Here is a 60,948-nt window from a genome sequence, read left to right on the forward strand (position 1 = left end):
AACATATAAAGTTAATGAACGCAAAATGTGCTACAAAAATATTTGAATGGGAATTCTTCCTCTGCATTGGCTCTCCCAGAGGGTATTTTATTCTTTCTTAATCATGTATTTTAATCTATTGTTATAAAATGAAGTTGCATTTTTAATTGTCAATATATTCTCTTCTTTTATTTTACATATAAATTTATTGTTAAAAAAATCTCTTCTACTATTGTTAATTAATTCCTTATTTATTACTTTTTTTTATCAAGATCTTTTCTTTTTATGTTTTTAAATTTTAAATTTTTATATCGTTTCATATTTTTAAATGAGAGTACGGTCAAACAATCATAATAATTTACCTAAGTTACACTCAACATATATTTATTGATACCTGGGTATCCAAAATCCTAATTCAATTTTGTCTTTCAACGTTACCACATTTTTGGGTGTTACGACTCTCAAAATACATTTAGTTCTTCCTTTAAAATGGAGATGAAAAATTATGGGACAAGATTTCTATATCAAATTTATATAAATCTTTCTACTGATTTTTTTAATCTATATTGTTAAGGGTACACATCTTATCAGACTTCAAATGCATAATTTTTTAGAGGTACAGAAATCTCCTATGATATGATCCTTCATATAGCCCAACAACAAAGAAAGAAATGTACCTAATGTAATGGAGCTTTGACATGAGAAGAAAATCATATAAGTGAACCCAAAGAGGACAACAGAAACTTAACTGGGCTTCAACGTATTATTCTTTATGGATTGGGCCACTGCTTGCTTTAGATGCATTTCATCCTTCATCCTTTTGGTAAGGCTGTATGACTAATATCTCTAAGCTTGTCTTTGTTGTTGACAATGAACCATGATAAGAAATCTTGTACATTTTTTTTTTTTTTTTTGTAATTGGTCCTTATTTTTTAAATAAAAAAATAGTATATGTTTCCTAAATTTTCCAAAAATTATCAGGATAAAAATAGATTTGACATTCTTAAATTGTCATACCCCTTTTTAATATTTTACTTTTGTTACCCTTATTTGTCTGTGAATTTTATTAGAACATGACACTGTCACTTTTGTTCTCAAAAAATGAGAGAAATTAATCCCTTTTCTTAATTTAACACTGTCACTTTCGAGTACGGGGGATGTGAACCATATATATAACGAAAAAAACTATAGTGCTACCGTACTACCTGCGACGGATCAATGAATATGTGACACGTCAGCGACATTTTGCAAAAGAGAGAAAATAAAAAAAAACGAGAGAGAATAAAATAGCAATTTTAGTACTTTACATGATGTATTTCTGAGATTACATAGTATAAAATACCCCGTCGCATCTAATTTTCATACCTCTGTTATACTGAAAGTTTGCTTATATATAACGAGTCATTGTCTATAAAAAAATAAAAATAAAAACATTTTATATGTTTAACATTTCTCAAATAACAATTTCAAGAGTTTTTGACCGTAATAGTTTAATTTTTAAAATGTTTGACCAGATTAAGCTCTTAATCAAATTTATTATCCGATTAATGCAGAAAAACGTGGCACCTGACTTGTCGTGTTTAAATGTGGTAGTATGCCTGATGCGTATCACAACAATATGTCCTTGATAAGAGACGTGGTACTTGATATGCCACGTCTAAACATGGTAGTCTACCAGAAGCGTTTAGTGTGACTTCGTCATGTGACATGTGAAGTGTGACTTCGTCGTGTGGCATATGAAATCGTATTTATGTTTGTCGCTACACTAAATGTGGTAGTGTGACTACCACATTTAGATGTGGCATGTCAGATGTCATGTCTTTTGTCAACACTAAACGTGTCAGGCATACTATCACATTTAGATGTGACATGTCAGGTGTCACGTCTCTCTACATTAATCTGATAATAAATTTAACCAAAAACTTAATCGGCTCAAACTTTTTGAAAAACGAATTACTACGGTCAAAAAGTCCAATTTCAATATGTATTATTTACGTGTCTCTGCCAAATAAAATATTGAGTTCTAGTATAAAATAAATTCCACATGAATAAAATAACTCTTATTTATTTCATCGAAGATAAAGTAACGGACTATCATCACTCGTGCTAAATTCAAATGCCTAACTTTCAATTTTCAAAGCACAAGGGTACTATGGTGAATATCTGCAGATGTGGCTCCATGGTTTTCCCCATGTATAAGACTCAGAATTCTTCTAGTTCCATCCGAGGATTAACCTAGTAATAGATGATGTTATTATTGCAAGTGCCTATATATATTTTGGTTACAAGTGTCTATATTTGGTTTGTATAATGCAAACACTTTGTTTTAGGTTTATTTAACATTGTGAATCATGGACTTTGGTGTGTTAAATTGCAGCAGATGCTTATGATCTTATATAGATTGTACAATACTTGATTCTTGTGGAAGTTCATTTTAATTTGCCGTGTCATTCAACTAAACAATTGCTTAGAGCTTTAAATCAAGCTCACTTTTTGTTTCCCAGTACTCACTTTCAGGGAATGGTTTTTAATGATATTCTAATAAATGGTTTGCAGGTTTCGGAATTGGGAAGCATTGGATGTGCTTAGGAAGAAACATGATGCACAAGGTGAAGAAATGCTCCCTGGTTGTAGTATTGGTCAACCACACACCTACTTTATTGAACAGGTTGAAATGGTGATACTTGTGGTCAAAATATTCAAAAGAACCAAATCGATCCATAACCAAATCTCCACATTTTAAAAATCGGTTATTTTTAAAAACCAGTTTCATATGAAACTGCATTTTATTTTATAAACTGGTTATTTACCAAACCATAAAAATAATTGGTTATCCATGGTTATCCATAACTAAACTATTTTACAATTAAAGAACAAATAAGTATTATCTTTTATCCTTAACATTAAAATGTAAAAATTACATAAATATGAATCATTTTTAAATATGACATTATTAGAAAAATCTCAAAAACTAATGAAATTTATCGAAGAAAAATATTTCGTCGAAAATTTTGACAAAAATCATATTACGTAAAAAATAGAGACGAAAAAAATTTCGTCGAAACTAGAGACCTAACAAGATTTTGTCATAATCACTGATTTTTTGAGGGACAAAATATTTCAGTCAAAATTCTTGATAGAATCTAAATTCCGTCGAAACTTTTGACAGAAACAATTCTGTCAAACTTTTCAACGAAAAATAATTCTGTATAAATTTTTGACAAAACACATTTTCATATAAAAAATTGACAGAAAATAATTTCGTCAAATTTTTTTACGAAAAATATTTTCGTCCAAATTTTCGACGAAAAATATTTCCAACAAAACACATTTACAGCGAAAATTGTGACCAAATTTTTGACGGAAAATATTTAAGAAATTTTTTTTTATGAAAAATATTTCTATAAAAAATTCTGACGGAAATTTTTTTTGTCAAAGTTCTTTACGGAATCTAAATTCCCTCCAATCATTTCCCTCAAATTTTTTGACGAAAAACATTTTTGTCAGAAAATTTTATCCAAATATTGTTCGTCATAAAATTTTTACAAAAATTTTTCATAGAAATGTGTTCCATTGAAAATTTTGATGGAAATGTTTTTTATCAAAAAACTTGACGGAAATTTTTTTGGTCGAAAATTTTCGATGGAAATGTGTGTCGTTAAAAATTTCGACGGAAATATTTTTGTCAAAAAGTTTAACGAAAATGTTTCCGTCGAAAACTTTCGACGGAATTTGAATTCCGTAAAGAATTTTGATGAGATATTTTTCCGTCAAAAGTTTTCGAAGGAAATGTGTTTCGTGGAAAATTTTGATTTTTTCGTCAAAAATTTCGATGAATATGTTTTTTTGTGAAATATTTTGAGGGAAATGTTTTGACAAAATTTATATTCCGTAACAAAATTTGACAAAAAAAAAATTTCGTCAATTTTTTTTACAGATATGTTTTTTGTCACAAATTTTGATGAAAATGTTTTCCGTAAAAACAACGTGAATCATTTCTATAAGAATCATTTCGTCCTAAGAGTTCCAAAACAATGAAGATTCTTGCAAGAAATAGTTGGTCAACTACCTATAACCAGGAGAAAAATAGACTACTTATAAAAATAGCACAATCCATGAAAAATCGATTTTGAATTTGTTAAAAAATCGGTTTTGAACTTGATAACCGGTTTTAATTCAAAACCGGCTATAAACCACAAACCGGTTTTAAACTGGTTTGGACAAATTAAAAACCGGTTTTTTTATAAAAAAAAGTGGTCCGATTTAAAATCCAAATCGTTTAAAACTGGTTTGGTTTGGTTTGATTTTTGACAATAACCAAACCAAGCCGCTCGATGCCCACCCTACTTGTGCTCTAAAAAAAGAAATTTGGTAAATGGCAATAGTGAGTCAAGTTAATCGCTTACCATAAGGATTACTCAGACTTTCTTTGACAAGTCACATTCCATCACTACTGGACAAAATTGTTTATTATGAATAGGTTGGAAATTTATCATAGATTGGGAATTTGAATCATTTCGCCAAGTAGGTAGTGAATAAGGATTGCTGAGTTGGACCTATGAAGCTGTTCCGATGTTTTTTCACATTTTGTTCTTCACCAACTGCTTTCTTGTTGATCTGGATAACAAAATGAGCATTTTTGTTCTTGGTACTGACTCTGGATTTTTTTATGCCAAGAAGAAAAGCAGGAAGAATGACAAACTTGAGCTGAAGAAATATGATCCAACGTTAAAGCGCCATGCTACGTTCACAGAAATCAAATGAGAAAATAGCGCCTTTGTTTTTCACGTTATGCTCATATGCTGAATCAGGTTCTGACTATCTGGTGCACATATTGTAATAACATCACTGATTCATTGATTCTATTTCTGTACAAGATTCATGACGAATTCTATAATGAAAAAGAAAACCAAACAGTTATCATCACTCTGTAAAATATTTTAATATAATAATCCGGTGTCTCTGCCCTAGTTCATGCTTATCATGTTTTCTTTTTTTTTCTTCCTCCTTAACAGAAAGATCATTAAAAAAAATAAAATGTTCCAGGGTGTATATATAACCATTCCAAATCTACAATATTCTAAATGTGATTACAGGCAGTTCCAACAAATCACAAGCTGCCAATCTGAACTACAAAGTTGAAAGAAACATTGTCTAACTCTATTCCAAGGTCTCAAACATTAGTTGTCTCCCCTTGGATTCCTTCTTGTTTTATTGATCTCTCCTTTAACTGAATGTTCATGGAATTCACTAGTTTCTCAGTCCTGGGCTCTGGCACCATTCCCTTGGATGTCAACTCCCTGAAATAACGCATAGCATCCTTTGTTCTCCCTTTTTCATAGTGCCCATGAATCATGATCGTATATGCCCTCTGGTCTGGTCCCCATCCTTTCCTCTCCATTTCTTCCCATGTTTTTCTTAATCCATCTTGGTTATCCCAATCCATGTACAACCTTAAGACCAAGTTGTAAACATCACCATTCATGCTGCACCCATTTCTCTCCATCCTCTCCAAAACACTGGGAACTTCCTCTGGCTCCTTCAAGGACCTGAGCAAGTAATTGAAAGTAATAGCATTAGGCAAACAATTCCCATTCCTCCATTCCATATCATCTACTAGTTCATAGACCTTCTCCATTCGCCGTATCTTGCACAGGTGCTTAATCAATGAATTGTAAGTAGCCACATTGGGTTGACAACCTCGCTCATTCATGTCCCCGAAAACCTCCAACGCCTCAGGAATCCTCTTCTTGAAACAAAGAGCATCAATGATGCAATTGCATATCACAACATCAGGTTTACAACCCTTATCCCACATGCCACGGAACAACCTTAATGCAGTGCCTAATTTCCCTTTCTTGGTCAATGCCTTGATGAAAGTTGCATAGGTAAAAAGATCTGGCTTGCATTCAGATGCCACTATGTCTTTCCACAACCTCTTTGCCTCATGCACGTTCCCCAAAACACACCAACCATTGAGAATCACATTCCATGTCTTTATATCAGGACGAAACTCACTCACCTTACTCTGAAACAAAGCTTCTGCATCTTCCACATGCTTGTATCTACACAGCCACATCAAGAGGGTGCGAAAAGCTTCAGCATCAAGCTCCAACTCAAACTCTTTCCTCTTGTAGAACATGTCAATTGCTTCCTCCACTTTATGTGCAGCCACATACCTACGAAGCAAAGTCCCGAATATCACTTCGTCAATGAGTGCCTTTCTCTCTGACATTTCGTCGAGCACTTGGTGTAACTCCTCAAAGCGCTTCATCTTCCCCAGAATATCGAGAATCTCGTTGCAAACGTGAGAATTGGGTGCATAACCATTTGATTTAGAGGCCCAGTTGAAGAACACGAATGCGGGTCTCCAATCAGAACGGTGTCTTCGTAGCACGTCGAGAACAAGATCATCGTTCAGCTCGAACCCGCAGAGGTCAAGAGCTCGCTCCACTTGCTCGGTGGGCTTGTCCCTTCGGAACTTTAGCAGGTTCTGCACGAAAATAGCCGGTGGCTCTGAGCGTGAATGCAAGAACCTAGTTGTTACGATGATTCCGAGGAAACCAAGGTGGGACCCTGGGGTTGAGGTTTCAGAAATTCGGTGAATGTTGAACAAGGTTTCAAATATCCGTTGGCTGTTTTCCCGGGAAAGTGTCCTCATCGCTCGAATGTTGTACGCCATGTGTTGTTTTGATAGGTTGAACGAACGATTTATAGATGGATACGGACCTGTTCATTGGAAAACCTTTCTTATTTATGGAAAAAATGTGTATTGTGTTATTTTAAGTGAGAGAAAGAGATAGATAAAGAAGGAAAAAGTAGACAAAAATATATAAAGGTGTGGGTCCCACCTCTTCGTGAGAGTAAAAGAATATAAGTTGTGTCATTTAAAAGGATAAACATTTTTCTCCTTATTTATACCATAGAATGTGAAAGTCTGAACCTATAATATACAGCCACTTCCATATATATATACAGAGAGTATCCTCTGTCTTATATGTTGTTCAAAATAATAATATTAGAAGAGTGTTATATTTACAATCTATTTTTATTTATTATTTTTTATAATCATATTTTAATTGTTGATTTTTGTCAATTAATAATTATTGTTTATTGTGAAATAATAATTAATGAATGAATTTGATTAACAAAAATAATAACTGTTGAATGACGGAAATCAACGATTAAAATACTATTGTAAGAGGTTGTAAATGAAAATAGGTTATAAGTATAATCATTTTTATAATATTATGTAAGAAAATTATATTTATACAAGGGTGAATCAATACTAATAAGGGAAGAGAGAAAAAAATATTAGAATAAGAAGTTATAAAATTATCACCATTAATTTATTCATTAATAATTAGTTAAGATCATCGTGTAACATGATTATGTTAAATAATATATGAAAGGCTGTGTATTCATATACAAAGATTCCTATAACTAACACAAATGTTACAATCGAAAAGATAACTACCCAATTACTATATAAGACAAGCCACTCAATTAACTATTAAACATGATTACATGACTAAGAGTACGGTCATTATTTACATGAGTGAGGTTCTCCTCTTTGTCTAATTTTGCATTAATATCTTTTGTACATGTTTCTGAGTTTAACAACTCATTACCGAGTTGTATTACCCCTCGCAAATTGGGGCATGAATATACCCAATAGACCAAGCTTAGAAATATTCAAAACGAAGGCTATAGTAGATAGGCGCTTCATAAAGACGCCAGCAAGTTGATCAAATGAAGAAACCGACAGAAGACGGATGAGACTTTATTGGATTTTCTCGTGTCGTGTGTGAGGTGGCTTTCTATTTCAATGTGTATGAAGTGTTCATGAAACATTGGATTGTGAGTGAGGTAGATGGCATATCGATTGTCACAAAAGATGGAAGAAGGCTTGTCACGTGAGACTAGCAAGTTTTGAAGGAGAAATCGGAGCTATTGTACCTCACATGTTAAGGAAGCTAAAGCCTGATATTCTAGCTTCACAAGATGACTGAGAAATAGTCCTTTGTTTCCTGGAATGCCATGAAACTAAGCTAGAACCAAGGAACATGCGTTAACCGTTTGTTGAACGTCTTGTATTCTGGCAACATGCCTAATCAGAATATGTTGGGTTTGCTCTTTTACTAAAGCCCAAATGGGTTATTAGTATGAGAAGAGCCCAAGGAACCTAGAGAGCACAATGAGCTAAGGTTTCTTGGAACCCATATAAATAGTACCTCTTAAGTCATCAGCCTAATAGGTCTTTTTTGTGAGAAAGAGGCAAGCTCAGAATCTAATCAGTGCCCACACACTTCCCCTTCCTCCTCGAGAGATAGTTTGGAAGATCTGCCACAGTCCAGCTTCAAGGAGGTTGTTCGTGCTGCGGCGCTAAGGTGAGCTGTTCATGAAGAGGAATCCTACAAGGGAAGATTCTACACGAGACCTGCGCACCGAGAGGTAATTGTGAAACAAGGATGATTCGGTAAGCATACCAATGTACTAGGTCCTAAACCGCTTCCGCATAAATCTAAGATTTCCAACAGAATCTACGAAGCCACATAAGGATAATGTGTTCATGGCAGGGGAAAAAAGTCATTTGGTAAAGGGTCTCCATAGTCCTTTTTCACTTTGGTGGATGGATCCACAGGTGTTAGTGAAGGTTTGGTTGTAAGTATACCACTGTCAACAAGGAGTTCCATGGTATATTTTCTCTGGTTGAGAACGATTCCTGTCTTGGATCGTGAAACCTCAAGGCCAAGAAAGAACTTGAGATGTCTTAGATCATTTATCATAAATTGCTGATCTAGAAAGTATTACAAAGGAGGATGAAGCATTACAAATGAACACGGAGTGATCAATAGAAGAGTGAATGTAACCAAGGATGGTGAGAGCGTGGGAGAGTTTAGCATAGCATATCATTGGCGACTTGCTTGGCGTAATCCATAGAGACTTTTGTAATTTGCAAATTTTCCCTGGTGCAATGTTTTGGAGGCCTTCTAGAGGATCCATAGGCACTTCTTCATGGAGATCAACATGAAGAAATGTGTTATTGACGTCAAATTGTTTAAGGTACCAGTTCCTAACTGCGACAACTGACAAGAGCACCCGTATGATGATTAGCTTGGCGGCAGGGGATAATGTTTCCAACAAGTCTGCTCCCTCCAACTGTGTATAACCTTTAGCAACCAAACAAACTTTACATCTCTCAATAGAACCATATGATTAATGCTTGATTTCATAGACCCACTTGGATCCAATTAAATTCTTTTATGGTGGTAAATCCACAAGGGTCCATGTATTGTTTAGTTCAAGAGCAGATATCTCATCTTGCATCACTTTTTGCTAGCAAGGATGTTTGGAAGCTTGAGCAAATGATTGGGGTTTTGTTTCAGAGCCTATACTAAGGAAGGAGTGGGAATAATCAAGAGAATAAGCATTGTATGATTAAAAAAATATGTAATGAATTGAAAAACAAGCGTTAGATGATTTACCTATGATGGATTTGTCAGTTGTGGTAGCAACCAGATTGCAATGAAAATCATCCAAATATGAAGATTGTTTTCTAGTCATAGTAGAACATATGAGTTGAGGTTGAGGTTGAGGTGATATAATTGGATTGGTGTTATGGGCACTATCCATATTTTATGGTGAGACAAAAATTGTGGGAGTGATATGGGATATGGTTGGTGCAATAGTGACAATATGACGGAAATGATCATTATTAAATATAGATAATGGAATGGAATGCAAGGTGACCTTGAGTTAGTTATATACAGGGAATGTAGCATGGTAGAGTCATCCAGAATCTGAGAATATTGTTAGAATTGGAACCTTGGGAGAGAGTGAGGCCTCTTCAATTGTCTCACAACTATCCTTACTTTTCTGCATTGTTATTTTCCTTTCCAAGATCTGTGTATTTTTCCTTATTTCTTAATTGTCTCTGCTTAATTGTCACCGGATTGTAATCGTTCCTTGATGAATATACGAAAATCTGATTATTCAGGCCAATATTTCCTTGTTAATTGTGGTGAAATATGTATTTGACTTATTGGTCCATATCAAATTGGTATAAAAATGGAGAATGAAGAAAATGGGCCAATTTGTTGCCAGGCCTAAATATCAAAATTCCAAAAACCCAAACTCTCAGACTTTCTACCTTTATTTTTAAGGGAAATTATGGAAATTTGTTGTTTCTGGGAAGGCACACAAGAGAGATGGAGAAGAGTGTTAGGTCAAAAGTAGGGCTAGCTCAGTACATAGTTCCGGCCCAAATTATCTCAGCCCATCTTAAAGTAAATGGTAACCTTGCTTTATATGGAAATTGGGCTTGTAAGCCCATGCATATATCTGGACCAAGCATTGAAAAAAGGGTTAAAGGGCGACACAAAAACATCTCCAAGGAGGACGACATTGTTCATCACCAGCATATGTCTGCCGTTGGGAGCTTCAATGACAACAGAAGCAAGAGTGGACGTGAGTTTGGAAAAATGGTGGGTCGATACTCATTTTAGTCCCTAGCAAATAAAAAGACCTATCGTGATTCCTAAACAACTCAAAATAGACCCATTTAATTGAAATTGTGATCCCTGACAAATTCAAAAAAGACTCATATTAGTCTTAAAAGGACTAAATGTCCGTTTTGAATTTCTTAAGGACTACGATAGATCTTTTTATTTACTAGGGACTAAAGCGGACATCGTGAATTTGCTGAGGACCAAAAATGATATTTATTCTTGGATTTAATAATTACATGTAGCCACATGACTAAAAGTATATTTATCATTTACATGAGTTAAGTTCTCCTCTTTGGCTGTCTTTGCATGAATATCTTTCGTACGTGTTTATGAGTTTAACAATTCATTTCTAAGTTGTATTACTGTTTGTTACAGTGTGTTAGAATCCTAATGTTGATCATGGCCTAATTAGATAATAAATATGATGTATAGTAGATAATTAAAATGTAATTTGATACAATAAAATTATTCTTGATGAATTAAATACAAGAAGAAAACATGTTATTTTAATGTTGGGTAATAGTTTTCTCATGTAGTAGGAGATACTAATTATCTCTTACTGACTCATTTGTATAAGTGAGATTCACTTTCAAGGGAAGAAAAAAAAATAAAGTGAGACCCATATTGAATTTGTGTGTGTAGGAGATAAGTTTTTTCTTAAGAATAATAAATTCCTTTAACGTTAAGATGATCCATTTCATTTTTTGTTATCTTTGGCAACAAGAAGAAAAAAAGAAAAGAAAAGGAGAGAGGGCTGCTGGAAGGTTGAGGAAGGAAGAATGGGTGCTTTGTGATTTGTTATTTAAGTGCTTACACATATGTTGTAAAAACATGTTGTTATCAAAAAAAAAAAAAAAACATGTAACGAATGATTAATTAGTATATATTTATTTGATTAATAAAAGGTAGAATCGTGTGAATGTATAATAACGGAGGACACACAATTTATAACAAAATGATTTCGTACATTGAATGTGACTAACTAAAAGACAAATTACAATAATTACATGACAATAATCTAGTTCCTAATTGTTTCAAAAATAGAAAATATGCTATAGCCACGCGCCCACACCTATACGATCGTTCTCTCGATAATCTAGCAGTTATGTCTAAGTGGGTGATATATAAGCCAAGTTAAATATCATTATCGTCTTAATTTCGGAGGTTCATTGTCACATCGACCGTTAAAATAGGATTATAAAACAAAGAAAAATAATTGTTGTTCATGTAAAATTAATGAATGGATTTCTCATCAAGTCTATTTCCGTTAATTAAATTCGGGTTACTTATGGCTCTTGCTGCTAAATTGAGCAACATATCTGTTTCAATGATTTATACTTGATTACGTAGCTTGCGACTTTCCGTTAATCTCCAAAATTAATTAGTTAATTAAAACTAAACAAAGTTGGTTGTTTATTTCTCCTAGCGTTTGCAATTTATATCAGTCTTGTTAAATTCAACTCTATTGGCTTACTGGGTCACTGGTTGGACCTGTGGATCACTGATCTCGAGCTGGTTGACACGGATATATATAAATTTATATATAACAATATGGAGAGAGATCATTTGACTCCCGAATAAGACTTATAACACTTACTCCTCATCTCAGCTCTTGATTTCCGTCCCTCCAACGGTTATAGTTTAGGAAGTCATATTAATTAATTAATTATTAATTACATTACAAATGACAATCGTTGATTTCCGTCCATCAACGATTAAGATGAGAAGTAAAACTTAAAAGTCTTACTCTGGAGTCAAAAGAACCCTCCCCTAAAAATATATATATAAATATGAACATATAAATTTAATTATATTCTCCATATCTAAAATGAGTTAAACAAGATTCATTAAATAAACTCATAAATTATCCAATCACACTTTTTAAAGGAAGTTGTTATCGAATGAACAGCTTAACTTTCTATTCATGTATTGGTCATTTAAATACACCTATATCAGCAACAAACTATAATACAGATACGCATGAATCTATTCCTAAGATAAAGGAAGGTTTGCAACTAAATTACAAACATAGAACAAACCAAGTAACAGACTAACAAGTGAATCCTATCGTAATACTCCCCTCAAGTTAGAGCATGTAGGGAGGAGATGCCCAACTTGGACAATAAAAACTCAAATTGTTTTCTGCCAAGAGCTTTTGTCAATATATCAGCAGGTTGAGAAGAGGTTGAAATATGCTCGGTTGAAATGGTTTTCGTCATGACATGTTCGCGAACAAAATGACAATCAAGTTCAATATGTTTCGTATGCTCATGAAAAACCGGATTGGAGGCAATATGAAGTGCGGACTTACTATCACAGTATAACGCCATAGGCATTGAGTGATCAACACCAAGATCCTTTAGAAAACCTTTGAGCCATAAAAGTTCAGAAGTAGCTGCAGCCATAGAACGATACTCAGCTTCTGCAGATGAACGAAAGATGGTATGTTGTTTCTTCGATTTCCATGATATGAGTCTCCTAGTGTAACAAAGTAGCAAGTGATAGAACGACGTGTAATGGGACAACTTGCCCAATCAGAATCACAGTAAGCTCGAAGAAGAAGATCACAGTTTGAGCGAAGAAGAAGACCTTGGCCTGGATTCCCTTTTATATAACGCAACACACGCAAAGCGTAAGAACACACACCGTTAATTAAGGAAATTAATTAATTAAATATGAGAATTAGGAAATAATTCCATAATTGACCTTAATAATTATTATGAAGCTTTAATAATTATAGTAAGTGAGTAATAATGTTGAAAGTCATTTTTTTGACGAAAAACGCAGATACCGGTTCTGCTAGTCGGTATAAATGCGTACCGATAAAGTATCCCGAAAAATTATAAGGAGTGCATTAATATTCCTAGAATAATATGTAGGACTGTGATTTCAAGTTTCAAGTTAAAATAATGAGAAATGATGCCAAAAAATGATACTGGCTATGAAAAGCGCGTACCAGAAAGGTGCTCCGAAAAATATAATAAAAATATGATAATTCTTGTAAAATTGAGTAGGTTAAGAATCCTGAGTTTGGGATTAAAATTCTAAGCATAGCATTAACGTTAATACTATGTGTTTAAGTGATAAACCGCCTTTATATAGTGCTTGGCACTAAACCCTAGGCCATGTTACGTGAAGTTTGCTGGTCATTGGCTTCTCCCACCTTGTCATTTTCGTTTTCTTCATTGAAGTCTCCAAAGACATCACCTTTCTTCATGATTTCTTCATCTAAACACATTGGTTGAGTGTGGTTGAGTCTTGGGGTGAGTGTTAAGCCTTGCTTTCTGAGTTTGGTGATTGTTTGAGTGAAGTGTGGTGGGGCTGAGTTCTTGAATGGAGGAGTGGGAGTCTTTTCTTGGTTGGTTGAAGCTCCAAGTAGCTTCCTTGGTGAAGAAAGAACTCACCTTTGTTGCTCCATTTTCGTTCTCCCCAAAGTCGGTACCTTGGAGCTGACTTGAGCACCATTGTTGGGCTGTTTCAAGCTTGGGTAAGCTTCATCTCCTTTGATCATGAGTCTAAGTGGTTAAAAATGGAACCTTGATGCATGTAATGAGCTAAAGATGATAACCTAATGTTGGGTAATGCTTAAGACACTTAGAAATGCATGTTTAAGCTTCTGTAATCGGTAAAGGTTGGACCTTTGGTTTGGATTTTCGCGAAATGCAGAATCTGGGTTCTGTCACGAAATATCCGAATATTTCGTTGTGAATATCCGGATATGGGTATCCGGATATGGATATCCGGATATTAGAAGAGAGATATCCAGATATGGATATCTGGATATTCCCCCGACGAATATCCGGATATTCTAGGATTTCGAAGAACAGTAGCTGCACTATTCATACAGTAAGCTATTGGGGGTTTGTGGACCCTAGATTGAAGAAGTTGAACTTCTGTTTTAATTGAACTAAGTCAGAATCAAGTGGTTAAGGGCTTATGGCTTTGTGTGAAGCGTTAAGACATAAATCATAAGAGGAAAACGTAGTCTTTATGTTTATGCTTATGAGCTATGAATGGTGATATGCTTGCTGGTCCTAATCAGATTGTGATCTGCTGTGTGTTGGACTTGAGTTGTGTGGACTCTTGGCATTGGATAGTGAGCTTGCAAGGTAAGCTTTCGTGTCCTTGGTTTAGTCATGTTGTGGTTCAACCATGTCCCGTGGGGGTATGGTTATATGCATGCTGTGTTACATGCTTTTGATGTTTTAGAAATGCTATTGAGCTGTTATATGCTAGTGCCTTTATGATATGCATGTGGTGTTCCACCTATACATACAATATGTAGTACATACAATATGGTGAGGCTGTGGGTGAGGTGCAAGCGGTGTTTCTTGTACTATCTGTAGGTAATAGACGTATTCCTACATTTCTCTGGCCAGTAGAATAGTTTAAACACACATGGTATGAATATCTGTTGCACTGCATAGTTTTGAGAACTTATATTGAATTACTGTTTTTAGAACTTATATTGCACATGTAAGTGCGCTTGGGGTGGAAGATCTTTGAGGACCCCTTGTCTTACTGAGATTTCTGGTTTAGAGATCTCATCCCAAGTTTGGGGAATGCTTATTTCAGGTTTAGGTAATGCGGGGGTTGAGACCTCTAGTGGCAGGAGGCCAGAGCTTAGCTGATAGATGTTACATGTTTATGCTGCTTTGCTGATATGCTGTTATGATTGGATGTTGGATCCTGTTTACTGTCTTATGCTTTTAGCTTCAGTTTATGGATTTATATATTGAGACTTTGTTGGTTATGTTGTTGATTTGGTGAGCATGGGGATTGTCCATGCCACGTAGACTTGTTTATTGTCTTGTTCAATTTGGCGTTGTATTAATGTATAAGGATATTGTCCGAACTATGTGTAGTAGATCCGTGACATAGATACTCACTTTATCTATATTATGAGGTATTCCAGTTAGATGTCTTTTTGCAATTTACATACAGGCGATATTTTATGAAATTGATTAAGTAATCAACTTGGCTAAGTATAATGACATCATAATTGAAAAGAAAAAGATATTCCGCATTTTTAATTAAACGCAGCTTAATACGAGGATATGTTAACAAACCGGGTATACACGGGGTGTTACACAGAGCGGCATCATAATGTTCTTGCAAAAGATGCTGAAGGAACTGAGAAAGAGTATGAACTGCATAACTTAGTTCAGGTCTAGTAATAGTGAGATAAACGAGACGACCAATAATACGTCGATAGCGTGTAGGGTCTTCAAAGGCTAGACCATTGGCCAGAGCCAATTGATGATTCTGATCCATAGGGAAAGCAGCGGGCTTGCAGCCAAGTAAACCGCATTCATTTAGAATATCTATCGCAAATTTACGTTGGCTAAGGAATAAACCGGAGGAACTGTGAGCAAATTCGATACCAATGAAGTATTTGAGTTTGCCAAGATCTTTAATTTTGAACCATATTTGGAGATGCAGCTTAACTTCATCACAAACAGAACTATTATTGCCAGATAAAATTATATCGTCAACATAGATTAAGATCGCAACGAAATCTTTATTGTGACGAAAAGTGAACAACGTGTAATCAGCCTTTGATTGCTGAAAACCGAAACTAAGAAGAGAAGCACGAAGCTTAGCAAACCAGTTGCGTGGTGACTGTTTGAGACCGTAGAGAGACCTTTGCAGCTTGCATGCCATTCCTGGAAAGCCTTTAGAAAAACCAGGTGGAAAATGCATATACTCTTCTTCCTCGAGATCTCCATGGAGGAATGCGTTTTGAACATCAAGTTGATAAATATGCCATCCTTTGGCAACAACAACGGAAAGGAAGATACGTACGCTGACCATCTTAGCAACCGGAGCGAAAGTTTCATTGTTATCTTCGCCTCCGATTGGATTGTTGCCAGCGATGACCAATCTTGCTTTATATCGCTCTATAGAGCCATCAGAATTAAATTTGATGCGAAAAACCCATTTGCAAGGGATAACCTTTTTGCCTTGTGGGAGAGAAGTGACAACCCAGGTGTGATTATCTTTCAGCGCTTGAATTTCAAGTTGCATAGCATGTTTCCAATTTGTATTCTTCATAGCTTCTTTGAATGAACGTGGTTTTGAAGAATTACTAACGGCAGCCAAAAAATGTTGATGCTGGGAAGAGAATATAGAATTAGTAACAAACTTTTGTATAGGATAGGAAATACCTGAGGAGACGTTGGAGAGAGTGTTGGTAGAAGGGGGTGTAGTAGTGTTATGACATTGATAATCTTGAAGGTAGGCTGGTGGTCGATGATTCCTTCTAGTCCGAAGAAAAGGTGCAGACGTTGGGGGTGCTGGGACTGTAGCAGCAGTTTCAGATGAAGAAACAGGTGGAGAAATGGCAGCCAAAGGACTCCCCCTGTCTGTGGGCACCGTGTCAGGTTGAGGAGCATCATCAGAAGAAGCAACGAGCAGTGGTGTGTCATGCGTATATGGGTCATACAGAAGTGCAGGTGGAGAGATAGTTGGTGTGATGACCGGTGAAGGATCATGAGCAGCGGAAGCAAATGGAAGACGGTCTTCAAAAAATTGTACATCACGAGAAATAAATGTTTCCTTTGTATCCAAATCGAAGACTCTCCAACCTTTTTTGTTCGAAGGATAGCCAATAAAAACGCACTTACGAGAATGGGCAACAAATTTATCAGATGGTTTGGGCAAAACCGTAGTATAGCAAAGACAACCAAGTAACCAAATATGATCATAGGTTGGTGGTACATTGTGCAGAACTTCAAAAGGACACTTTCCTTTGAGTAAGGTAGTGGGAATCCTATTAATCAGATGGGCAGCAGCGAGGATACATTCTCCCCAAAAAGAAAGAGGAAGAAGGTGGCCATCAAAGCGTAGAGCACGTGCCACATTGAGAATATGACGATGGCATCGTTCAACCCGACCATTTTGTTGGGGCGTGTATGGGCATGAAAATTAATGAAGAATACCACGGTTTGCGAAAATGGAACGCAAAGGAAAAGAGATAAATTCAGTGCCATTATCAGATTGAACATTCTTAACCGTGAAGTTGTATTGTGTTTGCACCATTTTAATAAAATTAATTAGCGTAGAACAAGCTTCATGTTTGTCGCGTAGGAGATAGATCCATACAAAATGGCTACAGTCATCCACAATTGTAAGAAAATAACGTGCACCTAAAGATGAAACAGTGCGATATGGTCCCCATAAATCACAATGAATTAAATCAAAAGGTTGAACACTATGCTTTTTATTGATAGGAAACGGAGTACGAGTTTGTTTGGCTCTACAACAAACATCACATGGAGCCATTTTATTTGAACCAGAAACAAAAGGAAGCAAATATAGATAATGCTGTGAAGGATGTCCCAAGCGTCGATGCCACAGAGTAGATGAAGTTCCACCAGAGACCTTATTTGCAGATACCGCTTGATGAAACACATACACCCCTTCATGTTCAACACCCTTGCCAATCGTCCTCCTCGTCTGTAGGTCCTGTAGAAAACAAGTGGAATCAGTGAATAAAGCAATGCAATTGCTGCAATGTATTAACTGAGAGATAGAAATTAAATTGCATGTAAGGGATGGCACATAAAGAACATTGGTAAGAAGCAATGTAGATGTGAGTTGCACATCCCCACATCGGACCGCAGTGGTACGGGTTCCATTGGGTAAACCGACTGAGCACGGAGGAATAACTCGGATATTAGTGAGGAAGAAGAGTGTGCCAGTCATATGTTGTGAAGCTCCGCTGTCCAGAAGCCAAGGATGTGGGATGGAAACTATACCCGATAATTTGTCAGATGTTACTTTAGATGAGACAACAAGAGACATTAATTGTTGAACCATATCAGGAGTAAGATCAGTAGCAGACAATAGTTTTGGGACACCAGTAGTGGGAGGTAATGCATCCGAGTAAGTGGCATGAGCAGAAGCATGGGTAGGACGTCCTGGGTTGGAGCGGTCGCGACCACGTCCCCTTCCAACAGACATGCGATCAGGGTAACCATGAAGTTTGTAACACTGGGAAACGTCATGATTGGGACGTCCACAGTGGGAACATATGATGCGAGGCTTGGAAGGATCCAATGGTGCAGTGTGGAGAGCACAGTCGAGAGCATCAGATGGAATTTCAGCAGTCCGAACCATAACCTTATGTGATTCTTCTTGAATTACCATAGCAAAAACACGGTTGATGGTGGGGAGAGGATTGCTGTTGAGAATTTGAGTAATGAGAGTACCATATGTATGATGATCGAGTCCGATAAGGAATTGATAGACTCGATCATGTTCGAGTTCAGTAGAGACAGATTTTGTAAAGGCACACGTATCACCAGATGCACATGTAGTAAGCTTGCGGCTAGATTTCAGTTCATCTCAAATTGAGCGAAGTTTAGTGTAGTAATCAGTAACAGGGACACCATTTTGCTTCATAGTGGCGAGAGAAGATTTAAGAAAAAAATACGAGGAATATTTGCAACGGCAAAACGTTCCTTTAGATCGTCCCATAGACTCTTCGCAGTGTCGAAACATTTGATGAATGGCTGCATCTGAGGATCTATGGTATTGTGAATCCAGCTATTAATCATGGAGTTGCACAGGGACAAGCATGAGCTTCATCAGAGGAATCATCAGAGGGTTGCTTAACGCTGTTATCAACAAAGCCAAGCTTATTTTTGGCTTTCAAGGCGTTGCTCATGAGTTTGGACCAGTTTTCATAATTGGATTGGCCACGTAGAAGGACAGTAGTGAGAATAACCCCAGGGTGATCAAAGGGATGAAGGTAAAATGGGGATTTTGGGTCGGTGATTTTAAGGGTGGGAGTGGAGGCAACCATAGTGGGGAAAAAAAACTAACTTTAGAATCGTCTAGCTCTTGATACCATAAAGGAAGTTGTTATCGAATGAACAACTTAACTTTCTATTCATGTATTGGTCATTTAAATACACCTATATCAGCAACAAACTATAATACAGATACACATGAATCTATTCTTAAGATAAAGGAAGGTTTGCAACTAAATTACAAACATAGAACAAACCAAGTAACAAACTAACAAACCAAGTAACAGACTAACAAGTGAATCCTATCGTAATACTTTTACAAATTCATAAAACACAAATAAATGAAAATGCACGCTATTACTATGTTTAATTTAAATTGCAACTTGGAATCTCCATAAATATAACTTTCAATAACATTCAAAGGGAAAAAAGTATCTAATGTTACTTTAGATAACTTTATCTAATGTTCATCGAAACGACGTCGTTTTGAGATCGAAAAATTAAAAAACTAGAATGATAAAGACTATTATAACCCTTAAATAAATTAAAATTACAAAAACATCATGATTTCTGCTCCAAAACGACGTCGTTTCGATGAACATTAGATAAAGTTATCTACAATAACTTTAGAAAAAACAAACCCACATACAAAAGGTCAGATATTGTGAACTCATATTTTTCAAATTCATTTATATTGAAATGACATATGTCACATTCTCTTAATTTATTGTTTCATAAATTGCTTCAATATTGGAAGCTGAAATTTGATTTCATTGTAAAAGAGTATATATATATATATAAATTTTTTTTCTTCCCCATAAAATTACAAAAATTACTTGCAAACAAAATTACAAATTTTTTTAAAATAAGTTCTACATTTTTCTAACAAGATGAAACAATTTTGGCTTTTTGATTTTTGATATATTTATATATTTATTTATAAAAATGCATGACCTGACCAAGTCACTGGTTTTGACCGAATTTGATAGGGTCTGATGCATGGTCAGTCCGATACTTGACTTGAACCGGTCCGATGCATGGCCAGTCCGATACTTGACTTGAACCGGTCCGATTACCGATTCGTCGGGTTCTGGGTCGAGCCGAATTTCACAACTTAATTTATATAATGGGTTTAGTGTTTGTTATTTTAAAGAATATAAAATCATGACTTTTTAAGTGAAAGGAAAAGATGCAAAGTGAAAATTATAAGAAGAGAAAGTGAATGATTTTTTTAATTTAAATTTTAAATAAAAATATTGATTTTAATTAAAATAATCATTCTTTAAAAGAATAAATATTTTTTCTTTATATAATTATATTCATTCTTGAAAAAGTCACAATGTTAGTTTACGGTGTCGTGTGCTATGCTTCATATTAAAACAAGTATACATGATAGGATACCAAAAAAAAAAACAAGTATATAAGCGGCATTTAATTTGCGTATAATAAAAAATATATGAAATTAATTTCTTATATAGTAGGAGATAAAATTATCTTTTATACGTACATAAAAATATGTGAAACTATGTACAAAAAAAAAAAATATGTGAAACTTATGTGAAGAGAGAAAAGAAATAATGAGTCCCGCATACTTTTATGTGTATATATTTTATTTTTTATAACATGAAAAATATTATTCCCAAAATATATGTATCACAATATTTACTTGCAATTCACTTCATACGCACACTAACATTTACATAATAATAATAAAAAAACTTACAGACCTATGTTAAATAATTAATTTCAAATATTTTATAAATATATAAATTTTATATAAATATCAAGATATTTAATTAAATGAGATATCAACGAAAATTAAAAGAAAAGTAGAAAACCCTACTTTTTTCAGGTTTTCTTTTCAGTTATACTTTTTTTTTATACACTTTTTAGTTCTACTTTATTGCTAGGAAGTCTTAACTACTTTTTACACGATTCCGAGACACGCTTTCTCGATTAATACTCTTAAAATTAAAAGAAGAAAAAAATAGAAAAGGAAAAAAAATTATTGTAAATCCGAAGAATTTCAATAAAAAAATATTATAATACCTGTGGTGGAAGTGAAAAGAACCACCACAGTACATGAATGATAACTTTGGATGGTACAGTATGGCCGTGCTATGCGTGTCTCCCGCTAGGGATCCAAAGCACCACGTGTCAACTTTCTGAATCCCCATCATTTTCAACCGTCCGATCAGATCGAAGGATTCAAACACATTTGGCCTAGGTTTGATTCTTCTGATCCTGATCCATCTCACGCGGCGAGGAGGCGGTGCATGCCGACAAATGTCTCTTAATTATAATCGAACCTCAACCTCAAACTCTGTTATCTCTAACTGCCGTTTCCGTTTATGGTCGAACAGTTTTTTAACCGCCGTTAAGACAGACGCCGCCTCCATAAGTTAGGGTTTCTTGTCTTTTTAAAAGTCCACGTGTCTACGTTTTAGAGTGGCTACGTGGCTGGTTCGGCCCTCCCTTCGCAATTATTAATGTTGATGGTGGGGCCCTCCACCACGCTCTCTCTTGCCGCTGGGGCGGCGCGGCGCTTTCTAGAGGCGTGCAGTATACATAAACACTAAACAGAGTGCAGTCAACGCACCTCGTTGACCGTGCCCAATGTTTTCGCAAGATAAAAATGGTTGGTTTCGTTACTGAGCGCCAGCCACGTGTGGGGAGCGTTCTCAGACGCGCTTCTTCTGAGTGGACAACTTTCTTTTGCTGCACGTGTGACGCTTCTGTAGCTCTTGTTGTCACATTTTAACGGAGATGCTCTTATCACTGCCCCTTTTTTGCTTATTTATAAGGTAGTGTTCGGTAGAAAATTTATATTGGGATTGATGGAAGAGTGTAAGTAATATTGAAAAATATCTAGTTTGGTTCAGATTTTTGAAAAAAATACTAGGTAAATAGGATATTTTGTGTTGATTTTTGGATAAAATTCACTGTTACAGAATACCACTTGAGATGTGGTATTTTGAGATAATTGTGAAAGTGAAAAACAGGTGCAAAGTTTGTCCTGAACGTAGATTTTGTAAATTTAAATAAATTTCTCTGGTAATATTTCGGACAACCAAATAATTTTTTTTACATTTTCTTACCAAATTCACTTTTTATCCATTTTTCTAGTATTCAAAAATTTCTACCCAATCAAACGCCCCTAAAGAATTAATGATGGGGATTAGTGTTTATACTTTATAGTTATTTTAGTTAAAATTATAAAATTTTACGATAAAAAAATTGTTACATAATAAAAATTATGATGGAAGAAAATAAACATTAGATAAAGAATAGTTATTTTAATTAAAATTATGTCCTTTGAAAAGATAAATATTTTTTCTTAATTATAACTTTAAAATGATGCATCATTTTAAAATTTGAAAAATATAGAAAAAATATTTTTTAAATATCTTTTATTACTTTTTTCAAATTTCAAAACGACATCATTTTTTTTATATTATTGAAGAGAATTTTCGGATGAAGTTCTTCAAGATGAAATGGTTATAAGATAAACTATCATATATCACATATAGAGGTGGCAAAGTGGGAGGTCCGCCCCGCCCAGTCCCACTCCGTCATCAACTCGTTAAAAAATGAGTCAGTCCGCTCCACTCCGTTTTTGAAAGTAGGCTGAAAAACTCAGTCCGCCCCGCCCCGTTTGGCGGGTTGGCTCGCCAGCCCGAGCCTATTTTACACTAGCCCACCTATGCCCGCCATCAACCCGCCAAAAAATGAGCCCGTCCCGCTTTTGAGATAAGTTAAAAAACTCAACCCGCCCTGCCCTGTTTGGCGGGTTGGGCGGGTTGGCCCCCCGAGCCGCGCCGGTTTTGCCGTCTCTAATCACACAGATAAGGGTCTGCATGGTGATATAATTTTTCTTTTTATCCTAAATCGAATTGAATATGTTTAAACTAAGAATAAATATCATTTTTAATCCTCAGCAAATTTTACAATGCCCGCTTTATTTTCTAGTATATAAAAAGACTATTCGTGAAAATCGTGGTCTCTTAAAAATTCAAAAAAGACCTATGTTAGTCCCTCAAAAGGACTAAAATGGATCCACTTTGAATTTTTTAAGATCACGAATAGCCTTTTTATTTGCTAAGGACTAAAGCGAGTATCGTAAAATTTTTACTGAGGACCGAAAAAGGTATTTACTCTTAAACTAATTTGGTTAAAGAACTTAACTATTTTATTTAATCAAACTGATTTTATTTTTCTCGAAAAGTTCAAAATCGATTTTAGAATAATATAGAATGGATTCATGTTTCAAAATTAATTATTAATTTAATTAAGGGTTCGTTTTTTCTGCAGTTTCTGCAGATAAGTTATCTGCAATAAATCCAATACGACGTCGTTTTGGGACGAAAATTATGATATTTTTATAATTTTAATTTATTTCAGAATCATTATAGTCTATATAATTATAATTTTTCAATATCAAAACAACGTTGTTTTAAAAATAAATACAGATAATTTATATGCAATAACTGCATGAATATTTTCTTTTTATTTAATTCTGAATTGGTTTTGAATACGTTCTGAACTAGATTCAAACTGAATTTTCAAAACAATTTTTTTATCCGGTTCAATTTTTGAAATGATGTAGGAAAATATAATTCAGTTCGATTCAATTATTTTGTTAAATATAAAATATTTTAGTTAAATATAAAATAATTAATCAAGAAAATGCAAAAAAAATTTAAGGGACGTTTAGTAAAAAAAGAGAGTAAATATTCTTTTGGTCCCTAACAAAAAACACGGTCTCCACTTTAGTCCCTTTACAAAAATAAATTAGTCAGTTAGTCCCTAACAAATTCAAAGTGGACCCATTTTAGTCCTTTTGAGGGACTAATATGGGTCTTTTTTGAATTTGTGTGGGACCACAATTCAACTAAATGGGTTCACTTTGAATTTATTAGGGACTAACTGACTAATTTATTTTTGTAAGGGACTAAAGTGGGGGACGTGTTTTTTGTTAGAGATCAAAAAAGATATTTATTCAATAAAAAATATAATTTTTACCTTCAGTTTACAATAATATTCATAAATTTAAAATTAAAAAAAAATTAATTTCTCGAAAATCTTAAAAATTCGTGCGTACGAAACAACTCCATAGAGTTTCCAAACAATAAATACCAAGTTGACAAGACCGTATACTTAGAACAAAAAGAAAGCGTTATTATTGTTATTTAGGAGGTGTTTGGTACAAGAATTTTGGCCGGATTTTTGGGAAACTAAATTTTTTTAAATTTTAAATTTCTAGATATTATAGTAAACTGAATATAAAAATCATATTTTTGAAAATCGAAATTCTTGGAAAAAAGAAAAAAATTCCTCTACCAAATGTCCGCTGACAGCAACAAAAAAGAAGAAACAAAACGAAATAAATGAGTGCACTAAGGTGGCACAAGGGGAGTGGTAGCAGCATCGACCAGAGTGGTTCGTGCTAGGGAAGCCACGTTGTGTAAGCAGCAAGCGCCTAAAAGGAGCGTAGCTTTATACACGCACGCACACAACTACACTTTCTCTCTCTCTCCATTTTGTGCTATAAAAACACTCCCAACTCCATTTGTTTGGCTCAGGCAATGTCTCAATCTCACAAGCCACACTTGTTACCTCACTTTTCTGTTCCCTATTGAGAAATATTCTAATCCATAACCAAAGTCTGATAAAAGCAAAACAATGGCTCCAAGGGATAGAACCACCGCACTCACCGGAATCAACCCCACCGCCGCCGCCGCACTAAACGCCGCCAAGGAGATCCGTTATAGAGGCGTCAGGAAGCGTCCGTGGGGGCGTTACGCCGCCGAGATCCGCGACCCCGGGAAAAAAACACGAGTCTGGCTCGGCACCTTCGACACAGCGGAGGAGGCTGCACGTGCTTATGATGCGGCGGCGCGTGATTTTCGCGGCGCAAAGGCTAAGACGAATTTTCCCACCCCTTCTGAGCTTGTAAATAACAACACCCGTAGCCCAAGCCAAAGCAGCACCCTCGAATCTTCCTCTCCACCGCCGCCGCCGCCGCTGGACCTCACCCTAACCCCACTCTCCGCCGTCAGCGCGTTGGCGTTCCCTGTGGCTCGTCCTGTGTTGTTCTTCGACGCTTTTGCACGTGCGGAGAGCATGCTGAGCGTAGGTCGCCGCGAGATGTGTGGGTTCGATCGTCCGGTTGCTGATTTCCGCACCGTCGCAGGCGGCGGCGGCGGCGGTGGCGGACAGAGTGATTCTGATTCTTCCTCCGTCGTGGATTACGAGCGTGTCCCGCGTCAGAGACTCTTAGATCTTGACCTTAATGTCCCTCCTCCGCCGGAGGTTGCCTGATTTGGCCGCGTTTTCAAGACCCTTCGGCAAAGATCTAATTTTTCTCCTTTTTTTAAGCATTTTTGAAGTACCCATTTTGAAAAAAACGGAATCACTCTCTCTATAAACATATAACTAAGAGAGTTAGCAAAATGGTTAGCTTAAATCATGCTCGGATTTGTTGATTATGATTATGATAATGATGATGATGATGACGATGATAACAAGCACGTTTTGTAAATATACTAAAATCCAAAAGCAGGGCCTTGTGCTTTTCTTTTTTCTTTTTTGCAACTGAGAACTTATTAGGAGAGCATCTCATGGTTGTTTATGAAATCGCAGTTAATCTTGATATATTAGAAATATATGTTGCCATTTTTACTATATTTATTGTAAGTTTCTCTTCCTTTCTTTCATGTTCTTTCTTTGGTTGAAGAAAGTGAAGAACACGCTGATGAAAAGAGAACAAGACTAATGCCTCTTAATTAACAGAATGCAATGGGTGGGTCTCGTTTGTGAAATATGTTGTTATTTAGCTTAGCAATTTTTCTAACGCTATCCACTAGCGTGACCAGTGGGGTCGTACAATTTTCTTGCATTTTCCGATTAACCAAACAAGCAACTTTGTTGTTGTTGGAATTCGTTGGTTAAGATCTGACAGACATGTCGCCGGCATTGTTGCGCGTTTGAGAGGTTATTTATTGTTAGCCCCTCTTTCTCTCTCTCAAAACACAATATGATTGGTTTGTTCTTTTAGACGTTGTTATTTGTTAACCTCACATAATATTATAAGTTTGAATAAATAATTTAAAAAAAAAAACCCATCTTGCTTGATGGTGTGTCACCGTGTGGGCTCACCTTTTAAAACCGAACAGAAAATTGAATTATAGTGAGAGACTTGAGTCAAGTTTGAGTGAGTCAATAGGTTACTTAAAACTTAAAAGCAATTGTAGTTAAATCGTTTTTGAATTACAAATATACAAAAGATAATGTTTAAAAGTTTAAACCGATAACATATTCTATTTCAATCAATTTAACTGGCGAATTCGATTCCACTTTTTTAAAATTATTCCAAAGTGGGAAATAAAAAAGTTTTTTTTTTAACAAAAAAAGAGAGGCTTTTGAGGAATTCATGATGAGGAGCGTGGGTACTTGATCACAGGGGTATTGTCGTGATTCGCGAGTTGGCTTATCCCGTTGCGGCGCGGATCTCAATGGAACTTTTAATCCTACGGCTGTTTGTACGTGTGGGGTCCACCGAGTGATGAGTGAGAAGACTCATTCATTCGTTTCCTTTTTTGGTACAGAGGACTCATTCGTTTTCTCTTCTATTCCTGTGTTGCGTGTTATTTCTTTTTTTATTTATTTTGTTTTTAAAAAAAGTAAAATAATAAATGTGAATTGCAATGCAGGCGGCACCGACGGCGAAAACGCTACGTACAAAGTGAGACCGAATCAGAAGCGGGCGTGTCTGGCGGTGGGCCCCAATGAGCATTCCGTGTTGACTATGTGCCTGTCGGAGTTCATGTTGTCTTCACGTGGGAAATTTGTTTGGTATTACATATGTACCGTAGATTCGGTGCTATCGTGACACGTGTCTTATTTTTGTCAAGTTAATAATAAATAATTTATTTTAAAATTAAAAATAGAGTGATTTGATATAAAGTAAGACACGTGTCAACAATATGAACGAAAGATGTACCGAATTTTGCATGTATGCCAAAGATATTCTCCTTCACGTGATGTTTCAGCGCCCCCATATTTCCTGTGTCTCCACCTTTTCCCACTCTCTCTTATTCCCCCCCTCCCCCCCCTCTTTTTTTTTTTTTAAGATTCTTCAAATTATCAATTTTTATTTTGTTTATTCAATAATACATAATTGAAAATAACAGAATACTTACTACCAATTAATAATTTTAGGGTCTTTCATAGGTGGACTAAGGGTTTTATTTTGCGGAAGACAAACAAATAGAGCTTTTAAGATATTATATCTTTTATGCGTCTATTCATTCATGATGTGATCATGTTGTAGAATGAATATAATGGACAATTCAATTTATTCATTTATAATGATAAAGTACTTCTTGACTACCAAAGCATGTAACTTTATTTTGGTAATGCGGAAAAATAAATACCGACATTTTTATTTTTTGAAGTGAACTATTTCAAATGGAGTCTTATAATCTCATCCCAATATTCTTTGGAGAAAATATTTGTGCGTAAATGATAAAATATGCTTGCATATATCAAAAAAATGAAAGCGATGGAATCATTGTTGTCCACATGTTATTGGATAACTTCTTGGTGAAATTGTCAAAATTTTAAGAGAAGGGTATATACTATTCGGCTATTCAAGCATGAATGTCCATTTTGCACCCACTAAATGTAAGGACAACCATCTTTAGCATTTGTTATTTTTTTTTTTTGGTAAGCTTAGCATTTGTTATTTTATCTACGGTTCAGTCTGGTTTAAATAAGTATAATTTGAGGTGGTAAGTTGATATTAATGGGATCACTGCTGTATTGCGCAGGATTGTAATAATCGAATAAAAATAAAATAAAATAAAATAATAATAATCAAAGTAATAATGTATAAAATATCAATAATAATAACAATAATAATAATAAATAAATAATTTATTATTATTAATAATATTAATATATTTGAAGTAAATAAATAAGTTATTATTAGTAATAAATAAATAAATAAATTTTATTTATGTTACATGTGTAACTACATAAAATGATAAGTGCAACATTAAATGTAGTATATGATAAGTCTTATGATAAATATTATTAACTTATAAATATTTAAACATATATGATAATATAATATTTAAATTTTAACATGTAAATATAAGAATACATTATAAATATATATTATACCACTAACTGTAAATAGTAGCTAATATGACTATTACTACGAGACATTGATTAGTTAATAAAATATTTAACTGAATGATAGACAAATTAAAATAGATATGTACTGTCTTATTTATTAATTTAATATTACAACAACTGTTATAATAGATATGTACTGTCTTATTTATTAATTTAATATTATAACAACTGTTAATAAAATCTTATGTGTTTTAAAATTATAAGGGAAATAAATTGTACCGGTGGAGAATATTAATAATAATCAATAAATGTATTAATAATAATCAATAAAATCGACTTTGGTAATGAAAATTGTCCTCCAAACTTTTTATATAAAATTTATCTGACAAACATGTACAACACCGGAAACCTATAGTTTTTTCTCCAGTAAAGGCTTTTATCATTATTATAAATCATAATACCTCATACTATCAAATTTGATTATCTATAAGTTGAATAAGTAAAAATGAAAAAGAAACTCTATCATTAGCCTTAAAGAGCATTCATGAAAAATCTAATACAAAAATAAACCCAACAAAAAAAGGAGATAATCATCCTTCAAGAATATTCACGAGATATTTTAATTCAAGAATCTAATTCCACATGGAAAGAAAACCTCCAATTAGTTTTAAGAAGCATTCATAAATTTTTTTAATCAGGAGCAAAATGGAAACGATGGACTTTAAATGATAATTACCTATTAATTACCATTACAAAATCTTCTTTATTTAAAAAAAACTCTATAAATGTGTGATCAAACGTTTTAAATTATTTAACCAATTGATAGCCTAGCAGAAACTCCAAGGGAAAAAAATAAAAATAAAAATATAATAAAAATGAATCATTAATTGCTATAAACAAGTTGACATAAAAAACTGATTCAATTATTCTTTCAACAAGCTATATTTGACATGTATTGCAAATACCCATAAAACAAGTTCAATTTATAACCATTTCTCCTCAGCCTTCTATCTGATACATTCCAAGCACATCTTCAAATACTAATCTCAAGACATTAAGGTGTAAGTTTAAAATATACTATTTTCCATGAGGTCCACATTTGGTACAATATTAAATGGCTTAGACCTTTTATCAAACACAAAGTGCGCTAACACAAATATTAAATAATCAGCCAAGAAGTCCTATCAATTGATCTCAGACTTGAAATAAGTATGGCCTTATACATCAACCATTGTTTGTGAAATCAAACAAGATTAAAAAAAATAAAATATTTACTCACAGATATTTGTTAGCACAGTAGAATAGAAATTTGAAGAAAAAGTCCCTAAGGTGAGAACAACAAGGTGATGATTCCTTTTCTTTGAACTTCGCTGACTATTCCATAAAATATCATCTTTTTCTCCTTGGATACCTTCAAGGCGGTGATTGTTTGTACTTCAACTAGCAGAGTTTGTGGAGAAGAAGACGATTTTTGGAGCTTGCTGCCAACAACAATGATGATGGGGATGGGTCAATTTATGGTTAAGAAGTGTATCTATCTGTAGCTCTATTCGTTTTCTACTCCGATTTACACACCACTTTATATTTTTTATTTAATATTAATATATTAAAATAAAAAATGATTTTTCAATATATTAATTTTTAAAATATTGGAGATTTTTATAAAAAATAATATCTAATGACATATTTGAAAAAATTATATAAAATTTTTATTAAACGGTATTTTTGTTGAAAATATTTATTTTTATCCTATCTAGTACTATTTAGTGCATAACCAAACACTGAATGATATTATTTTATATAATACATTATCCTATACAATATCATGTTACACGCTGGACAGTATTAAAACTTAATCAAATCTTATACAATCAGACCTTATACTATCAGGCCTTATCATATACTGTGCACCAAACATGCTCTTAGATATTCAATACCTTTCACATTGTTCAATAGATTTTTTACACATATTTATACAGAGATTATTTATATTTTTAAAACCAATTATAGCTAATTTTATCTTTTTTTATCTTTATTCTAAATAAATTTATCATTTATATAGGAGGTGAATTGCCTTATGTATACTAATTATTATTCGACATTGCAAACATGTCACTTATATTAGAAAAAGACATCCATAACATTTAAGCACTAGATTGTGTATAACAATATAATCAATTTATTCTATACAAGTTAAAATTTTACTTGATCTTAATTAATTCCTTGAGCAAATGTTTCATGTTTTGCATCACTTACATATATAAAAAATAATGATATGTTACGTATTCCTATTTTGGAAAAATAAAGGGGATTTGAGTTCAACTAAGAGAACCTACCTTAATACACAATTGCTTGAATATCTTCCTTGGTAAATTTTGTTCAACATAACTTGGAGCATCCATGGCCTGGAGTAAAAGTCTCGTTGCAGTGGAAACACAACCCTGTTTGCCTTAACCATGACATAGATTAAGAACAACTTCTTATGTCCATGGCCTAGAGCATAAGTCTTATTGTAGTGAAAATATATCTTCTATCTTTGATTTTCTTCGAATGTCAATCGACGAATCAATTGTGGAGTACTCATAATTCAGATTGGGGTTGGTGGATAATGGTGGATTTGGGGATTTAGGGTTGGAAGTCAAAGTAATTCAACTAGGGATGTGCAAAATAACAAAAAAACCAAGCCGAACTGAACCACACTTAAAATAACTGGTTTTTAAAAACCAGTTCATGAATTAATATGGTTTTTAAAAAGTCAGTTCATGAACCGAACCGGGGAACCGAACTGAACTGATTTTTATTACTTTTTTTTGGAGATATTCCAACCGGTTCATCGCTTCGAGACTAGTCCGATTCGGGGCGGGTCTTGGGATTAGACTTCAAACCCTTCCCAAATATGGTACTTGAAAGTATCGAACACATGTTCTCACCTCCACTTTCTTTAATTTTTTTTCTTTTTTGCAATAAGATCGATCAAAACCAAACCATTTCCAACCGAATTGATTTTGAACCGAACCTTTTTCTAACTGAACCATTTAAATCAATTCGGTTCGATTCTTCAAAAAATTCAGTTCAATTCAATTCATACACATCCCTAAGCTGAACGATTATGAGCCTTGCATAGTCTCGTAAACCCAATAGTGGCTGATAATGAAATGGAGCACACTGGATCATTTGGTTAGTTGTTTATAAAGCTCTCTTATACGTGACCAACCAATAAGGTGGCTAGGAGTCTAGGATAACTAAATGGTAGCTTGGTAGGCATGGAGGAATACGTGGAGAAACTGGAAGCCACAATCCAAACCTTGGCAAAAAAATTAAAATAATGTAATTAATTAAAATAATTACGCATTTAATGCTGTTTTGTTAAAAATTACACATCTGTTGCACAATGAGACGCCCTCTTTGGGGGTCACATGTGACGCCCCAGTGAGGCGTCTCTCTCCTAGAAAAGACGCCCCAGTGGGGCGTAAAATGTGACGCCCAAAGAGGGCGTCTCATGTGCAACCTATATATACCCCACTTTCCTTTTTTCACTCCTTACTCATTTACCTCTCCAACCTCTCTCTAACCTCTCTCTAACCGCGATTCGTAGCAAAGCTCTGCCAACGTAGGTAAGGTCATAATACCTCATATGTATACATTTAAATTACAGTGCTAGTTAGTAATACATGTTAGGATTGATTGTATATTAGAGACTTGGAACATTAGGATAGTCACTTAGAAATTTTGTGTCATGCTATGAATGTTGTAATGATATAGTAATATTATTATTACGTAGTTATTATTATTACTGATTTTTAATTATGTATTAGGGTTTAGCATATTAATTAGTGATTTATAAATAGTGTTAGAGACTTTGTAAATTTCGTATGTATGATGTTATTAATGCGGGAGTGCATAACTTTGTAGTTAGTTAAGGATAATGGCTGAGTCATCATCTTCTTCGGGATCTGATTCGGATGTAGAGCCCACCGATCCCAGCATGTGGATCATACCTGGACCCTACAGGTGGGAGGTCCTTCGTCAGAGGACGCAGAAAGGTCATATTTCACAGCGTGTGTGGAATACTGAGCATGTAAGAAAGATTAAGACGAGGCGTGGGAAGCCACAAGGGGGCCCACCTACCGGTGCTATTCCACAGGTTGTGGAAGAGTACCTCAGACAGGCGGGTATCATACATGTTGCCAGGATGCAACATATCCAGGTATGTTATTTATGTCGTTTTGTATTTATGTAATTAAATAATGTAATTCGTTAACACGTGATAACTGCGTAATTTATCACAGATAGATACATTTTTAATTAGTGCTCTGGTCGAGAGGTGGAGACCAGAGACACATACCTTTCATATGACCCAAGGTGAGATGACGATCACCTTACAAGATGTGGCAGGCATCTTGGGCTTGCCGACCGACGGTACTGTCGTCATCCGATCGACCTCTGAGGATTGGCACGCTGCTTATGCTGGTGTTTTTGGACATGTTCCAGAGGCCGGTGAGTTCCATCATTCTGGCGACCTCCGCATCTCATTCTTGGATCGACATTATACCCGGTGGACTGATCATGAAGGGAATCATGCTGCCGAGATCTACTTCACAAAAGCTCACATTGCGCGGATGTTGGGGACTTGGTTGCTGGCGGACAAGTCTGGAGGTAGCAATTTTGGTTGTCGGCTTGTCCCGTTGCTAGGTGGAGGATTTGAGGACATTGGCCGATTCAGCTGGGGATCTGCAGTTTTGACACACTTGTTCAGGAATTTGTGCGAAGTGACAGATGCCCGTCGAAGCGACATAGGTGGTTGCCATATTCTCCTTCAAATTTGGGCATGGATACGATTCCCACCCATTGCTCCACCCCTTCCTCCTCATCCACAGCCGGGCACACATTATGGATGCCGGTATGATTTATTTACTTCATTTGATTTCGATAATGTATGGTTAATATTGTATGTACTAACTGTATACTTCTTGACTTTGGACGATTATGTATGGTTGATAATGTTTTTGATTGACAGGTTTAATGTTGTACAAAAGTTTAAACCTCATGAGGTCACCCATTATCGGGCAACATTGGACACACTCTGTAGAGATGAGGTTTGGTGTTAGATACTTATGGTGTTGTTATTTGTCTATGGGTTTATTTTTTTTTGTAACTCTATATATTGTTTCACATTTTGTTTGTAGGTGGTGTGGCAGCCGTATATAGAATATGAGTGGCTTGACGTGACTCCAGAGCAGCAGTATTTGTGGCTAGCTCCCACACCTATTATCTACTTCCACACAGTTGAGGCATGTCAACCGGATAGGTGCATGCTACAGTTTGGTCTTAATCAACCCATCCCGGAAAAATCTAGAAAATTGAGAGGCATACATGATCATACTCTACGGGGGAAGGTTGAAGAGAACTGGAGACGTAAGCTCAGGGCTCACATTGATCGATGGAATACTAGGATTCAACATATTGTACTGCCACCTCCATTATATGGTTTGATGTCACCTAATCATGAGTACATGGAGTGGTTCAGAGAGAGGGGAAAGCGCTACATATCACGGAGGGCAGCAAAGATAGGGCGCATGGTGAGTTTTGTACTTATTTTACATTTGTTTCAAATTACAACTAACATTTTTTCGTAATATGCAGATTGACGGTCTTGAAATGCTGTATCATGCAACAACGGCGGAGGAGTTTCCTCGATTTGGACTATCAGTGCCTCGATAACATTGAACGAATTTAATTACACATTTGTGGTCAATCACACATTTAAAATACAAAAAGGTACCTATCACGAGATCTGCAATAACATCCGCATCAAGCTGTCTATGACCCTGGGAAATGTGCTCATTCACACATTCGTGTTTTCCACCCCATCTCGTTATTTTCCAATTTTCACGAAACACCGGTTTGATCGCCCTTACGCGCCACGGACAACCTTGATCGTATGCACAACATTTCATGGACAACTTTGCAGGCGTGCTCTCAATTACAATGGCTTCTTGATGCTCCCTAATAAGGTTGTGCTTAAGTGCCATTTGGACATCTTTTTTGTCGCAAATTCTTGATTGACAAATAACATGTCACCCAGTTGCCACGGACCTTGTATTGAAGCCGATCCAGACACCGAACCATCAGTACATGATTCTTGTTCGCTCTGATAACTCCAATCAATGTAAGAATAATGCGGAATTCCTTCCCAAAAAGGAATAACATCTGTGTCACCTGCAATTGCGGGTTATAATTTTTTAATACGAACTTACTACTAATTCAGGCAACATTAAATCAGTTATTTATTCACGCAGTATACAAATGGGAACAATTACCTTCTTGTGGAATACCAAACGGAGCAGACGCAACGTCATTCAACTGCGGCATTTGCGCGACGACTGGTTGATGGAATATTGGAATTTCAGATGACCCATCTCACGAGATTTATCTCCTTCTGAAGCACTAGCATCCTCCGCCAGAAGATGTTCTTCTATTGCCATATTTTCATCGTCATCATTGTCATCTTCGTCGTGCATTTCCCAAGTCGGATCATTTTCATCTCCCTCAGAAAAGATACCAACTAGAGACGCATGAGCGGCAAGAGAAGCTGGAAGACGGGGAGAATTTAAATAAACTGACCTCACCGGTATGGGAGCATTCTCCGTTGCAACGATGTCGACATACAACTCTAGAAAATCTGTCCTTGACTGGTTGCAAAATTCTTCCATTGTCATCTCCAAGTCTTCATCGTCAAGCACTTTCAAACTAATGTATTTATCACCTTGCCACACCATTGTCGTGATCTCAGTGATACATTGGTTGTCTTGAAGACTTAACTTCTGCCGAATTCTCTTATGCAATTCGCCAATGGTTGTGTTGCGTTGGATACGTGTCGGCCTTTTTTCACCTTCGAATATGACACCTCGTCGACCTTCTACCTTCCTACCATTGTAATATAACACAACACGAACAGAATCAGGATTTGAACTCATTTTTAAATAGAATTACAACTAAAATTCAAATACTAAATTAAAGATAAAGGAATGTTGTGGAGAAGAGAGATATAAAGAGTGAGAGAAGAAGTGTGAATTGAATGGAGGGGGTGAGGAAATATATAGAGCACACATGTGACGCTAGTTTTGGGCGTCACATGTGACGCCCCATTGGGGCGTCTCTCCCATGGATAAGACGCCCCAATGGGGCGTCACATGTGACGCCCAAAACTGGCGTCTCATTGTGCAGTAGATGTGTAATTTTTTACGAAACAACATTAAATGCGTAATTATTTTATTTAAATACAATATTTTAATTTTTTTTGCCTCCAAACCTTGTCCAATCAATTAATTCCACAAATTTTTTACTAGGTATTCCAACCTTTTTTAGAAACTGATGCTAATTATCTCTTTGAGGCGAATCAGAATTCCTCGGTATTCCTACGAGTTTGACTCTTTGAGCCACCTATGAGACTAATCCAGAGTTCGGGTGCGAGTCCAAGGATTACGGTACTTATGCCCCTCTCCAGATGGTATTGGTAGGATTCGAACCGAAGTCTTCTCTCACCACTCAGTCCCCGTACTACCAACTGAGCCACCACCTATTCCTCCATGCCTACCAAGCTGACACATACATGGACAAGCGAAATATTTTGATAGAAAAAGAAAATTAAACTCTATTGAGGAAGCTCTGTCTCAAGCATACAAGTACAAAATGTAATTCTCTAATCTTTTATTTAGTCCGCATAATAAAAATTTTGAATAGACAAAATACAAATTCAAATTAATAACCACCAACTATGACAATTAAATATAAATAAAACAACACACTATTATAATGCTTATTTCCTAACAAATTACCCAAAATTATCCACTGTCATATCCCTAACACATTATTTGTTAAAGTGATTCTACTTAAATTTGTTAGAGTTTCTTAGGGTTGAGAACATGCGTGATCGATGTAATTACGTAAATGTCAACTATTTCTACTAATATAATGTTGCCTATGTTCTTAACCTCAACGAGACTTAATTATAGAATGTTAATTATACACATAGTGCAAAATTATGCACAAAATATTTGCACGAGGGTTTAATTAAACTCAAGTAAGTTTATGTGAATGTCTTTTTAACTTATATTCAGTAAATTAATTACATTATCATACGCAATCGAATGCTTTTATGATACGAAACTAATTGTCTTTTGATAATATAAGTGATATGTTCGCATAAACTAATACTAATTAGTATCCAATAGGGCATATTATCAACTCGTATTTACGTAGATGACAAAATTATAATATAAATATAAAAAGGGATAGGATATTGTGACAACCAAATAATGTTACTATCACATCTTAATCGTTGATTTTCGCCAATCAACAGTTATCATTTTTCAAATCAAACTCATTAATTAATTAGATACATTAGGTTTCACCTATATTAGTACAAATTAATTTAATATATTTAATAAAATAGAATAGACTTAATTTAAATATATATATATATATATATATATATATATATATATATATATATATATTCACGAAAGTGGATATTTTTATATGTATATTACACATGATCTTTTGATCATGTGTAATTTTTTTAGCTATCATTATCTTCAGAAATATTTACAAATATTGATTGGGAGACTCATAAATTTGATATTAATAATGATAGAGACAGAAAATTTTATACATAAACAAATTATGTGAAATTTAGACATAAAAGATTTATTTAATAATGTAGCCTAAATTAAAATAATAAAATCTCATGTAAATTAACTAAATCTCTTAGCACTAATCCGCATCCAATGATTTCAAATTACTTGTCCGAAAAAAAAATAAAAATTTAATGATAAAAATCCCAAATATATGTATTGATTCGAATCTAAATATGTTTAAATAAATCGCCAAAGATAGAAACAACATTTGATGAAAATAAAAAATTACGAAATGGAAATCATAAAGGACATAAAAAACCAATAAAGTGGGTGAATAATAGAGACAGTTGGGGGAGTGAAGGGCCATTCCTAGCCCACCAATCCACCATGTGGTTAAAGTAATATTTTTAATTTAAGAATTCCTGGTATATGGACGATCTAGTTATCTAAAAGATAATGATTTCAATTTGTGAGAGTCATATTTCTTAAAAAAGGTAGACGGATCCAAACTCGAAATTAGATTAGTTTGATTCATTAGAATTGTAAAGGTCAATAGGTAACTAATTTTTTTGGAATATATCCTTTTGGGTTAAAATTGTACATAATTTGATCATGTAAAATTTTTATATTTATTTTTTTATCAATAATAATTGAAATACACATGAAGACAGGTAAACAATAAAATTTGTAAATGTGAAATTTTAACATCCACTCCAAAAAATAATAATATTTCTAAGGGTTTTATTAATTTTATACAATATGAGAGAAGCTCTTTCATGCTATGAGACAATCATGTGTGAGACCCACACTTATAGAGAAAAAAATAACACGAAAATCTATGTATATGTAGAATAAAAAATACTCTCCTATAATATAATAGTATATTTTCCTTATTTTTAATTAAAAACGACGTGTTATTATTGTATTGATATTTTGTCGGCCTTTGAAGGAAATAACGTAGAAAGAATTGAAAAAGGAGTAACAAGGCGGGGTCCACGCGGGAAACGGTCTGGTGGATGGAGGCGCGGCGGCCGCTGTATATGTGGGCCCCGCAGATTCCCGTGTCTCTCCGTAATCATGCACTAACACATAATTATCATCTTCGCCGAAACAAATCTTGATAATATTTTTTTATCATTTTTTAAATGTTTTTTATTATAAAATAAAAACTTACGCTGAATTTATCAACAAAAAATAACTCTAAAATTATTTGTTATCAGATGTTTGAATTTGAGTTAAAAAACCTGAAAGGCATGATTTTGCTAAAAAAATTGCATATCTGGTAAATATAAGTAAAATTTAAGTTAGCAAAATAAATATTAAAAAGAAAAATATAAAACATGTGCTGTTGTGAGGTTTTATTCATGAAATGGACAAAAGCCCATCATTGAGTGACACGTAGAGGAGTTCACGTGGGTACAACGTACGGAAGAACAGGGAAGACACGACGAGTGCGGTGGTGACGTGTCTGAATATGAAAGACAGAAAGGGTGAAGCCGGCGCGTCGGTGTGGGATAGGTGAGGGTGGCACGTGGTGTCGGATTTAATGTTAGTGATAAGAGGTTGTTAGGGTTTGGGCGGCTGTTGTGTTGTGTGACCTCAAAAATTCAAAAAACTGTGTTGTCAGGGTGACCCAAAGCCCCAAAGACATGTGAAACTATACCCCAAAAATTCTTAGTTTCTTATTTACTCCAAGGACCCACCCCCCAAAATCATCAACATGGGTTAAGTGTTCACATAATATCAACCACATTAACATTTTCATGTGTTTCTTTAGTTGTACAAATTATCTGTGGCTAAAATTCAGCAAGTAATTACTTATATAGTTATATAATTTTGAGTCAAATGTAATAATTAACTAAAACTGATTTTATAAAGTAATGACATTATTGTAATATTATTGATAAGGTTGATTTGGAGTCACAGTAGCCATATAATAAACCAAAATATTATGTATTAGTTTTAGGCTTTAATGTTTCTAGAATGAATGTCGATAAGTTATCTATATTCGCTCTCAAAATAATATTATTTTAGATTAAAAAAAAATTATAATGAAAGAGACTATTATAACCCTGAAATAACTTATAATTACAAAAATACCTTGATTTTCGTCTCAAAATGTTGTCGTTTTGGACTTAATGTAAATAAGTTATCTACATTGACCGTAGAAAAAACGAACTCTATTAGTTTATTAGAGAAATATAAAATTATTAAATATAATATTTTTTAAAAGCTTAACTTTTTGGATTGAATTAGTGTCACGAGTCGGATTTTTACCATTTCTATTCTAATAATTAAATATTGTGGAGTTTTTTTTGGCTAAGATAGGCTGAGTCTGAAATATTATCTACCCGTTAAGTCCAATAAATAAGACATGTTAAAAAAATATAAAATTAATAAATATAACTTTATCTAACAACTTAATTTTTTGAGTTGAATTAATTCTTTATAACCAATCGAATCACATAAGCCTCTACTGAGTAGCCAAATTCAAATTTGGGATATAATTGGAGGAATATAACGCTTGAGAACGTTTGGGACCGAGATGGGTGCTATCACTTTCATGAGTTTATTTTTTATGATACAATCTTTTGTAAGGCTGCCATGCCACTAGTCATAACTAAAACTAAAAGGACAGTATGTACCAAAAAAAAAAAACTAAAAGGACAGAATTGTGAGAATATACGGGTGGATTTCTTTTAAAAAAATATTTAGGATCGATATATAACAACAACAAAAAGTTTAGTATTTATTCTTTTAAAGAATATAGAGTTATGTTATTTTAAATGAAAAAAGACACAAGTAATAAATTTAAATTTTAAATAAAAAAATTAAGTTGTATTTTCTCTCGGTTAAAATGACACAACTATATATCCTTTAAAAGGTTTTTTCCTAAAAAAAAAGACAAAATTTATACTCAAGAATTATTTGTCTAGTGATGTCTCAAATAAATCAGAGAATTTTACCTGCTGAAATGATAATGGGTTTGATTTCTAAAAATCATAATTTCTGAAAAGGATAAAACTGAATTAGTGACACCCATTAATAATCAAATGATATTAGGGTTTCAGACATTTGTTGGTATTTAAATAAAAAAAAAAAGGAACAGAATTTATAATGATTAGCGTCATAACTAGTGTGGTTATTAGAAGATAGGTTCAGCTCTCTTTTTCACATATTTCTGTTCTACAACAGGAAGGTGATATAATTAACAAGCACGCAATGCAATATAAAGAAATAATTGATGGATTTGTTTAGAAAGATGTTTTGGATTTTGTGGGCGCCAACAGCTAACAAGTAGAACAAATCAATCAAAATGAAAATTATCTTCTCCAACTTACTTACTTTACTTTTTATAGAGTGTAAATAGATTGAGTTAGGCTTTGATTTAAATAGATCTAATTTTTGTAAAAAATATTAGGTCTGACCTGACCTATTAGTCTTTGTATACTCAAATTACAAGTCTGGTCTGACCTATATTTTAAAAATAAAAGCCTTAACCTAGGTCTGTTTAAGCCTATTAAACATTCAACAATTAAAATAATATTACTTTATTATTCAAATTTATTAAAATAATAGTTTTATTTATTTTATTTAAAATAAATAATATCAATTAGGCCGGCCTGTAGGCTTATAGGCCCGATATTTACAGAAAAGCCTATGACCTGTTTTCTAAATAGGTTTTTTTAAAATTCTAGGGCTGTTCTATTTTACTGTTTGTAACAAATTAAGTCTGATCTAATATAGGTTAAGTCGTAGGCTCCTGTAAATCTGCCTAACCCATTTACACTTGGCATTCAAATTCAATATTTTTTTTTTTTTTTAATTCCTCTCTGAGCTTTCTATCACAATCATTCACAATAATTAAGCAGGGTTATTTAATGATTTAATCAATCCATTAAGGAACACGGATGCCTTTAATGTCAATCTCATCTCTTTTTATTTGGAAAAAAATAAAACAACTATTATATATACTCATAGTGGAATAAAATTATAAACTAGTGTGGCTGCTGCATACTGCATAATCAAACAAGAGAAATTGCTAAATTCAGAAGGTTCCCAATTTATTCCGCTCATACAAGTTTTTGGGGCTAGAGACACCAGGTCTACTACACTAGCAGCAACAATTTTTAATGTGATAACTACACATTTTATTTATGATTCATTATATGCTAAATTCATTCGAATTTTGTTTTGTTTTGTTTTTTTTATTTTGCTTTTGAATTTAGGTAGACTGCTAAAACATTTAAGATTAGAAAAATGACTAAGAACTGACTCTAGGCCCAAAGCCCCAAACCCAAACCCAAACCCAAACTCGAAATTTCTGTGTTCGACTAAAATTGCATTAAAAAATCAATCAACACCTTGTAATAAATAAAGATATATTTAAGCATGATCCGGGAACATTATTTTTAAGTTATGCAAAACATTAAATTAAAACAAGGTGTCTCACAGGGAGAGAAAGAATTATTAATTATTATATTTGGTCAAAGTTGAGCTAGGCTTTATTTTTATGTACCCATAAATAGAGTAAGTAAGGCACAAAGGTCTAATATTTTTATTACTCAGAACTGGTTTTATTAAAAAATCTAACTATTACCCCCCCCCCCCAAAAAAAAAATATATGTCAGAACCACCAGAAAAGATTTTGTGTTCCAGGTGTTTTTTTTTATCAAATATAATAAAAAATAACACTTTTATACTATCTCTACCTTCAAATTTATTTTCACCCATATCTCTTTTTTTTTTTTTTTTTTTTTTGGCAAGCACCATGTGGTCCAGTCCAGAACCACCACTCAATCCGTGTCTATTAAACCTTATCCCATTATCTCTTTGCTTCAGTTCAAAGAACTATACTAAAATCAAATAATAGTAAGTAGGTAAAAATGAGGTATATGTTCGATTCATTTTAAATATCTTAAAAAATAAAAACTATACTAGAGAGTCATCGTGTCCATATAAAACTGCCATTGTCATTGTGAATACCGAACACGAAAAGGGAAAAAAATATTTCTCCTATATAATTTTATTCTTTACAATTTAAAATGATATTATTTTGAGATTTAAGATTAAAAATAAATGATATTTTAAAAATTTATTAAAATATCTTTTGTTTTTAATTTTAACCCCACAAAATATTATTTTGAAATTATAAAAAATAATTCTATCTCTTGTAACAGGAATTTTTTTTTCCATAATATTATATTTTATTTATATTGTAACTAGGAAAAATAGTAATCCCTAATATTATATGGATTCAAGGTTTCTTGTGAAAAAATAAGATAAAAAATAAACTTTAAATGTGTAGGTAAAAAAATTATCTCATACTTTAATAAAACATTATACAAATTAAATAATTATTATCATAAATAGTTAATTCCTATGAATTAATAATGTACTAATTAGTTTAGTACATATAATTTGAGTTCATTATATTTATTTAAGTATGTATTCTCCCAGGAACACAAACTCAAACACGTGTCCCTTTTGCTGTTAATATTTTCCTTTCTCCATCTACCGTTGAATTTTCAGTTCTTATTCAACAAAGTGACATCATTGAGTCTCTTTATTCTTTTTTTCGAAGAATACATCATTTGAGTCTCTTGAGTATCCATAAAAAATAACACAAAGCAGAATAAAAATGGGAAGAATCTTTGTGGTGGAGCTGGAGGGAAGGTCTTATAGATGCAAGTTCTGCAGAACTCACTTGGCTCTTGCAGATGACCTCATCTCTCGGGTACCATTTTTTATTTTATTTTTTATTTTTTTATTTTCTTGTCAACTTTTTAGCTAAGAATTAGTATTTTTTTTGTTGTTGTTGGAGCAATTATGAACAGTGAACCCTTTTGTAGACATTATGAAAATTTAGACCAAATTATCTAATATAAGGTGGTTGAGATGTGGAAATTATGTGCTGGAAGATGCATGGTTTAATGTATCCTAATTGGTAAAAAGATTAAGCTTTGATATTTGAGATGTTTATTTTCTGGGGAGTCTTTAATACATGCCGAGTGAGGTTGAAGTCTCTGCAATTGCAGATTTGCAGTAGTAGTGCAAGACCACTAATGCCACGGAACATCATTTGACCCTTAACCTTAGAACCTCAACAGGTTGTACCTTGAACATTTCTGTTCAGCATTCTTCCAAATTCCAGGTTACCTGAAATTTAGATGACAAGGTTATTTTGATTTCTGAAGCCAATGCTAACACGTACCTTGATTGACTAAAGCAGCATGAGGATCTGATTAAGGAAGGTTATTGACTTAATTGTTAATCTGATTATCTTATGTGAGGTGTTGGCAGTGATTTGATTTGCTAGTTAAATTAGTGATCTCATTTAATTTTGAAACCAATCAATGGCAACAACTGCTTCTTGTGTTATCGGGTGGTTATTATTTTGTTTCTTACTTTGCCTTCAAAGTATGTACTCTTTGTAGAACTCAGACTTTCTAACAGCTCTATCATATTTTTGGATCTTAGTAACCTCTTATGAACACCCTCTGCCACTCTCTTTTCCCCTCATAAGCATTCCCATTTGCATCCCCTGTGTCTGTAGAAGAATTAAAAAAATTGTCAAACTTATACTGATAAATAGATGAGTGGGAATACCTATACTGGCAGTAAATCCTAATGGAAAACACTGGTAGTTAGCTGCATGAGTCCTTGATGTCCTTCACTTCAATCCTTTTACTTTTCTGTAATTCAGTCCAATTCATGGATAAATCGGGGATTAAATTTTCCAAAGGGAAAATAATTGGACAGTGATGTTATGTAGGTTGATCTTCCATCAATGGTGTATTTTACTTTGTAAAGTAATCTACATCAACATTACCTTTATCTCAAACTAGTTTGGGTCGTCAATGATCCCATAGAGCAAGATACATTGTAAAGTACTCTGAGGGTGTCTAATCTGTCATCATGTTGGGTTTGGGGATTAATTATCTTTCGGCTAGTATGCTGTATCAAAATATAACCAAAGGAAAATATACAAGAGGTTCATGTGAAAAAGCTTTAGTATGAACTTACAATATGTCCTTTCGAATCTTGACTGCTTTCTTGCATTGTTGCTTTTAATAACTTGTATCCACCTTATTCTTTGGTTGTGTCTTCCAATGCTAATCATAACTTCATATATTAAAAGTTAACTATTTAGAAAAGAAAAAACTTATAGCTGACATAAGATATGTGTGATGGGAAAAGATAAAAAGCTAAATGTATTACTTCTAATGGCATGCATCATCTCTGTGCTGTTGATTTTGCTTGGTTTTTGCCAGTACAATGCTCCAACTGCTTTGCTGGGTTGTTAAATTACTTCTTATCTGTATCTTGTATTACCCTTCTTTCAGGCATTTCATTCGCGGAGGGGAAAAGCATACCTATTCAATAATACGTGAGTACATTTCAGTTCTTATTGGATAATCCATTAGTGAATAAGAAATTAAAATTTATGATAGTGTTGTATGGTAACATAACAGGCTTGTTGCTCATTTTGTTTAATGTATTCATATTATTTTCTGAAAATTGCATTTAGCATGATTTGATACTACCAAAATTCCGGAAAATATGGTGGTCACATTCTGCTTAAGTTAAACATCTTTGAAAATTGCATCCTGTGATACACCCATGAGCACTGCATTTTCTCAATTGTCTTTTTTTTTTTTTAAACAAAAAAATTCCATCCCCGTTGTTTCAAAACATTAACTGCTTTTATATGGAATGCATTTTCATCTTTAAGTAGCAGTTTAAGACTGAGGCTTTTCAACTTATTGCACTATTTATTAGTTTTAAATTTAAATGCTAACATATGCAGATTGGAACCATTGTTACTTGTTAGGAATTTATAAATGTTTTATTTGCACATAATTTGGTATTATGGAATAAACATTAAATTTATGTTCAGAAAGAATTCCCTTGGGAAAAATGATCAGTGACATAGAGACATTTTAATAGCAAAAAATGTTTTAAGGCACTGATAGCCTTCCAAGTCTTCTCAAATGAGTTCAAAACCTGTATAGTTCAGGTGCCTGGGACAATTGATCCATGGGAGCAATTTTCATGGTTTGAAATTCTCATGCCTTGTGCTTTAATTGGAAAAGTATGTGCATGTTTGATTGAAGTTTAGAATGCTAGTAATAATGCATAAACAATGCTGTCCTTGCTTTTAAACAGCAGGACTACTAAGGGCATTACCATGCATTTAGAACTCCTGTTCCCTAGTCTACATTCATGAGTCTCTTTCCCATTTAAGTTTGAGTACATCCTTGTATGGCCATGATACAACACCTTGTATGGAAGATTACATCATATCCAGCTATATAATTAAGTTAATCTTTAACTAAAATAATTGTTGATGACATTGTTTAAATTTTTTTTTTCCTGCTTCAGTAGTTGTTTCTTTTTGTTCCTTCATGTCTGAATTTACAGTATTAAGCACAGTCAAAATGATAATTCAGCAATTCCTGCCTTTTAATTTTGGCACTAACGAATCCTCCCCTTTTCTTTTTGACAGCATTGCTTTCTGTTCAACTTCCTTTTTTTCTTTGCACACACTGATTTTAGATTTGTTTAGAGTGATTGCCTAAGGAATTGAATTGTTGTAAATATTAGTTATTTATTATTATTTGTTGTATAGGGCCAAGCCCATTAGGTCAAGAATTAGGTCTTCTATTCTCTATAAATAGAGAATTCTTTGTATCAGATTAAACACACAATTAATAATATTTTTTCTGATTACCCTTTTTCAAGTTGGTATCAGAGCTCTCGATCCTGAGGGCTCTGCTTCCGCGCCTACGAAACCTTTTATTCTTTTTTTCATTTCTCGTTGCCATCAGCCGCCACCGGAAAAAAATTTCGGGGACCTCTTGGACCGAGAAGACCATTGTTCCTCTTCCTTTTTTTTGTCTCTGCACAGCAAAAACAACGAGAACACCGCAACAGAACACTGCAACCATCGTACACAGAACCTGTTCATCGCGTTTTGGACCCTTTTCCGGTGGAATTTTTACTCCGACCAGACACAGACACAGCCGCGCTTGCCGGACGACCACGGTGCAAAAATTTCAGCCGGAGAAGACAGCCCACGCGCTCTCACGCGCCACCCAAACTACAGCGCGTGAAGCCCACGCGCAGCCACTTCCACCGGCGCGTGGAGGCGCGTGCAGCCTTATTTTGGTCGCGGACCACTGCCGTTTTGATCATCTCTTCATGCTCTTTCAAGATCTGTGCTTTCCCCTCTGATCTGACGTCGTTTGGTATTTTTTTCGTATTTTTTTGGCTTCTTGGAGCTTTTCTTTGACTAGTTTTTTTGCAGTATGTCCTCCGACACTGAAACTGAATCAACCCTTGCAAACACAACTACAAATTCTTCTACACAGTCTGTGGTGACCCCTCTTGGTCACAATGATCTTCCTGCTCTTCATCAGAATTATCGTCTGAATGGAAAGAATTATTTACAATGGTCCCAGGTCGTTCGTACTATTCTCAAAGGACGCCGTAAAGTTGCTCATATTGAAGGACCTGTTCATGCCAAAACAGCTCCAACATTTGTTGGTTGGGATGATGAAGACTCACTTATTATGACGTGGCTATGGAACTCTATGACTCCTAAGGTTAGTCAACACTGCATGTTTTTACCTACTGCTCTTGAGATCTGGAACGTTCTTAAGCAGACCTATTCAATGAAGCAAGATGCTGCCACTTGTTATGATATGAGGAATCGGATTTTTTCTACCAAGCAAGGTTCTCTCTCTATAACAGAATATTATGGTATTATGAATAAGTTATGGACTGAGCTTGATCAGTACGAGAATTTGAAGATGGAATGTAGCAAGGATGCAGCCACTTTGACCACCTCCATTGAACGCCATAGGATCTATGATTTTCTTTGTGGTCTCAACTCAGATATGACCCTATTCGAGTTCAAATTCTTGGTAAGGAAAAATTACCGTCTCTTTCTAAAGTTTTTCACATTGTCAGGGGTGAAGAAAGTCGCAGGGCTGTCATGATGGATACCAAAGTGTCCGAAGGGTCCATTATGCTCTCATCTAAAGTTACTACTCCTTCTGATTCTAATCCCACTTATGGGTCTGCTATGATTTCAACAAAAAGGGATGGTTCTTCTCAAAGGAACTCCTTTACAAAATTTTCTGATGATGCATCTTCTAGACTTAAGAAAGATGATCGCTGATGTTCTTATTGTAAAAGAACGGGTCATATCAAGGATCTATGCTTTCGTTTCCATGGAAAGCAAACGGTCTTAGAAAAGATGGCAAGGATGCGTGGTCAAGCACATTTTACTTCCTCTGAAATAGCTCCTGCACCTAATGAGACCCAACCTGCGTTCAGTCAAGATGAGTTGGAACGGCTCCGAACCATCCTTGATTCTCTGAGTAAACCATCTGATACTAATGCTTTGGCTATGACTGGTATGAGCTCCAAAACTTATTCTTTTCTTTCTTCATGTACTGATTTTAAACATTCTTGGGTTGTTGATTCTGGTGCTACTGATCATATGGCTTGTTGTGCTGACCCCTTTACTTCTTATCATCCTACCATTGGAACTTATACAATAGCCGTAGCTGATGGCTCACATACATCAGTTGCGGGTTCTGGTAACATAAACTTACAGCAGTCCTTACATCTGAAAGATGCTCTTCATGTTCCTAAACTCTCCACGAATCTTCTTTCTATTCATAAAATTACAAAAGATTTGAATTGTACTATAACCTTCTTCCCTACCCACTGTGTTTTTCAGGATCTCGCCACGGGGAAGACGATTGGTAGTGCTAAAGAGCAAGGTGGGCTGTACTATCTGGTGTCACAATCTCCCGCCAATAAAGTAACAGATCACATCTTGCTGTCTCATGGTCAATCAACTGCCGATTCTTTGATTTGGCTTCATCATAAGCGCTTGGGACATCCTCCATTTAGTTTACTCAAGTCTTTATTTCCGTCATTGTTTTTGTCTAAGTCTGTTGAGTCTTTTTATTTGATGTTTGTGAGTTTGCAAAGCATCATCGTGTGTCTTTTCCTTCTAATATTACTAAAAGTGTTGAACCTTTTGATCTTATTCATTTTGATGTTTGGGGTCCTTCTAAGATCCCTCATTCTTCTGGAAATAAATGGTTTGTTTCTTTTAATGATGATTGCACTCGTGTAACTTGGGTTTACTTAATGCGTGAAAAATCTGAGGTACCACAACTATTTTTTCAATTTTATAAAATGGTTGAGACCCAATTTGGTAAAAAAATCAAGCGACTAAGGATTGATAATGGTACTGGATATGTTAATCACTGTCTTTCCCAATTTATACAGAATAACGGTATGATTCATGAACTTACTTGTGTTGACACCCGTCAACAGAATAGGGTTGCTGAAAGAAAAAATCGTCACCTTCTTGAAGTGGCTCGTGCATTAATGTTTCAGACACATGTACCCAAATACTACTGGGGAGATGCCATTCTTGCTGCAGCATTCTTGATCAACCGTTTATCCACTCGGGTACTTGACCATGTAAGTCCTATTCACTCTATAACTTTTTTTTTCCCTTCTATTCCAACTTTGAGTCTTCCTCCATGAGTGTTTGGGTGTGTTGCTTTCGTTCATGTTCATAAACACCATCGCAGTAAGTTGGACCCTAGGGCTATTAAATGTGTCTTCCTTGGTTATGTTCCTGATAAGAAGGGCTACAAGTGCTATCACCCTGGTAGTCGGAAATTTTTTGTTTCTATGGATGTTACATTTCAGGAATCTGAGTCCTTTTTCCAAGGTCCTTATCTTCAGGGGGAGAATAATTCATCAGAAAACTCATCACCTTCCTTCTTTGAGTTTGAATCTTTAGTGTCTACTCCTTTACCTGTGTCAGTGTCTCCTCCTCTTGTTCCTGTTCCTTCTATGTCTGATCCTTCTATGACTGATCCTCCTGTGACTGATACATCAAAAAGTGATCCTCCGTTGATTGATTCTTCTGTGACTGATACATCAAGTACACCAGAAATACGAAAGATTGTGACACCTGAGTTGGTATATCAAAGAAGGAAACAGCCCACATTGACTCACCAGCAACCTCAATCGTCTGAACCACTGGTAAGTCCTGAATCTCATATTTCTGATTCTGGCACTAACGAATCATCCCCTTTTAATTTTGGCACTAACGAATCCTCCCCTTTTCTTTTTGACAGCATTGCTTTCTGTTCAACTTCCTTTTTTTCTTTGCACACACTGATTTTATATTTGTTTAGAGTGATTGCCTAAGGAATTGAATTCATGAGTTCACATCCAGAACTAGCCTAATCTTTCTATGTTATGTGGCACAAGTTTGACGCATGCTTTGAATTAACCCAAATAATCTATGAGTTGGTTTGAACTTGCAACTGTTCAAAAGAATTAAATCAGAAATGGTGCAGTGCTAAACTGTGCTGCATCTAGTCATGGCCTGGAATATTGCACCTGTGTAAATTTTATTACCAAATTGTTTAATTCGTAGTTTTTTGCCTTTAGTAAATAAGCCCTTGATGTACCTAATGAAGTGAAGCCAGTAACTTTTATATGTCAGCTGTTCAAAACAGGTATGTTTTTACATTGTGACAGCTAACATATACATTCCTTTGTTTTAAAATCATTAATTGTTTCCTTCCCATTGAAAAGTTTCTTGCTTCTCCTGTTAGTTTGATGGTATTAACACAGTTAAGAAACAGACAGATTTAGACAAAATTACTAAATTAATTGTTTTTAAACTTAGTTTTAGTTAAGGTTTTTTATAGCTATATTGCTGCTTTTATGAATGTACAGAAGGCAACCATGAACTTTCTTAATGTTAATTTCTCACCCAAATTTTAACCTTTTTTGTTTCTCTTACAAGCAACATTAATGTATACTATTGGAATTCCTATGCATTTATTCAATCCTTTAGTACAAGGAACATGTCTAAACCAAAGTTGTTTTGAAATGACTGCATTATGTGTACTTGTAAATCATTAATAAGTTATCCCAAAAAAATAAAAATAAAGAAATCATCAATAAGTTAGTGCACCGTGTTATCTAACCCTTGTATATAGAAAGACATGATTTGGGATCACGTTTATAAACCCACTTGTTGTTTGCACATAAAGCCAATGAAAGTTTGGAAATTGTTTGGTTCCTGTCATTATTAGATGAAAATATCACTACACATGAATATTCTGTACTCTTGGGTTGGGGATGCTTATGTTTTGGGCATGTGATTCAGGGTGAACATCACAATTGGTGCACCAGAAGAAAGGGTGATGCTTTCAGGATTGCATACTGTGGCAGATATCTTTTGCTGTTGCTGTGGTCAAATAATTGGCTGGAAATATGTAATCCTTCTGTGTTACCCTATATTAATGATTTTCATGTATCTAGAAACATTGTTGTTGCAGATGAAATCTCTTAGAATGTCTATGCTGGATGAGTGATCCAGATTTATTTATATATTTATTTATTGGTTTGCTCTTTCTGCAGTTACTGCAGATAAGTTATCTGCATTAAGCCCAATTCGACGTGGTTTTGAGGCGAAAATCATGGTGTTTTTGTAATTTTAATTTATTTCAAGGTTATTATAGTCTTTATAATTATAATTTTTTAATCTTTCAATCCCAAAACGACATCGTTTTGGGAGTAAATGCAGATAACTTATCTGCATTAACTGCAGAAATATTTTTCTGTTTATTTATTCTGTAGTTCTAGTTATGTGCCACACAACTTTTGATCCTTTTTTGAAAACATTAACTATTCTTTCTCAGGAGTCTGCGCATGATAAGAGCCAAAAGTATAAAGAAGGGAAGTGTGTTCTTGAAAGGTATTATTTTCCTATTATCTTGGTTAAGGCAATTTAGTTGCACTTTCCCCTTTATGGTGTTTACACTTACTATACATATTCTGCATTGTCAATGCAACAGAGAAAGGATTGTTGATGAAGTTGATTTCTCCACTGAATTCTATATAGACAGTCGTGCCAGCATGAGTGATGCTGAAGATGCTTAGCATCTTAAAACCTGCTGGACTTGTTGGTTCAGGAAAAGGAATGCACTGCTTCTGTCTATGAACAATAATAATGGTGACACATAAAAATGTTCAAAATCAAGAAAGTTTGTTTTAGTTTCTTATTTTTATTTTTAAAGTGGTGTATTAAAAGTTGAGTTCTCCATAGTGTCTAAACTCTGTGGAAGGAAAGAGATGAAAAAGTTGTTTCATATTTGCCGCTAAATCTTTGGAAAGAACTTGGTTGTTGTCTTGTTGGTGCCTATATAGGACCTTTCCAAAAGTTTGACATGACAATTTTCTTTTCAACACTTTTTTTACTATCAGGTAAAATTTCATATTAGTTTTTTTTTTTTTTTTTTTTTTTTTTTTTTTTAAGAATGAGTTTAAGTCATTTAGTAAAGTAAGAAAATTTATCAAAAGAGAATATTAAAGAGTATGTTGCTAATGTTTTAAAACACGTAAAACATTTAAGAATGAAATGCATTTTTCTAGCTAGGTTACGAGTTTAAGTTTTAACTTCCTCAATTTCTACAAACCCCTTTTTTTTTTTCAAAAATCCATCAATTCTATATTTTAAGCATCAATAAACTAGAGATATGGATTAGTTGAAGTAGGAGGATGTTATGGTAACTTATGGGTATTACACTTGGGATTAATTGTTATTAGTAATTGTATAAGTATTAACAATAAATGTTTAAAAATTTATTAAATATAGCTATTAATTAATAATTGTTTCATATTTCACTCTAAGTATTAGTGTATTTGAGGAAGGGGTGGTTACCGGAATAACCCGAAATAAAGTATATACAAAATCCACTTGATAACAAATAAAAAGAAATAGTCTAGAAATGTTTTCTGGTCTATGATCTACAAGAGGGCACTTGTTATTATTACTAATTAACAACACAAACACTTAAATCTATATAACTTCTCATAAATTATCAAAAGGAGAATATTTTGCAATCAAACTTATTTGTTAAATTTTTTATTAAAATTAATTAGATTCGTATAATCTTTTAATTCTTAAGTAAATTGGTTATCTTTATCATTTTAACTTATTCAATAATTAGTATTGAATCTTTGCTATTTTTTTTGTAACATTACATGGAAATTGAAGTGCAAATCTAATACACATTAAACACATCTAGGGTTGGCAAAAACGAGCCAACCCGTCCTAAATGAGTCGGGTTGGGTTGACATAAATGAGTTGCCAACCCGATCCATTACAACCCGGACCAAAACGAGCCAGCCCGCGGGTCAAACGGGCCAGCTCGCGGTTGGGTTTTTTTTTTTAATTACAAAACTGCTTCGGTTAACCCCTTAGATACCCGAGTGCGATTCATCACAAAGTTTGGTGCTTTTCTTCGAGTACAATAATGGAGTGTTCTTCGTTTTTTTGAATTTAATTTAATTCTTTTTTGAAATTGTTGTTTCGTTCAGATGCGTTCCGGTTACGGTTGTTCCATTTTTGAGCCGCTTTTGCCTATTATTTTGGGCCGTGACTCAGCGGCGAGGTTGCGGCGGTTGGAGCTTCGGTTCGGTCTGTGAAAGTGGGTCAAGAATTTTTTGGGGCGTTGCATCTAGGGGTGTAAATGGGCTGGGCTAGGCTGGGCTTTGCCCTTCCTGGCCCAAGCCTACGTAAAAAAAAATTTAGCCTATCTGACCTACTGGCCTATTAAAGGCTTTATTTGTAGGCCAAGCTCGACCTATTTTTAAAAATAAGAAAGCCTGACATGGCCTACAGGTCTTATAGGCCTCCTACTGTAGATACTAAGCAAACAAACTAATTGTATAGAGCAAAGAAAGGTCCATTCATGCATGCACTATACTTCTCATAAGAAAAAAACAAGAAAGAGTCAACATAATACCCCAACTCTAGAATGTATATCATAGAGGAATAGAGTCAAAGAAATAGGAAAAATAAGAAAAATACAATTATTGGGTGCTGAAATAAAGTCTTCAAGAGAATGTCATTCATCTAAAAATCTTTAAACCACCATCAAGACAAGGGAAAGAAAAGACGAAGCCGAGAGCGAGAGTGCACATAAAAATTAGGGTTGGTATTGGTACTTTGCCACATTAAATAAATATTATTATTATTTTATTTTATTTTAATAAATTAAATAGGCCAGCCTACAAGGCTTTAGACCACGCTTGACAAAATTGACCTATGGCCTATTTGTTAAAAAAACTTTCTTATAAGCCTAAGCCTACTCTAATTTCTCTAAAAGGCCGGGCTAGGCCAGGCTCAATGTTGGACAGGCTGTAGGCTGGGCTGGGCTAGCCTGGCCCATTTACACCCCTAGTTGCATCCAACTGCACTAAGAGCCACTTACGCTGACTATACAATTCTCTCCCAAGAGGAGGTTACTCCAAAACCAGATTCGCTTACTCATGTGGTATGTGTTCTTGGAAGTTTGTGATTCTGGAGATTAGTTTTAATGAATTTGGTTCTGTTTTGATCCCTTTCTTTGGAGCCAACCCGCGAGCCAATTCATTGGCAATATTTCGAGCTAACTAACCCGCGAGCCAACCCGTTGGCATTATTTCAAACTAACTCGCGAGTTTTTTTTAGCCAACTCAGCGAGCTGATTATCAAGCCAACCCTAACCCGGCTCGGGTCGGGTTAGATTTCTGACTCGTTTCTCTTTTCGGATCAACCCTAACCCGACCCATTTTTAACGGGTTGAATGCGGGTTGGGCCGGGTCGAGCCGGGTTGGCCCGTTTTGCCAACCCTAAACACATCTAACACCACTAGGCTAACCCTAGTGGTGCAGTCCTTGCAAATTTTATCTTAATTTTCTAGATGTGTAACCTATATACCCTTGTCAAAAAATTTCACTTCTGTAGTACTGTTCTTTACTTACACAACAAGAAAACATAATTTGTTCGAGGTTGAAAAAGCTATCTTGTCAAAAAAATTAATTTAATGCTTTTTAATAAAATAATTACGCATTTATTATAGTTTTGGGAATAATTACGGATCTATTGCATAATGTGACGCCCCATTGAGGCTTCTCACCCTAAGGGGAGACGCCCAAATGAGGCGTCACTCATCAGGTGTTGACACGTGTCATTTTTTTATAAAAATAAATAAATAATTTAATCATAAAACTTTTGAATAACTTTAACTCGGGTATCCAAATCAGGTAATTCTTTTTTTGATTCCACGTAACTTTTCGAGATCTACGCAATGACATTTTATTTGATATATTTTATTTCTCACAAACATAATTTATATTTCAATCAGGTAATCCTTCTTTCTTAGAGATTTAGAATATTTATTTGATTATTTCCTTTTTTAATACAGATTTTTCAAATTGATTTTTGAGTTTAAATCACAAATCAAATCTTTATTTTGTTTTCCTTATTAATAATAAGGGAAAAGTGTTACTTTTAATTTAAATCACAAACCAAATTTTTTTTATAATAAAAATAAAAAATTTATTTTTTTAATTTAAATCACACATCAAATCTTGATTTATTTTTTATATTAAATCACAAACGCAGAACTCAGAGGCTTCTGAGTTTAAAAATGTGACATGTGTCAACACCTGACACGTCACCAATTACATCTAAATTGAGTTTCAATCAAGAGGCAATCACGCCTAATTTTGCTAATTGTATTTTTGAAAAACATTCATAAGCCATCATTAATTTCAGACCACGAATAATAACCCAGAAGCTTATAGCATTAATCATTAATTTCAAAAATATTATCCTTCTTCCTTAGAGATTTAGAATATTTATTTAATTATTTCCTTTATTTCTAATATTTTTTTAAATTGATTTTTTAGTTTAAATCACAAATCAAATCTTTATTTTATTTTCCTTATTAATAATAATTTTTATTTTTTATTTAAATCACAAATCAAATTTTTGTAAATCACAAATCAAAATTTTATTTATTTTTTTATATTAAATCATAAACTCAGAACTCATAGACTTTTGGGTTTAACCGCTCTTATAATACTATTCTTGCAAAGTAAAATTGTATTTGTGAGAAATAAAATATGTCAAATGAGATGTCATTGCGTAGATCTCGAAAAGTTATGTGGAATCAAAACAAGAATTACCTGCTTTGGATACCCTAGTCAAAAGTTATGGCCTTCAAAAGTTTTATGATTAAATTATTATTATTTTTTGAAAAAAAATGACACGTGTGAATAGGGGTGTCAATATAGGTTTTGACACGCGGGTCGACCCGCGACACGACACGAAAATTCGTGTTCGGGTTGACCGGCAAAAAAATTCGTGTCGTGTTCGTGTTGATGTATTCATGTTCGTGTCGACCCGTATTTTTTTTAAATTATTTTATTTTTAATTTTTTATTATTATTTTTTAATTTTTTTTAATTTAGATCCATTTTTTTAATTTTTTTTTGTCAATTACTGTTTTGACCCCTATTTTGCGTGTTATTCGTGTCGTGACGTGTCAACCCGCAAAAAATTTGTTTCGTGTCAGTGTTGAAGATTTTGACACGAATAAAAATTCGTGTCGTGTTAGTGTTGATATAATCGTGTCGTGTCGAATTCGTGTCGTGTCAAATTTGTGTCGTGTCGAATTCGTGTCGTGTCAAATTTGTGTCGTGTCAACCCATTTTGACACCCCTACGTGTGAACACATAATGAGTGACGCCCCATTTGGGCGTCTCCCCTTAGGGTGAGACGCCTCAATGTGGCGTCTCATGTGACGCCCAAAAGGAGCGTTACATTGTGCAACAAATCCATAATTATTCCTAAAACTATAATAAATGTGTAATTATTTAATTAAAATGCATTATTTAAATTTTTTTGCCGGTGGGTCTGAGTACAGTAACATCTTTGTTTCGGATAAGGCGGATTAAATGTTGTTTCTTGTAATAATATTTACGAGAAATCTTGTTTAATATATACAATTAAAGTAAGTATATAAGTTATTTTCAGTGACTCAAAAAGATGTCATTTTAAATTTGGGAAAAAGGTATTTTTATAATTTTAATTTATTTTGAGGTTATATTAGTTTTTATTTTTAATTTTTTTTTTCTCTCAATTCAAAATAATATCATTTTGGGTCATTAAAGAAAAAATTATTTCCAATAATGAAAGAAATATTAAACTCTTTTAGTAAAAAATCTATAAATAAAATTAATTATTACAAAATAGTTGTTAATACCCACATTTTTTATTTTTTACCCGATTTTAAAAAATAAATTGGATTGTATCAAATTAATAAGGGGAAGGATATTGTAACAATCAATTAGCGTTACTACCAATTAATTTCGATTATGTTGATTCAATGGTTATATTTATTTTCATCTTTATATTGTTATGATTCTCCATATTTAATACTTTATATTTATTTTCATCTTTGTGTGTGGTCATGATTTCTCAAATTTAATATTTTCACATTAAATATAGAGAATCATGACTATATAATTGTGGAAATAAATATAATCGTTGGATCAACATAATCGATTTAATGGTAAAATTAATTGGTAGTAATAGTGATAATAACACTAATTAATTATTTCAATATCCTACCTCAATTAATAATACTAAAATAAAGTTGCTCGAGTAAAAAAGGGGTTAAAAATTTCCTTACGCACAATAAATTTATAAGATCCGAGGAAAGAGAAAACAAATTTAATCGAATCATATGGTTATTTTGTATACAGGAAAAAAATTATTATCATGTAACATAATGAGAATTTTTTATTTTTTTTTTGAGGAAAATACATCTTGCGTTCACAACAAATATTACAATGCCCAAGACATATGTTAGTCAATTTAAAAGATTAATGTAAATTTTCTTTAAAAAATTTAGAGGGATTACGATTTTGATAAATTAAATTTATTTTAAATTTTGGAGAAATTACAAATCAATTTTTTTTCTTAAGAAATTAAAATGAATATCGTAATTTTTGTTAAGGACATAAAATATATTTTATTTTTATTTTATATTTTATATTTTTTTGATATGACATGAGAAGTATTTGACTGACCCAGTAAAAAAAGCACATTTTGCGCAGAGTTGGTTAACCTCGAAGCAGTGGCGAAAGGGTATATATTGGTTTCAAAAGGTAAATTGGCCAATTAGGTTTGTTTCGCTAACATAAAAAGCGAAACATTTTGTTTTTTTCTACAATAATACACGTTCCCAAATTCCTCTTCCGCTATTTACACCGTCTCTTTTCTCTCTCTTTCTTCCTCTTTAATTTTTTTTTTTTTTTTTGTAAGTTTGATTTTGCAGGTAGCTCCAATGGGGAAATCCTCCGCTTCGCTCAAGAGGAAACGTTCCAAGAATTCCTCTAAGGTATAATTCTCATTTACCTAATCGTTTTTTTTTTAGGGTATTTAACTTTGAAGTTTCAGGTTTACCAATTTTGGGAAAAAGGAACGCACTTTCTGATATTGCTTGTGTTTTTTGAATTGAAATTTTGTGAGTTTGAATCATGTACCTCAACTGATAGGAAATCTGCTCTCTTTTTTGCTTGTTGGGGGGAGGGGGGATACTAGGTATTAGTTTAATTTGGTTGTTGGGTTTTGCAATCTGTTCTTAGCAGACCAAACTGAGTGAATTTAGTTTGTTGTGTTGATTAATTTAACTGAGTATGGAATTTCCTATTTTTGTTTTCACAAATGTAAATTCATCATGAATATATACCTAATTTGATGGTTTAGGCAAAGGGAAGCAGTAGAAGTAAGATTAAGAAACATAAATCCAAGAAGGGTCGCCGTCGTGAGGTTTCTCTTTCTAGCTCTGACTATGATGATTCAAAAATTTTGATTTCTGATGATAGTCACCGAAGGAAAAGGGATCAGTCTCGTGCAAGAAAAGATGTGAAAGGTCGTAAGAAGAGGGCTCGGAGACGATCATCTAACCGTGACAGCAGTGTGGACTCTCTCTATGCTAGGAAGAGGAAAAAGGCAAAGCGGAAAAATGAGAATGATGAGGTGAGGGAGGAATCCCACCAGAAGAAAAAAATTAGGAGAGAAGCAAGTGCTAATTTGGTGGGAAGTGGATCATGGAGCTGCTCGACATGTCAGGGTGGGAGTGATAGCAATGATGACAGTCAATATGAGAGCCACAGGGGAAGAACAGAAAGAAAAGAGAAAGACAAAAGAAGGTTGGAGAGAGGAAGAAGTGGAAGTGAAAAGAGTAGTAGATACAAGGCCAGAAGTTTTTCGTGCAGTCCTCGTAGTGAACATAGTTATGAAGAGACCGAAGTGAAGTATATAGGGGAGAACAATTCTAGATGGCTCAGATCAGTTATTACTGTTACAAAAGAGGCAGAAGAATCTATGGAATTGTGTAGAAATGAAACCAAGGAGGAGATTGTAGATGATCATGATTACCCTTGTAGAAGTAATGACAGTAATGATGGGGCCACAAAGAGAGAGTTGGATCATCATACACATACTGCATCAGAAGAGAAAGTAAGAGTTGAGGACGAGATAGGGGATATGAATGCTGATCTTAACTTCACAGAGCCCGAACTTGGAGATAGGAGCTACAGTGACAGGAGTGACCTTAAAGCTTATAGTGCTGGGACAAGTGAATCTATGAAGAAGGAAACAAGTGAAACTTTTGGTGCTAATCTGAATGGTGATGACTTGGAGTCAATTCTAAGACAAAGAGCGTTGGAAAACCTGAAAAAGTTCCGAGGTGAGGTCCAGTCTTCTGCAAAAGCTTCTGATCAGAAAAATAAAGTTGTTAGCCAGGTGAAGCAACCAATTACTGATAAACATGAACTGGTTCAAGATAAGTCTATTGTCAATAAAGAGGCTGTAGGGACAAAATTTGATAAGCAAACCCCTGTAGAAGAAACTAGTTTGCCTGTTGGGAGGACAAATTTAATTGCTTATCCAAGAAACAAGGAAAGTGTTTTAAACAAGGATAAAGATATATCTGGTTCTTCTAAACTTCATTTCGCCTCTGCACCAGGAAAAGTGATTGATGCAGACGACCCTAGTGAAACAATCACTGAATCCACTAATCTTGGGACGAGCAATTTAGAATTGACCACACCAGCATCTTGCCATGATTCACTTCAAAGTCACTCATCTCTGAAGCAAACACCTGTGGCGGGACTTCCTCAGGAAAAATTGGACGTAGCAGAAATTACTAAGATTAAGGGTACTTTTGAATCTGCTCATGTTTTGAGTCATAGTAGCAATGATAATGTCAATAACATTGGGGGATTATCTTCTGCTGTTCCTAAGCCTTCTATTCATGGACCTAAATTTAAGCGTAATAACCCAAGTAAGGGGCAAGATGATATCAAGGATCACTTTGAATTGAAGCAAACATCTACTTCACATGAACCTCCCAATGCAAAGTTTGTGGTGACTAAGGGTGATGCCGAAAGGAATTCAGCTAAGATTACTCAAGCTGCAATTCAGAGTATTAATAGCAGTGGCAGAGATGTTGATGAGTTTCGCAACTCTGCTACCCCAGAATCTTGCCTTGAAAGTTCATCAGTAGAGAATAATGCAGGCAAATTGCAAGTTGAATCCAACCAGGGTTCCCAGTTTGAGCAGAAAACAATGAATGTGATGCGGGGTGGTGAAATGGTAGAGGTGAGTTTGTGATAATTTCTGTCTTGGATTTTGAAAGTTACTGTCATAATGATGAGCCCTAAAATACGGTATGTAATCCTTTCCATTCCTTACCCTTTTTTATAACTAATAGTTTGTGAATGCTCAGGTTAGCTACAAGGTCTATATCCCTAAGAAAGCCCCTGCTTTGGCTAGAAGGAAACTTAAGCGATGATCTTCTATCCATTATTCTGGTGAGAAAAAAGGGCTTTATGGCGTTGTGTTCATCTTGTTTGGCACATGAAAAGAGTAAACACATATGCAGGAAAGCATAGAAACTTGTGAAGAGATGCTTTGTGGATTCATCCGTGTATGAACTCTTAAGAACTGCATCAATTTCTATTAGCTATATTTCATTTTAGGTGATGTCATGGGGGATCATGAATGTAGTCTGTTACAAGAATATTTGATGCAACCCTTTCAACATGAAGAAGACTTTCCATCTTTTTTTTTTTGGGGGGGGGGTGTAACATGAAGAGCTTACGTAATTCAAACAAAGCATTTTTGTGATGTTGATCGTTCCAATATGCATGTCACTAGTAACTAGCATATCAGTGCTGTGAGAGATTGGCTTGGAGTTTTCAAACCTTTCAATTGGGCACAAACGATGGTCCATAGGCCTTGAGTAACTTCAAGGGGATGCCAATGATTACTTAGCATAGATAGATGAATGTAATAAGTTTATTTGTATTAATAAACTCTAGCGTTGACTATTTTCAGCAGTGTGAAGAATTTCTCATTTAACAGCAAGTCCCAAATACTAAGTTATATAGGCACAACAATTTGTTTTTCTGTCAACAATGGTTGAATGTGGCCGTAAGACTCTCTTTGGATTTTTTTCCCCGAATTTTTTTCTCTCATATCCTCAAAGAATTTAATTAACATGTGAATATAAATATTTTTTTATTTAAATTATAAATATAAAGTTATAAAGTAACACTGCCACTTCTTTCTTAGGTTTATACATATATGTATTAGGAGAAGAGGGAGGTTATACTTATAAAAAAAATTTATAATTATTTTTAGGGGTAGGATATTGTAACAATCAATTAGGGTTACTATCAATGTTACTACCAATCAATTTCATATCAATGTTACTACCAATCAATTTCATTGTTAGATCGATTATGTTGATCTAACGATTATATTTATTTCTATCTTTATATTGTTATGATTCCCCATATGTAATACTTTATATTTAGTTTCACATTTGTATGGTTATGATTTCTCATATTTAATACTTTCACATTAGAAATCATAACCATACAAAGATGAAAATAAATATAATCGTTGGATCAACATAATCGATCTAATGGTAAAATTGATTTGTAGTAACCCTAA

General features: G+C 34.2%; 4 protein-coding genes across 5 annotated transcripts; 3 read left to right on the plus strand and 1 right to left on the minus strand.

Moving 5' to 3' along the window:
- Positions 1-5,116: 5,116 nt before the first annotated feature.
- On the minus strand, positions 5,117-6,661 carry LOC133302448 (putative pentatricopeptide repeat-containing protein At3g15200). The gene has a single exon (XM_061502221.1). It carries the CDS (start codon positions 6,659-6,661, stop codon positions 5,153-5,155), a length of 1,509 nt encoding a protein of 502 aa, XP_061358205.1. The 3' UTR covers positions 5,117-5,152.
- An 18,138-nt stretch (positions 6,662-24,799) lies between these two features.
- LOC133302454 (ethylene-responsive transcription factor 4-like) lies at positions 24,800-26,171 on the plus strand. Its single transcript, XM_061502226.1, has one exon. The coding sequence runs from the start codon at positions 24,929-24,931 to the stop codon at positions 25,565-25,567; it is 639 nt and encodes a 212-aa protein (XP_061358210.1). The 5' UTR covers positions 24,800-24,928; the 3' UTR covers positions 25,568-26,171.
- A 16,407-nt stretch (positions 26,172-42,578) lies between these two features.
- Positions 42,579-51,306, plus strand: LOC133302446 (protein yippee-like At5g53940). Of its 2 annotated transcripts, none has more exons than XM_061502219.1 (5): positions 42,579-42,763; positions 44,373-44,416; positions 50,252-50,360; positions 50,787-50,842; positions 50,943-51,306. In XM_061502219.1, exons 1-5 carry the CDS (start codon positions 42,668-42,670, stop codon positions 51,025-51,027), a joined length of 390 nt encoding a protein of 129 aa, XP_061358203.1. In that variant the 5' UTR covers positions 42,579-42,667; the 3' UTR covers positions 51,028-51,306. The 2 variants fall into 2 exon arrangements, with proteins under 2 accessions (XP_061358203.1, XP_061358202.1); XM_061502218.1 differs by lacking the exon at positions 50,943-51,306 and adding an exon at positions 48,388-49,110 and having other exon boundaries at positions 42,702-42,763; positions 50,787-50,813.
- A 5,867-nt stretch (positions 51,307-57,173) lies between these two features.
- On the plus strand, positions 57,174-60,357 carry LOC133302452 (uncharacterized). Its single transcript, XM_061502224.1, has 3 exons — positions 57,174-57,322; positions 57,691-59,589; positions 59,717-60,357. The coding sequence occupies exons 1-3, from the start codon at positions 57,269-57,271 to the stop codon at positions 59,780-59,782; spliced, it is 2,019 nt and encodes a 672-aa protein (XP_061358208.1). The 5' UTR covers positions 57,174-57,268; the 3' UTR covers positions 59,783-60,357.
- The last annotated feature ends 591 nt before the right edge of the window (positions 60,358-60,948 follow it).

This window comes from Gastrolobium bilobum, unplaced genomic scaffold (assembly GCF_033153095.1).
Source record: "Gastrolobium bilobum isolate Gb01-03AN ecotype WA unplaced genomic scaffold, APGP_CSIRO_Gbil_v1 utg15844, whole genome shotgun sequence".
NCBI classification, from domain to species: domain Eukaryota; kingdom Viridiplantae; phylum Streptophyta; class Magnoliopsida; order Fabales; family Fabaceae; genus Gastrolobium; species Gastrolobium bilobum.

Bases quoted from the DNA above. Each gene is read 5' to 3' on its own strand.
- LOC133302446 (XM_061502218.1), top strand. From the start codon at position 48,754: ATGGATGTTACATTTCAGGAATCTGAGTCCTTTTTCCAAGGTCCTTAT. The intron at 49,111-50,251 runs GTAAGTCCTGAA...CATGTGATTCAG, and splicing joins CTCAATCGTCTGAACCACTG to GGTGAACATCACAATTGGTG.
- LOC133302448 (XM_061502221.1), bottom strand. From the start codon at position 6,661: ATGGCGTACAACATTCGAGCGATGAGGACACTTTCCCGGGAAAACAGC.
- LOC133302454 (XM_061502226.1), top strand. From the start codon at position 24,929: ATGGCTCCAAGGGATAGAACCACCGCACTCACCGGAATCAACCCCACC.
- LOC133302452 (XM_061502224.1), top strand. From the start codon at position 57,269: ATGGGGAAATCCTCCGCTTCGCTCAAGAGGAAACGTTCCAAGAATTCC. The intron at 57,323-57,690 runs GTATAATTCTCA...TTGATGGTTTAG, and splicing joins GTTCCAAGAATTCCTCTAAG to GCAAAGGGAAGCAGTAGAAG. The intron at 59,590-59,716 runs GTGAGTTTGTGA...GTGAATGCTCAG, and splicing joins GGGGTGGTGAAATGGTAGAG to GTTAGCTACAAGGTCTATAT.